The 60,948-nt window shown below is 42.5% G+C and overlaps 1 protein-coding gene across 1 annotated transcript; it reads left to right on the top strand.

Annotated features, from left to right (window-relative positions):
* The first annotated feature begins 597 nt into the window (after positions 1-597).
* IPMK (inositol polyphosphate multikinase) lies at positions 598-35,021 on the top strand. The gene is made up of 6 exons (XM_036385389.2): positions 598-974; positions 5,113-5,198; positions 18,267-18,363; positions 21,212-21,384; positions 28,377-28,458; positions 29,394-35,021. The coding sequence occupies exons 1-6, from the start codon at positions 749-751 to the stop codon at positions 30,026-30,028; spliced, it is 1,299 nt and encodes a 432-aa protein (XP_036241282.1). The 5' UTR covers positions 598-748; the 3' UTR covers positions 30,029-35,021.
* Positions 35,022-60,948: the final 25,927 nt, after the last annotated feature.

The raw sequence follows: 60,948 nt of genomic DNA, 5'->3' as shown, positions 1-60,948 counted from the left end.
GTGCACTCATCTATAATGCACGACCAGCACATACAGAGCGTGGAAAGGTTCTGGTTTAGGCTGCTTTAAGGGCTCCTTGTCAGCTGTCAAGGTTTTACACTGTTTGCACACCTCGGCTGGATCTCCCTCGCAGTCACTCCGATCTGCTGCAGAAGAAATGGAACAAACCTCGGCGTGACGGTAGATTTATTTAAAAACGAAGAGGATTCGGGGGTATTTCAGGTTACCGGGAACCAGCGGAGGGAACGCCCCCTGCCCGCCACCGCTCGGTTCTGCCGGCTCTCGCGGGGAGCCAGGGCCGGGGCACCCGCGGCTGGGGCTCCGTGGCCGCTCTGCGGATCGGGGCCGCTCGGGCGGTTGCGCCGGGCCCCGTTCCCTTCTCCAGCGCCGCTGAACCGGGACTGCCCACAGAGGCCTCCTCCCGGGGCCGCGCCCCACGCGGCGCCACCAGGGCCACCGTCATCGTCAGCACAGCGGCGGTCCCGCTGCGGGCCGGGCCGGGCCGGGCCACGCCGGGCGGCGGGGGCGGAGCCACGCCCGGGGCGGGGCGGGGCGAGGCGGCGGCCGTGGCTGCCCCAGCCCCAGCGCGGGGTGGGCGGACGGCGCGGTGCGGGGTGATGGAGTCGCGGGCCCTCGCCGCCCGCGCCCTGGTTCGCAGGGCCCGCTGAGGCCCGGCCGCAGCCGCCGCCGCCGCCGGCAGAGCGCGGCCACCCCCGGCCCGCCGCCGGCAGCCCCCCAGCGCCGGGACATGGCCACGGAGCCCCCGCGGCCGGCGGGGCGCCCCGAGGGCGGGCGCGGGTGCTGCGCGGGCGGCGGGCGCGGCGAGACGGAGGAGGCCGAGGCCGAGGCCCAGCCGGTGCTCGGCGCCTCCCCGGGCCCCGCGGCGGCGGGGGGCGGCCGGCGGCGGGCGCTGAACGGATGCGTGCCGCTGTCGCACCAAGTGGCCGGGCACATGTACGGCAAGGATAAAGGCGGTGAGCGGCGACGGGCGCGGGGAGGGGGCGGCGGGCCTGGCCGGGACACCCGCGAGGGAGTTCTTCCCACCCCCACCCTACCCTCCCTTTAGCTGAATTCTCCCAGACCGGCTGTGACCGGCGGGTTTGGCTTCGCGTTCTCTCACGGCCCGGCGGCGAAGGGGCAGCTCTGTGGCTGGCGGGGCAAGGGTCGGTGCAGGCGGGAGCGGCGCCGGGGGCCGAGCGCAGGACTCGCCCATGCCGAGCTCCCGCCGCCGGGCTCGGGGCGCACCTGCCCGCCGGAGGGGCCGCAGCAGCGCGGGAGGCCGGGGCTGGGCCTGGGGCAGCGCCGAGGGACCGGAGCCGCCCCGGGGAGGTCGGAGGGGCTGCCGGTGAGCTCCCCGCTACGCACAGGCCGTGGATGGAACGGTGAAACCTCGGCTAAATTTCATTTTTCTGGTGCTTTTCCTAAATGGCATTAGTCTGTCAGGACGTGGTGGTTATCGGGCACCCTTAAACCTGTCTTCTGCCGTTCAGCTTCATTTTATCAGGCACCTTTTTAAAAGTGGGGATTCAGGTAACGGCATGCTGGTTTTCTGAGAACAGATGTCAGAAACGTGCTTTATCTAACGGGACTACCTGAACCTGTAGCCACCAGAAACTTCAGCAAATTATTACTAAGCTATAGTTATTTGCTTGTTTATTTGACGATAAATCAGAGCCAATGGCTAGGAAGTGATCTAATAATACAAAGACATGAGGATGCAGTATGCCTGCTCCAGCTCTAAATGTCTGTTTTAGCTCCATGGTGAGGAGTAAGGTGTTGGCCCTTCTGATGGAGGGGCCTCTTAGCATAGGCAGTGGCCAGTGCCAAAGCAAGTGGCCAAGTTCATGTTGCCAAATGGCATTTCTCGCCTTTCCAGGACCTTGCATTTGGGGGAACTCCTGCCTCTCAGCCCAGATGGAAGGTGTGCATCCATTTAGCTTGCTGTGTGCTCTCTGAGAGAAGCTATAATGGGCACCTGCTGGCATATTGCCTTTGAACCCTGGCTGTAGGAACTGCCCCTGCTGAATAGGCCAGAACCCTGTCAGCTATCAGTGACTGAAATTACAGCACTAATGGCACTGTGAGTTTGTCTTATCTAGGGCCTGCATCCATGGTGTGCCTTGCTGCAGATAATCTCAACAAAAAACATTCTTCTCTTTGCCCCTGCCAAGGGCTGAACTTCAGAACCTTTTAGATCATCGGTGACTGGAATTACAGCACTAAGGGTGCTATGAGTTTGTTTTATCTGCAGGCTGTTTCCATGGCATGTCTTGCTGCTGATAATCTCCACAGAAAAGTAATTCTTGTCCCTTGCCCCATTGCAGCCAGTGCAATAAAATGTAGATGGAGGTGCACTGGGTCCTTGAAGGTGTGTGTGTGTGTGTGTTCCGTGTTCATACATCATAGCATGAGGTGGGACCAGGCAAAAAAAGGCTCAATCAGGGAGAGCTTCACCTTTGGCACATCAGTCTTAGTGCAGTTAGGTCAAACAGCACAGGTGATCATCTGTATTTTGGGTGCCACTGCAATGGGTTAGGTAAAGCTTGCTCCACTACATCTTGTGGGCAAGACGAAGACTTTTCTGCAGAGGCACCACCATGGTCTATGATCTCATCTTGGAAACTGTTTTATGTTGAAGTAAAGACCAAAGCTGTTCTGGTACTCACAGCTCTCATTTTTGTAACTTGATTTTCCCTTCTATTCCCACATACAAACAGACAGAGGACTTGAAGGTATCCAAAGCATTTGGAACTTTTACTTTTTTTTAGTAAAAGTACACAGTAAAATTTCTCCTGAATAACCTTCATTTTCCCCTTTGTTCCCTGTGACTGCCTTGCAGAGAAAGGCCTCTCAGAGCCTCTCTGCCTGCATGTGTAGACATTAGGCTGCTGTGCATTGTGAGTGCCCTTTTGTTGAATGTTGTGTGCAGTAATGCTTCCCAGATAAATCGTGTGTAGTGAGTAAAGTAATGACTTTGGATTGTGGCTTAATTCCCTAGGCAGGCAGAGAGAGACAGCACCTGGTGGGATGTGTCACCTACAGAGCCTCCTGCACCTGCCTGGGTTTGGTGCCTGGACCTGCAAAATGCTGGGGGTCCCCAAGCCCGTAGTGGGGCTCTGTAGCTAAAGGGGCCATTCTCCTTCAGAATGACTTGCTGCTCATTTCAGAGTGGTAACAAGCTTTGCATCCACAGCCAGGGAGGAACTTTTGTGAGGAACTTATTTTCAGCATAGTTCTGTTGATTCCTCAGAAATGTTAATTTGCTTTTTCATATGTTAAAACGGTCCTATTCCCTGTCTGTGCTGAAAAAATCCCAGGAAGCCTACAACAAACCCATGGCCATCATCCATCTCTTGGTATGATCTGCAGGTGGTGGTGATCTGTGCTTCTTGTAGATCAGAGGGGAAGGTTATAGATTTTACCTCTTTGTGGTGAATGTTGAAACATGGTTCTGGTTTTCAGGCTTGCCCCAGTCACAGTGACAGAGTAGTGCAGTAAATGTTCTAGTCTGTCAAGAATGCAGAGAATGAGGGAACTTTGGATGTCAGTTTATATTCAACTCTTCAAATAATATGTAAAATCCAGTAGTGTATGGATTCTGCTTCCAGGAATCTTTGCCTGGTCTTTCTCTAGGTTGTCTGCTTATCAAAGGCAAAATGCGGATTTTTGAGGAGCATGTGTTCTAAAACCTATTTTAATGTTTAACCTATTTTATTTTAATGTGATTGTTAACAATTCACATATGGAACACATGCCATTGAAGTATTTGGTGCACTTTGCAGAGTGGTTTCCAGCACATGCAGAAAGGGCACAGGGAGGGGGAACACAAGCTGCTGTGTCTTGAAGATGTTGTGGTAGCCTAGCCTGCACGTGTGTGGCAATATTTTTCTAGTTTTGAAAAGTGTTTAAAATCCAATTTTAGGCAAGAAACATGATTTGAGAGCTGTTTTGTGCAAATTTTAAAAGCAAATCTTTGGCATAGCAAACTATTGAAACAACAATTCTAAGTTTGGTGGTCATTTTCAAGTAAATATCTTGACCTCTAAAATTTTTGTTTAGTTTCCAAGACTGCACAACAGAGCCATTTGTAGATAATGGTTTTTGAGGGGTGAAAAACCCAATTGCTGTTAGAACTGCAAACTCTCTTTGGGATGCAAAGCTCCAGGCTCATTTTTCTGTTTTCTCACATTTTCTCAGTTGAAAATAGAACCTTTTTTGGATATAGTTGACATTTTTTCTACTCTTCTAAGCAAAATAAATTACTGTCTGAAAAACTAGAAATGAATCCTAGGAGAAAAATTCTTTTCCAGAAGTGGGTTTTTTGTTTTCTGCTGAATCTAATGGTGCAACACAGCACACATTTCAGAGGGATGCAGTTACTTTTCTCCATTCTTGCCTACATCCATGTCTTGAGCGTCCTCAGATACTTAAGCTGTGTTTCTTCTGCAGTTATTCAGAAATACTGGTGGCTGGAGAGTCATAAGGCTGTTTGATGAGGGTATTTTGGAGGGTTTTTTTGTGCAGGCTTGATGGAGGTGTTGCCTGGCTGAGATGAAATTCTGTACTGTAATTATGGGTGATACAAATAGCAGCATCTGATAGCTTGGAGTGCTGTAGGGATGCTACTTCTTGTAGTGGAGACATACTCTGTCTGTGCCACCAGTGTAGATGTACATCCACAGGACATTTATTTCTGTTCTAGTAGTGAGAAATACATTCAATGTGGTACTCCTTTCAAGTCTTGGCATTGTTGGAGAACAATTTATGAATTATTTAAAAAGGGAGTGTCTGTGTAATCTCTTTTAGTTAATGATGGGGTTTTTGGGGGTGGAAGTTTTCATGTTAAATCCCAGTACTGTGTTGGCCTTGGGCAGAGCTACACCCAGGAGATTATTCAGGGTAGAAATAAGAGGAATGCAAGCAAACCTCTGCTAAGGGTTATGTGTTGGAGCTGATAATTTTGTCTCTACTATGTGTGCAGTGGAAACAGTGCAGCTTTTCAATAGGCTGTCCTTGATGGTGAAGTCACGATTTCTGGGGGGAAAAAAAAAAAGGCAAAAAGAAAGCTGTACCTTTTCAAACTGAGCCCTGAAGGAAATGCTTCTCTTCTAGGCATACTGCAGCATCCAGATGGAACTGTCCTGAAGCAGCTGCAGCCACCACCTCGTGGTCCCAGGGAGCAGGAGTTCTACAACAAGGTGAGGGTCCCACAGTGTGGAGGAGGCTGAAATGAGGGCTGTGCTTCCTGGAGAAGTACATCCTTGTCCTTGCAGTTGGGAAAGTGCAGCCTAAATCCCCTGCCATGGTATCTGGGTGCTCTCTGGAACTTTCTGCTCCTTGCATGTCAGACCTACTTCACTCACAGGATTTAAGCTTGCTTATTTGTGGATAGGATAGCAGACTTCCACAGCATCTAAGATTTTACTGAAAAGCCTTATCTCCTGTCTATGTTTAAAGGGTTGTATGTTTGATCCCAGCTTTCTCACATAAGTCTCTCAAAAGTGCTTACATCTAAATTTAGCATGTTTTATGCTTCTTCCTAGCCTGGTTTACTGCTAGAAGTATTGCTCTGTTCACTGTATTAAAACTCAGCTCCTTTAAAAACTCAATAAATGTCAAACCTCTCAAGCTGTTTTAACTTCAATTGTTGCATTTTTCCTATTGCTTATCTTCAGCTTGCTTTATCAGTAGCTTTAACAAGTGCAGACCAGGAAAGCTCTTCCTTTCCTGTGACCAGTTTGTAGAGCCTGCTCTGTCCTACCTGCCTGTGACAGTCTGTCATGTGGTTTTTGTGTGTCAGATTGATGTGCCATGCCTCTCCATGGCTTATTAGGTACAAAAAGGTATTAAAGTCTTCATGCTTGGTGTAAGAGGAGTCTTGAGACCCTCTGCCTGTTGTGGTGTTTGGCCTGGATTTAGGTTGGTAGGTTTCTTTTTCCCTAAAAGAATATTTATTTAAGTTACCAAAAGACCTTGCAGATTTCATGAAAATGTCTCACACAAACAAAGCAAGGTGCTTTAGGTGAACAGTGTGTTTGCATACTAGCATTATTTGATATTTCTCGTGATGAGACAGTAGGACAGTAGTCTTGACTTACTAGGAGTCAGTTAAATGTAAATATTTTTCTGAGTTTCTCTGTGACTCTCATTGAGATGAGGTTAAGAAATATGCCACTCAGCCTGACTGGTAACTTGAGTAGAAGGAGGAAGCTTGAACAGACTCCTTTGGGCACCAGGCTGCCTACTGTGCTGTGAAATCCTCAGGCAGAGACAGTAACATTCTGTCCCTGCCTACAGCCAGCAGGTAAGAGGGGTTAGTTCAGGCATTGCTTGCACATGAACTCTTCACATCAGAGACTTGATAAATTTGCCTGTTTAAGCTTAGACTCATGTGACAAGTTGTGAGCAGGACCCTGGCAGAGTCTTTGAGGAGGGGGTGTCTGTGTCCGTGTGCTTGTTACTGTGCTGTGGAGAACCAGGTCCCAGTGCTGGTAAATTGCAGAGTAAGCTTCTGTTCTGTCTCCCAAGGCTTTGCTGGGTTGCTTCAAGCACTGAATTTTGTTGGTTGTAAGCCATAAAATAACAGAGAAAGGGAAAGCTGTAGACGTGGTTAGTTGTGTGTGGACTAGGAGGCCTTAGGGAGGAGGAGAGCACATCCATGTATGTTGTGGTGGTGAAAGTACAGGAGAAAGGTCTTGGAGAGTTGTTGCTCTTCAGTGATTACCTGCTATCATGTTTACTCTCAGGCAAGAGCTGTGTCATGTGGATTTAGACATCTAAGCACTAGATATTATCATATAGGATGAAAATTGCTTTGGGTTGGGAGGTTCAGGTTAGGGTACACGTGCAGCTTGAGCTGGTCCAATAGCTCAATGTTGCCAAAAGGGAAATAAATGCCTTTCTTCCAGTTTCTGCCATTTACCTTCTACTATGATGGTGCTTTTTGGACATTTATGAGCTAATTTGACCTATTTAAAAGATGGCAAAACTCCCTTGTTTTGGTAGTGTTCTGGCAGTTTAGGGGACTAAGCTGACAAGCAGTGGGAACAACAGCAAGGCTGTTGTTGGTGCTGCTTTGGTGGCTGAGTTCAGCCCATCTTGTGGGCTGTAATCAGAAATATTATCACTCCAGAGATGAAGAGAAGGATAATTTTACTGCTCCTTGAGACAGGGAGTTCTTTAAAAGGTGGCCATGTACAGGAGATAGTGAGAAACAGTGCAGAAGTGAAACAAGTGAAATAAGCCTGATGAGTCCCAAGCTCTCCCTTTGTCAGAGCAAAACAGCAGGTTGGTTGGCAAGATCAAAGCAGGTGGTTGTCCAACAGCATATGTGGATTAATTGTGACATTTTTTTAAAATTTCTGCTCCTGTTTTTTCATATGTGCTTAGAACTGTTTGTGTGTAGGTATCTGAGTTTATTGCTCCCTTTGCATCCCACTTTATACTAGCATGCATGAAAATTAGTGCCCCAGTACCTGGGTCAGAAACAAGGGGGGAATTTTCCTTCTGGAGCAGCACACCTCCTCATGTGAAGTAACTGAGAAGCTCTACAGTTTATGGTAGCAAGAAGGGGAGCATGTCTCAGTTTCAGCTGCATGAGTCAGCTGGAGAGCAGCTATGGCAGATCTGAAGCAGAAGTTCTTCCAAGAAGCAGGAAATGGTATTTCAGTGAGCAGCCCTAGCACTTGGCAGCTGAAGGCTGCAGGGAATGTGTCGTGATAGATGATAATGAGGCATTAGGGGACAAGTTTGACTGGAACTCTGATATATTTAATGTGGTACCAGGTGGATATTATCTTCTGTTTGGACCAAGAAAGTCTCCTTTTCTGAAGCTGCTGGATTTGCTTGCAGCCTGATGAGTGAACATGATAGAGGTAGAAGTCTGTCAGTGAATCAGATGTTTTTTCCCTTGTTATTGGTGGCTTTTTTTCTGTTGAGCATGGTGCTAAGTACTTACCAGTAGAGCCCAAACAAAATGGGCTTTCATTTTGGAATGGAAACTTGAGGAAAACACGTACTGCAAAGTACTAGTGAGTGGTCCAAAACTTGCTCAGAAGCAGGTGGCAGCTGAAGTTTGGAACAATTTTACAGGTCTCTGTCAAATCTGGAAAATTGCTGAAGTAATTCCTAGTCAGGCTGCTGCCAGGTTACCTTTCTGTTTTCTTCATTTACTGTTTTACCTTTAGCAGTCAAAAAAAAAAAAAAGAGGTTTTTTTTGCAAGAGAATGATTTCACCAATAATAAACTTTTATCTACTAGAGCACTATGTCTCATTCTCTACTGCTAGGGAAGGGGCTTGCCATGTGTTATGAGGGAGGGGAAAAACAGAGCATGATAAGATTATCATGAATGCCTTCTATGATAAACATAGTAAAACAATGAGCTGTTTGTTAATAGCTTAACTGGTTTGTTAATAGCTTACTGTGCACTGCTTAACTTCTCACATACAGTGACTTTGTAGCTGTAATGTCCACTTGCTCTTGAGGTTTGTAAATCTGGGTAATTACCTAATCAAAATAAGAATGTTTTAATTCTGTTTCTGCAAACTCCCTTGCTGTACCTGAGGGCATGAACCCCTTAAAAACATTGCCTGCACAACCATGGCGTGTTTTACTTGGTATTCTGGTACCCTTATCTGTGTGAGAAAAATACCAGGTTTTTTAACCTTGAATAGCTACAAAATACATTGTTTTCAATAGGTATGAGCAACAAGGGAATGAAACTAATTGAGGCATAAGGGTGGTGTTTATTTAAGGGCTATCTGCACTGCTGATCAGTTGTTTCTGTGTAATGGCAATGCTCTGTGTAGGTGGAGGTGCTCCAAAGGACTTCTTTTAAAGGGGTTTTGGGAGGGAGCAATATACAGGGATGTGGGAACAGAGAAATAGTGTTGGTTGAAAATGTAGTCTTGTCAGTTAGAGAGACTAAATTGGTAAAAGGCAGTGTGAGCTTATGTATGGTAGGCTGCCTATGCAAGCATGCTGAGAAATCCACAGAAGTAGCCTGCTCCTCAGTGTGTTTTGGGATTTGGCTTCAGCCTGATTTATGCCAGGGCTCATTTATCCATGCTGAAATGCTCTGATTTAGTTCAGCACTGTTGATAGAAGGAGGAAACCTATCAGCACTCCTACAGTGATCTGTTGCACCAGGTGAGTTGAAAAATGTGAGGACAGTGTCCTTTGAACAAGTTTCTGTGTGAGATGAGATAACCCAGTGCTCAGCTGGGTGTGGGGCTCCTGTCCCAGGCACAGCAGGCTGTGCTCCAGAGCACTCTGTGCTAGAGCAGCTCTGCCTTTGCATTTCAGAGCTCTCCAGCACGGGGCTTTGCTGTTTGTCATGGCAGGAATGCAGCATTGCACAAACTGATGTCCTGTAGGAGAGGGAGGATGCTGGAATGCCAAGCCTTCAACAGGGCAGCTGCTTTTGTGGGCACTAAAAGGGAGATTGGGCTGCAAGGAGGGGATGCTGCCCAGCTCAGGTGAGACCCCATCTGCAGAGCTGCCTCCAGCCCTGGGGTCCCCAGCACAGGAAGGACATGGAGCTCTTTGAGTCCAGAGGAGGCCCCAGGGTGATGGGAGGGCTGGAGCACCTCTGTTGTGAGGAAAGGCTGGGAGAATTGGGGTTGTTCAGCCTGGAGAAGAAAAGGCTCTGGGGAGAGCTCAGAGCCTCTTCCTAAAAGGGCTCGAAGAGAGCCTGGAGAGGGAATTTGGACAAGGGCCTTGAGGAACAGGACAAAGGGGAATGGCTTCCACTGCCAGAGGACAGGGTTAGATGGGATATTGGGAGGAAATTGTCCCCTGTGAGGGTGGTGAGGCCCTGGCACAGGGTGCCCAGAGCAGCTGTGGCTGCCCTGTCCCTGGAAGTGTCCAAGGCCAGGTTGGAGAGGGCTTGGAGTAACCTGGGACAGTGGAAGGTGTCCCTGCCCATACCAGGGGGATGGAACAAGCTGGTCTTTAAGGTCCCTTCTAACCCAAACCATTCTGTGCTTCCATGAAAACTGAGCAAGAGAGAATTTACAATTGTTATCTTTGTGACTGGTTTCCTACAAGCTGTGTGTTAAGCATGAAGAGATGGAGTGTTTCTTAATGTTCAGTGGAACAAGGTTGCTGAACTGTTTGGAAATGTCTACTCTGACTTCTGATCTTGGCTTTCACTCAGTGCTGTTGTAAACCTGTTACTGTCTGTAACTTTTCTGACCACGGCTTACTGAAATGTAAAGTTTGCCAGTGGAACAGCTAATAAACTGGGATTTTATGCTTAACAGATCAATAAATGTTCCTGTAAACTTTTATTAGAATTACCCTTCAGTTTGCCTGTGGTGACTGTGTGACACTTGGGGGATGTGTAGTACACTTTTCCCTCCTGCTACCTGCTGAAAACTGTCCTGGGAAAGCTCCTGCAGCTTGGGCAGCTTCCAGTGGGTACCTTTTTCTTTTTCTTTTTCCCTGTTGGCTGTACATCAGAATTGTCACAGCTGGTTCTAGTGGTGTTGCCATGCCATGCCTCCAAACAACATTGCTGCAATGGTACGAGGTTTCCAAGGCTATTGTAATGCAAGTTGTACCCAAATTCTCAGAGTTCTGTCCCAGGTGCAAGGGACAGATTTTGGGAAGTTGGATTGAAAAGGTGGACAGGGTTGTCCCAGCTCAGCTCTGGTAACTCCTACCTTTGGCCAATGCTTGTGGACCAAGGGAGATGATTAACTGCACAACATTGTGAAAAGATAATTCAGCTAATCACTTGTTCTTGTTAACAAATCTTCCACCCTGCCCACTTAGTGATGGCTCTGTTAACTGCTGTAGCAGTTCAGGTTTGAGTCCTGCTGACATTGAATCTGAATGCAAGGAAGTTGTTACCAGTGGAGATAGCAGAAAATGTTTTTCACTCTTGTTACATGTCCTAAAAACAAAGCCAGGATACAGGAGACACAAATAGCTCCAACATGTGAAAGAGATTTACAATGGTGAGGTGAGAGTTAGGCACTTGAAAGCTAGGAAGGAATGGTTTTGTGGTTGCCTACACAATTGTTCTGAGGCTTCCTTTGGATGCATTGAAATGCAGTTTCCATAGGGCAGTGACCTGTGTTTGTTTTGCTTTCCCTCATAACTCACTAGCTTATTTTACAGCCTGATACCAGGCAGGATGGATATTGTTTGTGCAGCTTTTGCTGTCTTTTTTAACAGTCAGTCTTTGAGTTTGTAACCAGGGGGTAATGTGTTACTGAAACCCAGTTATGTTAATATTTCTGAAGCCGCAGTTCCTTGTGCTTCTGGGGTTACAGAGAAGGAATGTTCAGGAGTTGTGCCCCTTTGGACCATCAGCAGTAATCTTTTCCTTACTGTTTTAATTATTTTGTTTTCAATAACCTGCTGCAGCTCCTGGGCTATGTCTTTTCATTCCTGATCAATGCTTGCTTCTTTTCTTACTCATTTTAATTAGTATTCCAGCAGCTTCAGGCAGTGCAGAAGACTTGTGGTGATTCCCCACCCCCTCAAATGGCATAAAATGAAGCCAGCAGTCTGAAAGATGGGTTTTGGCCTGAATTTGCACAGAGTTGCAAGAACTGAGTCATAAGGCTCAGCTGCCCTTGAAGCCGATATAGCATAAATCATGAGAAGGCAGCCTGTGTTCCATAAACTGTTCTCTGCTACTGACAGGAAAGGAAAGGGGCTGGGGAGGCAAAGTACGTCTTGTTTCAGGATAAGTTACCCAGTTTTGTAAGCTCAGTGAAGTGCTTTTGTACTCTTGATTTAGATGATAATCCTTGGCTGAAAAAGGAGTGGATGATGGCCATTGTGCTGCTGTTGTGTACTAAAATATCCTTATCCTGTGATCACGTCTCTGGCTAGCGGTTTGATTTTCAGTCTTGTATGGACATAAATACAGGATGCCTGCTTTTCTTAACATCTTATTTTGGAGAAGCAATGCCTTGCCCATGCCTTTCATCACTGCTGCATTTGGAGCTGTAGCTCCAAAGGATCTTTGGCTGTGCCTCATTCTGGTACATCTGGATCTGCCACATTGAGATACTGGTCCTGAAGTGTCCAAGTTACCTGTTGGCAAACACAGTGAGCATGTTCTGATGCAGTTCACTCCTGCCCTCAGCATCACTCCTCTGCTCAGGAATTTTCTAGAAGGGATCCTCTTTTGCTGGGGAAATGAGCAAACCAGCGTGTGAAGTTGCTTCTTAACCATGAGCCTGGGCATTGGTAATAAAAGCAAAGACACATAGAAATTCTTAACTAATGAGAAGAAAATGGTGTTTTGATAAAATTGTGAAATACTGGCAGCTGGAATTCAGATATTTTTTCACATGAGGAGTTGTCTAAGAGAGATGAAAGATGAAATGTAGCTGTAAGAATCTGCTGAGTTCTTACTACGACTCTATAAATAATTTTTTTTGTACTTCACTATTAAATGACTGGGCAGTAGGTCTTGGAAAATAGGGCAGATTTTTGTGGTTCTTGCACTCTGCAGCAAAAACCAGTTTGGAAGAAGCACACCACACAGTAGAAAGTTAACCTAGGAGGATCTGGTGAGTGTCTGTTTCCCATGCTCTTTGAGGATTGTGTATCACAGAATAAACTACAACCCACTTTAATCAATCTAGGAAACCCTTTAAAAAGGGAGACAGTAAAAGGCCATTATTGCAATTTGATGCAATTATGGAACTACTGGGTGGAGTTGGGAACAGACTGAGTAGTCTGTAGTCTATGCAAATAAGCAGGAAAAAAAATCCAGTTCTCTTAGCAACCTGATTTTGAGGAATATTCCTTACCAAGAGTAGATCTGTTTGGAAATAAAGTGAAAATGCATAGTTGTAAAGTACACAGTATGTTAAATTGAATTAAGACCCAGCAAAGTGCTCCTGCTCTGCTGGAGGGTCATGCAAGTGCTTTTTCAGCCTGGATCAAATACTGTTTAGACTTTAATTATGAATGTTTTAGAATATGGATCAACTTCCTAATACATGTTAGTGTTAGACAGAAAATACTTTCTCATTATAAGTTCATTTAAAAGTAAGATATGGTTGGTGAACTGACAGAATGAGGAAAGTGTAGGTTGTCTAGTTGAAAGAAAAACAAAATAAATTCAGTCTCCAAAAAGAATTCTAGTTTCCAGATTTAAAAAGTACCCAGACAGGCTTGCAATGTTGTCACTGATGATGTACTTGAGGGAAGGGAGGCTATCCTGGGGAACCCTGACAGGCTTGAGAAGTGGGCCAGTGGAACCTCATGGAGCTCAGCACGAGAAGTGCAGGGTCCTGCCCTGCAATCCCAGACACACCAACAGCCTGGGAAGAGAAGGGATTGAGAGCAGCCCTGGGAGAAGGACTTGGGGATGGTGGTTGTTGAAAAACTCACCATGAGCTGGCAGGGAGTGCTCCCTGTGTATTTTCAGTGAGTGATTGCAATTTCATTAATATGGCTGCATATTAGACAGTAAATTGAGCAATTTGCTATGGTAGTATTTAGTGTAACAACATTCATAAATATTTAACTTCTGAAGTTCTTGTGGTATGAGATTGTGAATGTAAGCAGAGCTGGCTCAGTGCCAGTGATTTTTGTGGAAACAGGTTCTGTGGACACAACTCAAACCATGATGGTATCACTTCAGAAAAAACCCAGGGCTGTCTGAGTTGTAGAACCAAGCAGATATGAATTGCTAAATCACAGCTGTTCAACCTCGTTTTTTTGACCCTTGCACTTGCCTGGTGTAACTGGCTGATGTAAGAGTCTGGAGGGAAATGCAGTGTGTGCTCAGGTAATTAAAGTCTGTGATATAATACATACCCAATGGAAGAGGGAATTGAGGTTGCCCTAGCATCTGTAAATCTTACATTTGCTAATTTAAGGGTATGACTTAGCTGCATTAACAGCTCAAAAAAGTCTCAAATCCTACGGTGGACAGTGAATTCTCTGCCTGATGTTGGCAGCTGGCTGTGTAATCTGAGACTCTGCAGGCTGTAGTGCTGCTGCCTTTAGGGACAGTTTATGATAGCTGGCAGCAAAGAAAGGTGACACTTCAGATTGATATGCCTGCTCTGACACTTAGTTTCCCACTCAAATAGCTTTCAAGTACATGTTCTTTTAAACTAGCTCTTGAATGTACTTTAGAAGGTTCTCTATAGATTACTTTTCTGTCAAAGTGGTATTTTTTCATCAGGACATTTCAGGGCAGGTCTGTACTGCTAGAACTGGTTTCCTGTTGAAATTTAAACACTTGTTTTACCTTCCCTCTATCATTTAAGTCATTAGCTACTCTTTAGAAAAAGCTCTGAGTGTTGTGTTTTAAATAAGGAGAAGAACATTCCCATTGTCCTGAGCAGTCCCTCTTTGCATTAAAAGCAGATGAATCTGTTACAGGAAACCCCAGAGTGTACTTTGGATTAAAACAGGGATGGTAAATAAGCCTCAGAATTAAAAATCCTGCATGACTGGAAATTATGACTTCATGGTGTCTGTTAATCTGAGCTGCCACTGAACATATCTGGAGCATGTTCCTCCTATGAGTTAGTGGCTGTCCTTTGTAATGGTCATGCTGTGAGCCCTCCAAATGTCAGCATCCTATTTACTTGCTTTTCTGGGGACATTTTATGTCTCCAGTCTGTGCTATTGGAAGAATTTAGCCTGTGATGTGTAGAAGGGATAACTCCTCAGGCTGAGCTGGCATAGAGTTGTTTTACATTTCTTGATTTATTGGATAAAGATGTTAGATATGCTAACACAGAAATTAAATTGCTTGTATTTGTCAGTGTTGGCTGGAGAGATGGACATCCACTGTTACAATAAAAAAAAAAAAAAGCACTGTTCACTGTTTCTTGAAGTAAAATTGGAATATTGCTGATATAAGTAAAAATCTAATGGTTTATTTATTAAGGATTTCCTGAGATGAGTGATAACCTGCATTTTTCAGGATCTTCCAGCAGTACTGGTAGCAATACCTTTTGGGGCATGAGGTGCATGGTAGATTTCCTGTAGCTTTAGGGATGGTTTTATCATGTTTACATTTATATTTGGTGTTCTGTGCTTGCTGCCAGGTTGTATGAAATGAGAACAAATGCCCATGACGTGTGTACTGCTCATGAGGCCCAGTTCTAATGAACAGAAGTGGTTCTGTCCTGCACAGGAATGAGCATAATTCCTGAAATGTCTGGTTTTGTTGCTTTGCCTACACCAAATGACTTCCTCTGATCTTTATTAATTGAGTGCTTATTCTTGTTTGACATGTGAATACATTACAGGCTAAGATTGAGGTCTATATTAAGGTCAAATAAGTGCCTTGTAAATGTTATGTCAGAGTTATGAGGGGAGTTTCTTACTGGTTCTGAGAGCAAGATAACTTCTTGAGAGACAGAAGTAATGCAGTTAGTTCTGTTATGTCAAAGTAGTGATACTGAAAAATGCATTATTGGGAGTTCTGTCTCCATTTAAAATGTTTTATATCAGGTTATTGAGGAATAGACTCCTTAGAAGATACTGCTTCTGGAGCTCTTTTTCCCATTTTGTCTCAACTTTGGGCTATTGCACCCCATTATAAATTATCTGAGTATCTTTGTTGTATCATGCTATTTGAAATACACAGGAACCTACTCCTAATTACTTGCTAAGTTTACTTGCAATTTGCTAAGTTGCTAAGTTTAATGGCCTAATGTTGACTTACTTTTTAAAGGGTCCTGTCTCTTAAAAAAACCAAAGTGGTCTCCTGACATTCCACTTTCTCAGAATCTTTTGCTAATAAATCAAGTAAATGAGTAAATGAGTTACTATGCTTGCCTATTTTTTCAGTTGCATTCAGTGTTTCTCCTTGTTGTCTGTTGCACTTTTGGTTTCCATTGCTCCTCTTGGTCCTGACCTGTTGATACGCACTTGCTTCCATGTAAAAGATATGATGCTTTCTGCCTCTCAGATCTCCTCAAACTCATCTGGGAAAAGAGCATTAGTGTTCCTTTAGTGCAGTGGAGTGCCCTACCTTGGATGTCAAGTGCTATGATCATAAGCTACCACAGTAAACAAAAACTGGGTTTGTACTACTTGTGTACAGCATGGAGTAATGGCACCAGTCAGTGCTTGGAGTGCTGGCCCAGCAAGTGCTGCCTGCAGAGCTGTCTGAGCTGTTAGCAGAGAGAGCAGGGATCAGGGCTGTGCCTCAGCATCTCCCTGCTGCTCATCTTCCCCTCTCTTCCACCCTTAGCTTCTTCTCTTTTTCCTTAAACCAGTAAGATCAAACTACACTGCAGTCTTCTGGAGAAAGCACTGTCCTCTGCTGGCACCCCCCGAGGCTCAGTGAGGAAATGTTGCATAAATGCACTGACCACAGGGGCAAGCAAGGTTTTCATCTTAGAGCACAGTTAGCAGCACACCAGCTTATGCTGAAGTGAGGGGAAACTGGGCTTACACATACAATTATGTGTCATCCTCAGTGGTCATGCCAGCTTGTCAAACCATGACATGTGAAGAGAGGTCAGTGCCCTGTGATGTGACACTGTGACTCTAAAGGTACACACCCAGCAGCTTCTCTATACTTAAAGATAGCAACAGTAGTGGCAGAGGGTGTGGTGTTGGGTGTACCCCAGAGTTTTGCAATACACTGTGCACATATTTGTCTACTTGGAGCTTTCAGGATTCAGCCCTTTGCCTTAGTTTCTTTTAAATGGGGCCTGTACCATGAGTTAAATGAAGTTAAAGGAATGGGTAAATTCCATACCCTAGCACACAGTCAGCATGGGTGTATCATGTTCTTGATCATTGCCCACTAACGGGGAGGGTGCCAGAACTGTGCCTGGTGCAAGGCCAGGAGAGCCCTGCTTTAGCTGTGGAGAAGTCCCTCTGTTAGAAGCACACTGGTGGTTTGAGTTCACCTAGTTTGAGATTTTTGCAGTGAAACCTAAATTTAGGACAAACTCCCATTAACTAATTTTAACACTGCTGCTGCATGAGGTGCTGTGTCGAGTTACTGGCACTGGTGAGCAGAGCCAAGGCTTGCCTCCATGCTCTAAAATAGCCTGCGGACTTCAGATCTACTTTTTTTCCCTAGCTGTATGAACAACAACTACAGGTTTGTGTTTTGCATTACCCCCCCATTACCCCCAACAGCAGCTGCTATTGGCAGGTATCCCCCAGTGTGGTTTAATGTGGCCTGACACAGTGAGCTGAGCCAAGTCTGCAGAGCTGTTAACACCTGATATTTGTTTTGCCTTGCTGCCAGCTTTGCAGTGAGCTCTGGCTGCACTGCAGTGACAGCAGAACCCTGAGCATGGCAGCTCACTGTGCAGTGCCTTGGGTGTTGCTGTGTGGCCATGGTAGGGCTGAGGGGAAGGACACCACTCTGATGGCAGCACAAGTGGGACATCTCTGTGGGGAGTGGGATGAGATGGCTCCTAAATGCAGTGACAGGCATTGTAACCTGGTGTGGATATGGATCTTATAGTCTACAAAGCTTGGGGAAGCATGATAGAGGCAATCCCCTATGTCTGCATATCTGCATCTACATCACTGGGTGGGATGGGGGAATCTGGGCAAGGGAATGGTTTTGAAACCCTCTTAGCATGCTGCAAACGGGTAACAGTCATGCAATTCCATAACAGACAGTATCCAAAGCTTCATTTTAACTGCACAGTTGTTCCTTCAGGAATATAAGCCAGCTGCTGTTTCCAAACTGTTACTGTTTTTCCTAAAGAAGTTGAAAAAAATGTTGAAAGCATTAAAAGCAAACGAAAAGAAATATATTTGAATTGTGCATAGTCTGTGTGATGTACCCACAGCATGAATTGTCTTGAGGAAGATGAGAAAATGCTGTCTAGTCTGAGCTTCTGTACTTTACCTGATATAAATTAAAAAGATTTGGATATATAATACAATGCAGTAATCCTACACAGTCTTGAATGCAAATGTGAGAACACCTTTTTCAATAGCTAGGCTTTGGAGTTAACAATCACAGTTTAGATTTTTATTCAAGTTAAGCCATAAATTGTGCTTGGGGTTGATGCATCATTGCCACTTTAAAATTTGAAAGAAAGGATGCCACTCATTTATGTTGGACTGTGATAATTATCATCTTCATCTTGTATGTTTTTTGAATGTAAGGTAAATATCTTAGACTAATGGAAACAAATACTGTAAGAAAGTATAATTATGGGACAATTGGAAGTTGTCATGTTTTAGCCCCAGCCAGCTGCCAAGTACCATGCAGCTACTTGTTCACTCCCCCACCAGCAAAAATGAATGTTTAAAATGATCTCTCCAAGCCTCCCTATTTTATTTCAGGTTTATGACTCCGACTGTTGCGACAGAATTCTTCTGGAGCTGCGGGAATATCTGCCAAAATACTTCGGTGTCTGGTCACCACCTACTGCACCAAATGGTACTGTTCTAATTTTATCTCTTAATCCCAACCTCCTGGAAAACATTTCTGGAGACTCATTTTTGACAGTTGTGAGCTCTGTCGGGTTTTTTTGGACTTGTATTGGAACCCACTGCCATTCCCTCTAACAACTGGTTCCAGTTTGCAGTCTGGTGGCTGGATTAGATCTTCGGAGTCTTCCTTGCAGGGTAGATGGGGTGTGGCTGTTTGTACCGCAGAGGTTTCCTGAGTAGCTGGGCCTGATGGACATTGCCCATTGCTCCTGCTCTGGGTGAGGCCATGGTGGAGGAGTGGGCTGGTTCCATGGTCATGTGCAGCCAGGTGATCAAAGGAAGAAGCACTTTGTGGGTGTGAAAGAAAAGAAAGATGGGTACTCTGGGGCTGGGGAAGCATTCAGACTGGAATCTGCTGCTGTTTCTCCAGAGGCTGGATCCCATCACTGTGCCTTACCACCCAAAGCAGCAGACTTGTATTGGAACCCACTGCCATTCCCTCTAACAACTGGTTCCAGTTTGCAGTCTGGTGGCTGGATTAGATCTGGGTTAGATCTGGATTCAGACTGGAATCTGCTGCTGTTTCTCCAGAGGCTGGATCCCATCACTGTGCCTTACCACTTGCTTCAGCAGGTGTCATGGTGGGGAGTTCTGCTTGCCATCCTCTGTTACTGGTTTGAATGAAACAAAGATCTGGTATCTTAAAATTTGTGTTTGTATAACATTGGGAGTCAGGAAGAAAAGGGTGGTTTTGGTAGAACAACTGGAGGATTGTCTCTTCAAGAGAAAATGGATATTTTTGTATTAGAAACTAGATTTTTTTGCAGGGGCTTTTCTAATTCACACTGGGGAAATGGAGCTTCTGGAACACACAAAGGGATGCCATGGAATCTATTTGAATACATGGGCACCAAACTAGATGCCATGCTCCTTTAAAATAACTCTGTCTTCTTCTGCTTATGCTATCACTTGACAGACTTGTTTTTCAAAGAAATAGTAGGACAGTATCCAAAGACATGGTGTAATATCTACAGGAAAACAAGAAAGCAAGATTGTGGTAGTACCAGCAGTTTCTTAGCTCAGATTTAGCTTCATGCTTTCCTATTTGGCACTAACTCAAATAGCTCTACAAGAGCTTTTTCCTTCCCTCACAATTTAATGTGTCATGGAGTTCACTTAATATTCCCTCTCAATTGCAAATAATTTTTTTCTGTTTGCAGTATGATCTTAAGATGTGAAAATATGTGGTTTAACCAAGAGACAGTAATTCAACACATTGCTCATTTGCTTTGGGGATTCAGAAACACTGTGCACCCTGGGGCTGGGTTTTGGGAGGTCCCCCCCAGTGATTCAGATTTAGGCAGTAGGAATAACTGTTTAAAGAAGAGAAACTTTCGGTTTTGTTTGTTTTGTTTCTTGAAAAGGCTGTGCACTGTCATGAGTCCTCTTCATAGAAAGCTGTGGCAACAGTTCAACCAAAACACTTCACTTCCAACTCTGTTATCTGTAGTGTTAATGAGCTTTGTGTAGCCTTGATAGAAATCAAACTTGCTGCAGATGATGGAGTTTAGCAGAGTGTATGTGTACCTTGTTCCTAAATGTAGATTGAAGATATATTTGTAGGTTTGCTGCAGTCTTGATATTGGAAGCCTGACCTTTCCCTTGGCAGTCACTGCTCTGCAGGCTCTGGGTTCACAGCTCTGTACAATCCAGTGGTAGTGACTAAAAGTAGTACAAGTCCCTTTTATTTCTTTTCCTTAACAAAGTGTTTCTACTTATTAAGTGTAAATGAAATGTTGCTTGTTCCCTTCATCTTGACTGGGACTGGTTTGTTACCTGTCTGTACAGCTTTCAAACAAGGCACTTTGTGCCTCTTTAAACTTGAACTAGTTTTGCTTTCTCTCACAATCCCATTTTAGATCATACTGCAGGAATGGGGTATAATACAATGGTTTTTTGTGTTCAAACTGCATTAAAGCCAAAGAGATACATTTATGGAGTAGACTGTACTGGAAAGAAAACCAGACGTCATGTTTGTGCTGGTGACAGGTGGATTTACAAAGCACAAATAAAGAATGAGGCCAGTGTTGAGGCTGTGTTGGTTATGCCATGTCCTAGCAAGGGCTGGAGGTGGGTGCAGCTGTCTGAGAGCTGGCTGGGTGCTGACTCCATTTCCTTGTGGAGTTCTGATAGGGGGTGTGGGGGTCATGCTGGTAAAGATCATTTTTATCAAGGTTTAGATACTCCTTTAAATCTTCAGGCACTCCAAGTACTTTTGGGGTTTCTTAGTCCAGCCAAAGGGCTGTTAGAAATGGATGAAAGGCAGCCTAGGATTCCAAGAGCATTTTCCCCAAAAGGTGTGCCATGAGAAACAAGTGTAGATGGGAGTGGCATAGAAATAAGCAAAATGATCTGCAGTTCAGCCCCTGAAGGCCAGGACTGAAATGTTCTCTTCATTTTTAAAATGATGCTGGAGATCAACTGAATTGCAAAACTAGCCACACAGCTCTAGACTTGCATTTGTATGTGGTTAGTAATGCTCTTTGTGATATGTTAATGACTTAATAAAAGCTACTCAGGGATTTTATCTGGGCAATAATTTGAATTTGAATGCTACGTTAATGCATGTTAATTGTATACAATTTTCTAAACAAGAAAGCATTTAGATTTTATAGCAATAGAATTTGTGGGTGTCAGTGACCATGATTTAGCCTGCATTCAGAGACAAATTTGACTCTTGAATTCGTGTGATACTAAGCCTTAAACTCTTCACATTCCTCCACAGGTGCTCAGCAGAAGCTATGTAATTATTTTGCTATGAGCCACTGTTAACAAAAGCTCTGTTTTTTTGACAGATATATATCTAAAACTGGAAGATGTGACCCGTAAGTTTAACAAGCCCTGCATAATGGATGTAAAAATAGGTCAGAAAAGTTATGACCCCTATGCTTCAGCAGAGAAGATACAGCAGCAGGTCAGCAAGTACCCACTCATGGAAGAGATTGGCTTTTTGGTTCTTGGAATGAGGGTAAGGACTTTTGTTTTCACGTTCAGTTCATGCTCAGGCCTCTTGTCCCACACCAGGTACAGCAAGTGGTTTTCCTAGCAAACAGCAATCCTCTGGAGTTACACATAAATGCAGTGTTACCTGAATGTCTTGGTACTGCTGGGATCAGCTGTCCTGTGAAATCAGCTCCAAAGCACGGCCCTGGGTCAGAACAATTCTTTAACTTGTCTTTGTCCATTAGGGCAAGCTATTTGCAACCTGGGCACTCTCTATGTGTGCAAGAGATGGGCTAATATTCAGTATTTAAAACTGAATGTAGTTGCAATTAATTCTTCACCATCACAACAGATATTTAAAATTATTAAGCAGATTTTTGTGTGTTTTTATTCTTTCAGGTTTATATCAGAGACTTATATACTGAACCAGTCTTTCTAATAATTCAATAATAAGCTGTATCTTCCACATTCTTCATCTTTATACTCTGCTTTTAAATAAAAACAATTTTAGATATTTTTTCTATTTAAGGAAGAGTAAGTAAGCTCTCAGAGGTGATGCATATAGCCATGAGCAGCTGCTGATGTTTTGCAGAGGTGATGCATATAGCCATGAACAGCTGCTTAAATTTTACATTTTAAAAGGTTTTCCATCAGAAGGAAACTTCTTTTGATATTTACACACTCAGGGAACAGCTGGGCATGCAGATGTCCCTATTAACTCTTAGTATTCTTAGAAATACTAAGAGTCAGCAGGTGTATATTGGCTACTTTAAAACTTGACTGTAAAGAAAAGCTGTACAGAACACTTGTGGCTCAGTAAGAGAAATGTGTGGATGTCACTGATGGAATTCAAGAGTAGTTTTCTCTGCAATGATACGTACAGGAATAGTTTTCTTTTTGATGTGGGATTTTTGTTTTTCTTCTCATACACAAAGCCAGGGCTCCTCAAGCTGTACAGCATAAATGGCTGGAGACTTTGATAAGCTTCCTCTTTGCTGTTCAATAGCAACAGCAGCCAGATTGCACCATTGTTCAAGATGATTCTAATATCTCTGTAATGTTTTGTGCAGAGCTGCCCAGCCTCCCAGCCCTTCACTCTGCCTTGAGATAAGCTGCTATATAAATTATAGTGGTCAGGAGTAGTAATTATGTAAGCCTGTGAGCAAGAATGTGGGAGTTAAGTCAAAAAACAGCCAAGCAGTTTGGATGGAAAAGGAAGGTTAGAGATTATAGCTTTGGATTGGGTTGATGTCATTATGTAACCTTTCTTATCTCATTGGTAAAACAATGTGCTTCATGTCCTATGTTTGATGACAGTGCAAAAGGAATGATTGATTGCTTCTGTGGTGTGCTTGTGACTATTGTTTCTAACAGTGTCACTCATTTGTGCCTTCGTCCTGATTTTTTTCAATCCCCTATTTCAGACTGGATGTATAATGATGATTCTCCCAAGTAGTGCAGTTTTCCATCCAGTGTTTAACTAGATGAGATTTGGATTTTTGCCTTTGGAACCCAGTTACATGTTGGAAGTTGTTTTCCACATAGAATTGAGAAGGTTCCTCCTGCCCTCACACAGCACTTGGCCAAGTCCTAATTCACAAGGCATGTTTTCTGCCTCTTGGTTATGGGCTGTTCTCTGTGCTTGCTTTATTTTTGCAACATTCTGGCCGTGCTATAAAACACTCCTACACAGATATGTACTGCCCAGAACAGCTCACCTGCTGGATGAGGGTTGTTCCTGTTCACTGGACAAAACATGATGTAACAAAGAACTTCAGGGGTTTGGCTGTAATTTCTCCTTTCAGTGGTTTTTTTTAACAGGGATGTGGGCTTGTGTGGTAAATTTTTACAAGGCCAAGAAGGAGAGGGCCAGGAAAGACAGAGAACAGAGCTGTGCTTTTTCTAAAGCACCCATTGTATAAGTTGTCATGAAGAGATAGAAGCAAAAAAGTGTTATAGATGGGGGTTTTAGCCCAAAATCTATTGACAGTGTATTTTTACCCAAAAGGCTATTGAAACAGCTTTTTCTTATGCACTGGTAAACAAGCAGTCATCTGTTCATATATAAAATGTGTGGTGTGTCCTTAAAAATAGGAGTCTCCTGTCTAGCCCAGCATTAATTTATGTACACACTTCTGGCATTTGATCTGTATTTAGCTTAACACACTGAATAGACAGAATAAATGCATGGAAACACATGTAGGAAGCACAGTTATTTTAATAACCTTGTTTAAAACCACAATTCTGTACTTAGTGGAGAAGTTGCTTTCTTTAGCAGCTGCCCCTGGACCCCTGAAGTGTCCAAGGCCAGGTTGACAGGACATGGAGCAGCCTGGTTTGGTGAAACATGTCCCTGCCCATGGCAGGGGATTGGAACTGGGTCCCTTTGAAACCAGATCATTCTGGGGTTCTGTCAGAGTGGACATGATTGGTTATGGAAGTTGTTAGAGTTTGCATAGAAGTTGGAAGTCTCAGGTACTGTGGCAATATCAAAAATACAAATTATAATACGATTTCAGTAGCAGACATGCAAACAGGTAAGAAATCTCTTTGCAGCACAGGCAATGTTAAATACAGAGCATTTGCCTGCTGTTGAGTGCAAGCACCATGTGTGGGCTGTGCTCTCATTTCAGATTCACAGTCCTTTGGAATCCACAGTTTCTGCAGATTTCCTTTTGTTTCCAGGGCATCGATTGCAATCTCACTTACTCCAAAATATTTCTGAAATGCTTTTTTAAAGCACAAACTGGTGATTATGTAATTTTAACATTATAATCCATCATTGACTTCTATTGTTTGTGCCTATGAACATGCAGGCAGTAATGTATAATAATCAAAGCTGGTTTTACAAGTGAATTTTCTAATCTGTAGCACATGATTCTGCAGGATATTTTCCTGCAGAAATAGACTGTAACTGATTCTATTTTATGAGGTTTTTATGAACTCTGTCTAGTATTGTGGTAATTTTCCCAAGCTCTGATCTGCTAGTAACAAGATTTAGGAGGGAAGTCATAAAAGTATTAAATTTTGCATCTACTGTTCAGATTCTTCTAGACTGAAAAATTAGCAGAACTGGGGTTTTTACATTTAGAAGTCTAATTCAAGCTTTGATGTTTAAGGAAACAGGAAGACAAAACAAACAAACCTAAAAGAAAACAAACAAACAAAAAAAAATACCTGAAACAATAAATAAATAAATAAAGCCCTAAGCCAAAGAAACCAACCAAAAGCCCTGAAATAAAAATCTTTGAAGCTGGAGCAGGTGGTCTTTTATTACATGAAAGAAATTTATTCTAATGAGATGCTTCGTGGAAGTTCTGGGAGTCTAAAATTACTGTATTAAGCTATTTTAAAGATGGTTCATGATTTAATTGCAGTGTTGTAGTTTCTTTTATTTAGCAGATTAATAGTCTGCTTTTCCACTGGATAAATTTCAGCATAATTTCATTCTACAATTTATTTATGTCAGGACTTGACTAAAACTGTATATTGACTATCAGAACATTGGGGGCACAATTAGTCATATGAAGCACTCAGTCAAAATAGTCCAGAGGAACAAAGAAGCAAAATGGGCAGAGTAATATCAAAGTATAGTCTTGGAAATGAGGGAGCAGGGATGCATCCTTCCTGTGCTGGATTTTCAAGGCAGCAGGAAGCAGGGATGTGTGTACTGCCATCACTTGTGGTCTAGGTCTAGCTACAATAAGTAAATAAATAAGGTTAAAAAAAAGTAAAAATTAGGGAATGTTTAGATAAATAGGAGAATAGAATAGGAGATGTTTAGATAAATGGATTTGGACAATGGGGCATGCTCTCAGCAGCAGTGGTAATGTGAGAGCATTACTATAAAGCAGAGATATCAAATAAGAGAATGTTTTTTAACAAAATTTCTCCCTTTGTTATTTTTTCTTCAAATCTTTGCTTTACTTTCTTTTTGAAAAGGAAAAATAGTGCAAGACTTAAAGCTCTTTAAGTCTTGCACTAAGGCAGGATGAAGGGCCTGCAGAGAAACCTGGGTTACTTGAGCTTGAAGGAAACATGTATTTCTATTGGTACAGGCAGAAGGTGCCCAGGCATGGCTGTGGGTCTTGGCCTGGCACCAGGAGGGTCCCTGCAGAGCTGGGGGATGGATGCTGCTCTTGGGTGTGCCTAGATGAGTTGGGGTGCCACCTGCTGAGCCCCAGTTTCAGCTTGTGGCTCCAACTTTGGTAGCAGCTAGGTACTGACAACAGTTCTGATCTTGCATAGTAAGAATATATAAAAATGACTGATGAAGCAGGAGTTTCTTGAAGGCAGTGTGTGGCAGCTCATAGAAGGAGTTTTCTTTGTGTTGCACTCTGCAGGAGACCTGCCAGTGGATACAGAGCAAACACTTAACAAGCTGTGGCAGGTGGACAAAGAAATGAGATTTCCCTGTCTAATAATTTCTTGGCTGCTGTTAAGGTTACAGATCTGGCTTGACTTGCAGTTCTGACAGAAATGGGCCAGTACAGACAGCTGCAACAACAGGGATGCAGAAAAAGCTTGGTTCAGAGGCAAAATGTCATTTTGGGAAGGGTTAACAGCAGATGATGGGTGGTGGCTATGTGAACAAAAGCACAGTAGAGCAAGAGGTTAAATAGGAAGTTGATTTTAGCCTCCTGCTCCTCCAGCACAACCACCCCTGTGTTTGGCTGGGTGAGGGTGGAGCAAGGGCTGGTCAGAGATGGTTTCTGTTTGAGCTTGGCTTTCAGAATGGGGTGTGATGTGTCTGTATTTGAGTGAGGTTTTCCAGGAATGTTCAGCCAGGCTCTTCCTGCAGCCAGGCAAGTCTCAGTGCAACCTCAGAGGAGGTTTTTGTGATGATGCAGATCTGCTGTCCTTTAGTACCACTGGCTGCAGCCAAGCCTGTGGGTGACCCAGGGCCTTCTGAGTGCACAAGGCAGTTAATTAAACACGTACATTACACTCATCCTGTGGCTCTGGGACTTGGTGCTTTGTCACTGGCTGCTTTGTATCGTTAAAAATGTGCTGTTAATTCAGCATGCACATCTGCCTGTAAGCTATATAGAAAGACATTTGGGGAATGGTTTTGTTCAAATTATGAGAAGAGGTGGGGTGCCTTCTTGGGAAGCCCAGCTCAGAAGCACAGGGTCTGATGTGCTGCTCCAGCATTTCTTTGGAAAACAAAATGAGCTTGCAGATTTTAATCAGCGTGTTTGAGCTAGTGCCCATGTCAGACAAACTGCAGCTCCTACAGGAAGAGATAAGGAAGGTTCTGGTAAACAAGATTTGGTCAGGTACTGCTGCAGTGCTGATGTCTGCAGAAAGCTGCCCCTTGTCCAACTACATGAGAACACTTAATATCATTAAAATGAAGGCACAGCTAGTGAAAACTTAGATGTAGTCTTCAGACTCTTGATTCTATTTCTAAGCAATATCATTCTTTATTTAACTGCCTTTAACTTGTAGCTCTGTAAAAAGTTTTGAAACTTTTGGTATGTTTTTGAAGGTTACTTTGGTACCTGAAGTGTTTACATAAGTAATCTTTGAGTTTCTGTTTTGTATGCTGGTACTTTTTTCATGTGCTTTGGAAAAAAACCCAGCAAAAACTAAGTGGAGCAAAATTATTGTTCTTGTGAACCCAAAATCACAGTTATCAGATGCAGTTTTAGCATAACTCATCTCTGCTATGGCCTTCTTCATTTCATAGACATGGAGGCCTCAGTTTCTCCAAGTATCATAACAATGTGAAGTGTCTCTGCTACTGAATTCAAACATTTAGACTTACAGCTCTTTATTTTTTTAGAATGAGAACTGTTTACAGCCCCTTCAGTTCACAGCTGGAGACTTAAAATCAGTCTTTTTGTCAAAATGAAAGCTATTTGAGACTGTTCTTCCCAGCTGCTTTGCAAAACAGGAAGTGGGGTAACCATACTGCACTTTTTGTTGTTTGGATGGGGGAGAGACATTTCAGGGTGGTGGGCTGTAATGAAAACATGGAATTCCATTTTGTTTTTATTTAATGCTCCTGTAATATTTCTTTTTATTGCTGCTGTTTAGCTGTTGTGGTCTTTATTGGTTGGCTCCAGCAAGACTAAGGCCCCAGAGGAGGGATGAGGAGCAGGCACCTCAGCAGTGTGCCCAGACTCATGCAGTGGGATCCTCTCTGTTTACAGCAGGGAGGGGAGGGCAGGGCTGTGCATGGCGTGGATGCCACAGGGATGGGTGGTCTGAACAAGTGCCAAGCACCAAGTTCCTGCCAGGGACAACTGCCTGCTTGGTAACACCATTATTTCTGCAAATAAAAATTGTCTGCACTCTCATAAACAAATTATACTTGGGCCTTGCTGCCTCGCACATTTCTGCTATGGAAATATTTCAGTGTGAGAGAAAATATGTCTATATGTGAGGCAGTTTTGAATTAAGTTCTTCAGCTTGTACAATTCCTGATATGGACAAAACTACCCAAGTGAGTTGCCTCCCTTTCAGATGAGAGCTGAAGTACTGCTGTTGATGCTGGAACCAGCTTTGCCTGGCTGCTGCCATTTATTTAGTGCAGCCTCATTTGTGCTGACAGCTGCAGATGTGTCTTAGGGAAATGGGCCTTGGTAGTCACAAACAGTAATTCTTACTGTTTTGCTTTTGTGTGAAATAGCTTCATAATTTGAAGAACTCAGAATAATTACATTGAAATTTTTGCTTTGTTGCTTACTGATCTAACATCCACAGTAACACAGATAGGACTCTGATAGTTTCAGGTCTCAGTTGTGATTTCAAAGACCTTATAAAAGAGTTCCTTGTAAAGGGTACGTTGCTTTTTGCCACCACCAGGATGTCCCTAGCACGGGAAAGCTGTAGCTTGGAGCCCAAGGGCTGAGGGGAGAGTTTTGGAGAGCACTTTTTTGCTGGGCACTGCAAGAAACCTAGAAACTGTGAGGGCTAAATGTTTTGTGGCCTGTCTGTGAGGTGTTTCTTGCTCTGCAGAAATACTGGTGCTTCAAAATACATAGGGAGTCCCCTTCTTGCCTCTTTCAGGTGTACCACGTGTCCTCAGACAGCTATGAGACACAAAACCAGCACTATGGAAGGAGCTTGACCAAGGAAACCGTAAAGGACGGTAAGTAAGGGAATTGGGGTCTGCTTGCATCTTGTCATTTAAATACTGATTTCTAGAACTGTGTGGAAAAACTATTCTTGGTGTTCCTACTTTAAAAGTCCTTTTTTGTCCTCATGTCAGATGGCTCTTTGGCTGTTCTCTGTAGTATTTGAGCTGCCTGTCAACCTGAAATTGTGTGCAGTTGGCTGTAACAGCAGTGCAGAATATAGGAATTTCCTTCTCATGTCTCTCTTACTACTAATAAGGGAGAGAATTCTAGAATTCAACTTCTTTGCAGCTTTGAAATTAGAATGTTGTAAAAGTATTACATGTTTTTATTATAAATACATTTTTTTGTCTCTAGTTGTCTTCAGTGAATATCTAAGTGTATTTTCTATTAGAAAGCTACTACAAAAGCATCTTTCAATTCAGAGGACTTTATCAGTTGAAGTCAGTCCACATGTTGCTCTGCATTAACAATTAATAAAAATGCCATCGTGGGATGTTTGGTGATAATGATTGCAGACTTGATATTAGCTGACACCTGCTCATCTGTCCCCCAGCAAGGGACAGAAGGTGCACACACAAACACACTCATAATAACAAGCTGTTTGAGCCTGTTAGTGCATGGAGAATTTAATGGGATCCTGCCCAAAACTGTCCAGACACTTGTTCAGCTGACCAGGAGCAGGTACCATGTTCTTTTACTGTGTGCTTGATGCATTTACTTGTACTTACAACCCAAGCCCAAGCTGCAGTATTACACAGCAGTGATGTGACTGAAGGTCTCAGAGTTCCCAGGTTCACTTTGGGTTTAGTTAGTAATTGAACAAAAATTACCTGAATGGTGTCTGTTCCTTCAAAGAAGAACTATTCTCATCCCAAAAGAAAAAAAAAGTTAGTTTGTTTTCCATTCAGAAGTGAAAATAATCCCAATATGTGTCTATTTCTTGCAGGCATCTCAAAGTTTTTCCACAGTGGGTACTGCTTGAGAAAAGATGTGATAGCTGCCAGCATTCAGAAGGTTGAAAAGATTCTGGAGTGGTTTGAGGGCCAGACACAGCTCAACTTCTACGCAAGCTCACTGCTGTTTGTCTATGAGGGTTCATGCCAAGCAACAACCGTGAGGCTGGGTGATGTCACCTTGGCAGAGAAGAGAAGAGTACCCAAAGGCCTGCTGTCAGGTGGAGATGTATTGGAGTATAATAATAATATTCATGTCATAAATTCTACAGAGAATGGAAAAATTGAAGCCTCTGTAGGTAAAGGCTTGTCTAAATTTTATGCACTTCACAAAAAGTCGTGCTCCAAGAGGCACCACAGCCAGCTCTCACTAAAAGTTGAGAACTCAGAGCAAGACAATGTGTGGAAAAGCAGCACATGCATTACACAGGAGCACCTGAATGGAAATGTTCTACCCCAACTGGAAAAAGTTTTCTATCACATGCCAGCAGAGCCCAAGGAAAGTGCAAAGGTCGAGGTCCGAATGATCGATTTTGCTCACGTGTTTCCCAGCAACACAAAGGATGAGGGCTATATTTATGGTCTGAAGAATCTCATCACAGTACTGCAAAATATTTTGGATAACTAAATTCTTTGCTATGTTTTTTATTGGGGGCCAATGATAAAGAGCAACAACATGAAGAATTTCTGCACTTGTAATGCTGTATAACTGGGTTTGTATTGTTCTATATTTTATTTGTCTTTGTACTTTTGGTAGAAGGGTTTAACTTTTTATAATTTCACTCAGGAAAAATATTGATAGTTAATTAGGAAGTGTGAAAGGATGAAGATACTTGAGATAAAGCGGGATAGGTAAATTAATAGAATGAAATGTATGTGGTTGGCTTAAGTCCAAGGACTACCAGAAGCAAGGGTTATATTAGTTCCTCTAATGACTTTAGCATAGATGACATTTTTGCCCATTTAGCCTTGACACTGAGCCACATCTCCATTAAGAGGTGTTTAGAAAATAGACTGAAAGTTGTAAGGTGCAGGATTGATGTCCTCAGTACTGCCCTTGTGTTTACTGTATTTGAATAACTGGAGTAACTCTGCTTGGAGAGAAATCCCATTCTGAGTCAGCAGTCTCACCTGAAGCCAGTGCATCCCAAAGTGCTTTTCCATGTCATGGGACAATATTGTTGTTCTTTCAGCCCTTCCCCCTTCGTGGATGTGTGTAGCTGATGTTCACCACAGATGAGCTACCATGTAATTTGTGTTGAGGTGCTAAGGAAATGCTGGAGTACAATACCATAACAGGCTTAAACTGCACAACTTCTAGAGAAACTGTTTGTTCCTAAGAAGGAGCAAAAGAAGGCAAATGCAAGATGTTCCAGGAACTGATTTGGTTTAGGAGATTATGTCAGTCTGTTAATGGAGTGTCTGATGCTGTGATTAAGGAAAATGTCTCACTGTTGTTCTCGTGGCCCTTCTCCAACAACATTGCTTTAAAAAGCAGACCAGTGCAATGGGGAAGCAAGTGTTCTGGGTGAGCATGTAGAGCTCTGCTGGCTGTAAGCCACTTGCATTTTTGCAGTGAGTGTTTGATGCTTCAGCTGCTGGGAAGCACTGATGGAACCTCGAGCAATAGAGGCAGAGGAGCCTCCTGTGAGATCCTTCAGCCTCGGAGCCACCAGCTGTGCCACCGCTCGTGCCAGAGGAGCTGTGGCTCTCCCTCCTGGGCTCCAGACACTGCAGCTTCTTAATGACACACAGGGAAGCGGTGTCATTTGAAAGCTGTCCCATTTCCTTCCTTTCCACAAGAAAAAATCAACATTTGTGTGGAATACTTGGGATCAGGATGATGTATCCAAAGCAATTTTGGTGTGTCTCCTCTGTATGCTGTGTAGGTGGCTGTGCTGCCATGCATGTTACAGTGAGCTGTATGAAAAGTGAGAATGGGGGAATCCTGCCATCCCTAGAGCAAGATTTTAATGCTTAAAGCATTTCCAGGATGCAAATGTTTTAGAATGGATTTGGTCATTGGAAACATACATCTTTTTCATGTGGACTTAGTGACCCTGTGGCCTTGCTGCTCTCTCTGTATGATGTTCTGCACTATGCACTCAGCTGTGTTCACATCTTGACAAGTTCTTCATTGGACATCTGTTTTCTACATGACAAAGAGATTCATACTTTTTCAAGCAAATATGCTGTTTTAAATTAAGCTGAATTTTTAGCTCTATTTGAGAACTTGGGTTAATTAGGAGAAACAGGGTATTACTATGTGTAGAATTACATGGTTTAAACTTTAGAACTCATGTTTGGCCAATACATTCAAGAATGAAATCAACCTTTTAGTAACATGATGTTTTAGAAGTATGGAAAAAGGGGCTTGCAGGAAGGGTGAGACCAGTGTGTTAAAAATTTTATGTGAAATACAGTGAAGTCTGAGGGGGAAAGTACCAGGAAGAGAGGAAGGAACTTGTTTCCTACCTGGTATTTCTCTTGCACCTTATAGTTAATATATTCCCAACTCTCTGTGAATTAATTTAAGCCATATTCTAGAAAGAGTTTGTGGTTTTGTTTGCTTTGTCACTGGTTTCTCTGTTATGATTCCGTTGTTCTATCCCTTAAATAGTCAACACTAGAATAGTCCAGACTGGTAGTGGCCTTGTATGATAAAGCTACAAGGTTTTATAGGAAAGTATGGGCAAAAACATTTTAACATCATCATTTTTGTCCTCTCTAATTCATCTCTTCTGGGTTTTAATCCATTTTGTACCAGAGAAACGAGGCATTTTCCTCAAGTCATTTATTGGAAAATGATTAGTATGCACTTAGTACCATGCACTCTCCTGTCTCTGCTTTAAGATACATGTCCTCAGTGTTTGAATGCTCTTTAAGTATTGATTGTTTTGTTGGCTATGGCAGCATTTGTAACACGCCTGGAATATTGTCAATCTGTCAGAATATTTTGAATAAAAAAATTTTATCTTAGTTTTTGTACCAGTAGTTATTATGAATGTATTTCTGATAATTTAAAATGTAGCTTGAGAAGTAACAGTATTTTTTATTGGAAATTGTGTGAATAAAGCTTGCTGTGGAGATGTTTGGGCATAGTACCAGCTGTGAGTTTGAGCCTGCAGAGGCCTTATATTCACACTTCTGTTCTTGCAGATTTTAGGCTTGGTGTGTCTTGTGTCTGAGCCAGTTGTTTTCAGTTACAGTTGGAAATGTATTCACAGAAATCATTAAACAGAAGATGTAATTAATCAGAAGATGAAGAGGGAGACAGTGGTCACTGAACTGATGCACTCTCAATGAGTGATCTCCCTCCCTCTCAGCGTTGCCCCTTTTGCTCTCTGGACAGGCAACTGTCCCATGGAAACCTTTACAGGAATGGCTGCAAGGCTTGTAGGTGTTTATGTCCATAAAACAGTGGGTTGCTGCCCCAGCCTGGTGAGGTGGAGCTGGGTGCTAGGCCTGCTGAGGAAACTGATGGTTTTAAGCAATAAGAGTTGGGTTTAGCAGAGCTGACTCTCAAAGAGAAAGAACTCACACAGCATTGTCACTCATGGACTCTGAGAGTGAATACAGGCTTCTGCCTAGGTGGTGTGAGGACTGTGCTTGAGATTACCTGAGGGGAGCTTGAGTTGTATATAGTTTTATGAAAAGCATTTACAAATGTATTTTTGAATATGGGTGAAATTTGTTGCATAAATTGCATTGGAAGTTACTATACCACTATGAAATACTTCACATAATTTAATCAATTTGTTTTATGAACTGAACTGGAGACTTTACTGGTAGTTGTGATTCTGATGAAACTTGCACTGTTTTGTTTTTTTCTACTGTAATGTATAACCAGGGTGTTCTTTTCCATAACGTCACAGTTTCATGGAGGAGTTTTAAAAGTACTGAGTAGATTAGGAAACCACTATTTTCCATTAATTTGATTAACAGAGTGCATATGTTCTTAAAATATTTCAGTGCATGTAATATTGTGAGTAATGTTAACATGCTACAAATCTAGACCCCCAGTAAACCTTGCTCACCTGCAGAGAGCTCTTGCTGTGATCTGGATTGTGCAGAGTTTAAAATGGCCTTCTGAGGTGTGAGAGCAGCAGTGGGGAAGGAACAGCATCACCTGTGCTGGCCACTGTCAGGTGTGCAGGAGTGTTCACATTGTGAACCTAAAATCATTGGAGTGACTTGCTCCCTTCATGATGGGAAGCACACTCAAATATAGGAAGATGCTGGAAGAGTGGAGACTCACATCCACACTTGCTGTTTGAAGTTAGGATTAGTTGTTCATTCTCCTAATTTCTTTTGGGTTTTTTTTTCCCCTACGTGCAGTTTCCCCCCGAGTGCCCTTGCCACAGGTGGCATCACAATGGAAATTTGTATTTCCTAAAAAGCTTATGCCCCATAACTCCTCTTGAAGTGCCACTACTGAAAAACACCATGAGATGCCTCAGATACTGTGGGAATACCCTGTCCCCTGGAAGAGCAGGAGTGGAGCTGGTGGGCAGCACGATCTGATGGGAGAGTGCATTGTAGGCTTTGAGCCAGTTCTTTACTCGTGACTTGCAGAGGATGTTCTGGGGGCAAGGTGAGTGACAGCTGAGCTCTGTGGAGTTTCCCTTCCTCACTGCACCTCAGTGAGGTTTGGGTTTAAGGAGGTGGTACAGCAGAGCAGTGGGAGTTCCTAAGGAGCCCTGAGCAGGACCCTGGCTCCGTGCAGCAGCACAGGGAATGGCTACAGGGAGGATCCAAAGGCTGCAGATCCCCAGGTGTCCCACAGAGAGAATGTGCTGTGCTTATTCATTGGGTTAAAGCAGGATGTTACCTGGGAAGTATCATCACCATAGCCACGGGCCAAATCTGCCTGCTTTTCATGTTCACAGCAACCTGTAAATGGAAACTGCAGTAGAAAATTGTCATCTAAAGGGCAAATATGTTTGAAAGGGGAAAATAAGCGAACGAAGGGTTGTAGTGCAGAAAATATGTTTCAATAAATATCTTTTACTCTGGTCTTCTTTAGTGGAGATAGACCTTGTGGATTTGGGGTTTAATTTGTTACATGACACTTAGTAGCAAAGTCAGAACAAAGATACTTCAAAACATCTTAGTTTGAATTATGGACATTGGTCCAAGTAGTTATTTTATTTCCTGGGTCGCTTTTAAAAAAGAAAGTAACTTCCAAACACAATGTGTGTTGCACCTGACTAAATGAAACTACAGTGCACAAAGGCACTTTAATCCTCTGGGAACTGTACTGGAACATAGCTGAAACCATGTGAAATTGCACCTGAGGCTGTGTTGTTAATTGTTTTTGAGATTTAAAGTTCTACATTCATTATGTTGATGAATGAATGTGTCTAGTCTAGTCTCAGTTTCTTTGATCCAAGTGTCTAAAGCTTCCCTCAATCTCCTCTGATCTGTATGTGTTTGTAATTTCTTTTTGCTATTTTCTGACATTCCTGGACCACAGGGAGTATTGTTAATATTACTCATGTTTATTTTATAGAACATTGTACTGTGCTATCTACCAACTTTTGTAACTTAATTATTAGTGATATTTAGGGTCATTCTAATAGCTGTATATTTGGCAAATTATTAAAATTTTCTGCAAGTGACTTGCAAGTATAATTGGTTTCTTTTAAATATAGAAGATTGTTGAGAAAAAGTTTATTTGACTGTTAGCTGCACTGATGATGAATCCTCGTTTCTTTCCATCTTTATTTCTCCTTTTTTCTGTGCACTCTGTAATGGGTTTCCCTTGGATTTACCAGGTTTGCTTTACCACCCTGTTTTTGTCACGGCATCCATTGCCATTGTTTGTTGGGACTACCTTCTGGGCATACAAGAATTATCTCTATAAAATAAAAAAGAACTTGCACTATCCTTTAAACTCATCCTGGAAAACCCTTAACAGCACCACAAGAGGCTGTGTGTGTTGTTGATTACAAGTCCTTTTGATTCAACATCAGGTCCCAAATTCCAAAAGCATGCGGGAACAGCCTTAGCGCTTCACTTTTAAGTTGGATTGGTTTGGGGAGAGGATTAAGTTGGGAATTTTTTTTTTTATGTGTTGTCTTGCTTGTCTACAAAAAGCTTTCTAAATGTGTTCATTAGTAGTCTTAAGTGCTGTCCCATGGCTCTGTGCAGCCTTCCTTCCCATGCTCCAGAACTGGAAGAAATGATGGGGTGAGGCTGTAACTCAAAATCCACAGTATTGCAAGGATTTAGGGTTTTTTGTGTTTTGAATTTAAAAATGAATAGTGCTTATGCACTGAAGAATCTTGTAAAGAAATCCCCATTTCCTTGTTGGTTTAAAGTGAAGAAGGAATCACACTCCTTGGTTGCCTGTTCACATCACTTGTCAGGGGGATTGCCTGCCTGGGGCTACTGTCTCTGTTTTCTCACACACATGGGTGTTTGAACAGTGCACAGTGAAATACCTCAGGGAGCTGATGCAGCTGAGAACTGCCTCAGACCTGGAAAATGCCTTGTGGGGACATGTGGAGAGGAGTTGTGGAACTGCACAGACCCCACACACAGGAACAGCCCATCCAGGCTGTGTAGGGCACAGAGTTTGTGGGAATTGGGAGTGGGGCTGAGCCTCATCCCCAATGGGCTGCAGCTGTGCAGGACAGGTGAGTGGTATTGAAATTAATGAGCCGTTAATGAGCTCAGGGGCACTGACCAATCACACAGGGAGCAGAGGGCACACAGGTGCAGTGCATTAACCATGAGGGGATAAAAGGCTGGGCTGAAGAGCAAGAAAAAGCAGTTGCTTGCAGCTTTCTGAAGTGGAATGATGTTGCTCTGTATGGACTGACACCTAAAACCTTCTAGTCAGGTAAGATGTTACTGTGTATGGAGGAATGCTTAAAGCCTTCTGAAATGGTATGGTGACACTGTGTTGTGGCTGTCTCAGCTGTGACATGTGCTGTGACAAGGGTGGGCATGGAGCTGAGGCTGTTGGGATATGGCCCCGTGTGACAACCAAGCCTTGGTGCAGAGACCTGCTGTGAGTCTCTGCTAGCACAGCTCTTGGGGTTGTGTTCGCTGTCTCTGTGCACAGCGGGACTGATGCCTGGCAGGTGCCAAATGCCTTGGACACATAAATTACTAATTTTCTGCTCTCCTGGCTGCCTCAGTTTGGCTGGTTTGTAGGGAGAGAAGTGCCTCCTCTATGTGGAGGAAAGGCTGGGGCAGTGGGAGGGGAATGGGTGTTGCAGAATCCTTTCAGTGCAGGTAGGTTGAGGGGTGCTGCAGGTTGAGCTCTGGGGGAGCTCAGGGCCAGGGGCTGTGCCCTGCTGCCCCTCTGTGTAATGAGGGGCCCAGGGACCTGTGGCCATGCCAGGGGACTGGACACTCAGAGACACAGCAGGAGCAGAGGACCCCAGAGTTTTGCCCTCAGACTGTGAGGGGATAAAAGCCAAGGGGTTCCTTTTTTGGGGTCTCTCCTCAAAGGAACTAGCTGCAGTTATTTAGTTATTTGCTAATTGCACCAAGATTAAATTATTTGAAGAATTTGAATATCTGCCATGGAAAACCTGGGTCTGAGCCCATTGGGGAACCCAGTGTGAGTGTGGGGTGCATCTGTGAAGGGGCTTTAGTCCAGCTCAAGTGGTGCAAGAGTGAGTGTCAGAGTGGTCCTGGATGCTCAGACAGGGAAGTTTCCCTAAGAATGGAGGGCCTAGAGAGCTGTTTAAAAGTTTCACCTTTAATATCCGGTATTTATTTCCCTTATCTCCTGGTCCTGCTCTGCTGTTTTTGTTTTTACTTTTCATCCTTCTTGCCATCCCCAAATGTAGACTTCCTCTAAATGTAACTGTAGTTTGTGGTGTAGGCCAGCACAAGATCTGAGGGTGAATAGAATCTAGAATAAGAACTGTAAATACTTGCCATATACACATTTTTCTCTGGCCATCTCTATGCCTTCTTTGAGCTTGACCAGAGCAGATAAATCCACCTGTGTGTTGTGCAGTGTATCTGAAGGGCAGCCAATTGCCTGTTGCCCTGGATGGCAGTAAAGGATTGGTGTTAGTGCACACTTTTTGGTTGATAAAGCATAAGGAGGAACTGAGTTCAGCCCATTTTTCCACAGCTCTATAAACTGCAATGTGGCTGGCAATAAAAACTTGATTTTTTAGCAGTTTCTGTGGCTATAAATTGGGCCAGCAGATGGGAAGCTGTCAAACAGGTACCATGCCCAAATACTAATTTTGCAAAATTATTTCTCAAAAGAAAGAAACAAACCAGGAATAGCTATAAAGAAAATGCTCCAATGCAGCTCTTCTCCTGCACTTCCCCTCAGTCAGGACTCCTACAGAACTGGGCCCACTGACTGGAACCACACATTGGCATTTAATCAGCTGAAACTCACAGCTTCTTCTTACCCTGCCTGGAAGCTTTTTGGGTCTACTTCAAACATTGCAGCCCAACATTTGGAGCAAGGAGGGTACCAGTCTCTCCCCTGGAATGGTGATGTCTTGCTGGAGGCTGAACCAGCCAGGCTTTGTCACAGCTCAGCTTCCACATCCACTTGCTTGGGGCATGACCAGAAGCACCAGTGTATTAACACTATTAAACCTCTGCCTGGAGAGGTAAAATGATGAATTGTTTGGTTTTCAAAGGTGGTGTGCCTCTAGGAAAATAGCAAAGACACAGAAGTCCTGAGTATGCCCTTGGTTTGCACTTCTTTATTGAGTATTTTTTTGCTTTAAAGGCTTCCACCTCACCTGGTAGCTGTGCTGTGTGTTAGAACAGTCAGCAGGACAGCCAGGGAAGCCTGGGAAGTGAACCAGGAGGTATTTAGAATGAAAATGTTATTGCCACCAGGAAAGGAAGGTTCCACTTTTAGTCCTCAATTATGTTAGCTTTGCTTAAGTGAAAATATCTACACAGAACCCAAAGCTAGAATGGACAATCAATTAAAGGGCAGGGAGAGAGAACCAGGCTGAAGAGGAGGAATTCATTTATAGGAAAATGGGTGTTCTCCCTTAAAGAAAAGTGCATTGAAATAAAAGAAGTTGAACAAGAAGAGGAGTTTCTACATGGCAATATAGCACACCAGCATAACAGTGTAGTAACAGAAATTCTGGTCCTGTTTTGGCTCAATGCCTCTCAGGTTGTCTGGTTCCAGCACTTCCAGTGACCCTCTTGAGCTTCTTTTCTTGCTTCAGATTTTTTTTTTTCTCTTTCCTTGTCTTTCTTTCAGTGGGAGATAAATTCAACACCAACAGCCACTTTTGAGTTCTATCACTGGCACATTCTTTCCATACATATTAACAGCTATTCAGGCTTGTGCAACCCTAAACATGGGAAATAGATCATGCAGCTTTCTTACACACAGAGAATGACTGGGGGTTTTGGGCAGGCACTATCTTCTGCATTTTTCCTGCCTGCCACCACGGTGGGGAGGCCTTGGAGCCTCCCAGGTTCTCTTGCACTTTCTGGCACTGCTGGTAGTGATGATTCACGTTTTTTCTTGTTTTCTTTTTTTTTTTTTCTTGCCCCACTCAGATGCCTGAGCTGGGCTCTGCATCCTTCAGGAGCCTTTCAAAAATGCTGTGTATTTGTGTTTCAGCTGTGGGATGTCTTCAGGTGAGACATCTAAAATCAGTGTTCCAATTACCTGGGGAGGAAAGGGCAACACTTGTCAGTCCTTTTACAGCATTTAGGTTAAAGTGGAGATTTGGTTAGATAAGGCTAAGATTTTGGCTTGTCAATAGTGAGAGTATTTGGTGGAGCTCCCATGGTGCTGGACACACTCTGTGTGTTGTATACAAACAGGTGAGGATAAAGGGGATTTCCTGAGTGTGCTGCTGAAAACCTCCCTGAATGGACAACAATATTATAGACAACAACTGCTGAAAACCTCCCTGAATTTCTCTCCCCAATGGGAGATCTACAACTATTTTCTTTGGAGGCAGCAGCTGAGATACTGCCAACAATAAGGAGAGTTGCTCTGCCTCAATAAATACTGGAGACAGTGCATTAAACCTGACCAAGACAGGTTTGCTGCTGCTTATCTGTTTGCTTTATAAATGTCTGTTAGAGAAACCTAATAGAAACCAATCTATACATAATGGGATTATCTCGCCAGATGTGGCAATGTAATAGAGCTCTTCTGTCAGTGGATTTGGGGTAAATACTCTTTGGACTAATTATTAATTACTACTAATAAGCAGGAACACTTTCCCAGGGGTGCATGTTTAGTGCAATGTGTGACTGACATGTATTAGTTGGAGCTTTGTTCCCAGCAGTGAAAGTCTGGGGCAGTGGGAATGTTATTGTCACAGTGGCTGGGAATGGCTGGGAAAATTTCTTCTTCCTGGTGAAAATTTGAGGGAGTTTCAGCTCCACCAGCACTTACAGCAGTGTTTCCAAGCTGGCTCCAGCAGCAGAAACTCTGGAGGGAGCTGTAAGCTCAGTGTTTCAGCACAGCTGCTTCTTTTTATTGTTATTTTTTTTCTCTCAGCCAAAATTAAACTTTAAAGAGTGGCATGTTGGCCATTTGAAGGTAGATTTATTTTTGAGTGATTAAAAATGAAATAGTTCTACTTAGCCCTGCACCTATAAGCTTCAAATGTAGTTACTGAGGTCTCTGAATGCAGTATTCACCTGTGCCTTTGCTGGTCAAGCTTTAGTGGTTTTCATCAGTATATGAGAACACCTCTGTTTTCTGTGCTGGGTATATGTTGCTTCTGGAACAGAGAAAAAAGGGGATTGATAGAACTACAAAATATATACAGTGGTGTGGATTTTTTGAAATGGACTGTCGTGGCTTTTGAGTGCTGCTGCTGTTCTAGCAGATGGTGATTAGGGTAGGGGATGGTTAAATTTAAAACCTGAGATGTTAAGAATCAAAACTGACCAAAGTTAGCACTTAGCTACCTGTGCAAAACTTTGCAATGCTTATTAACTACGTATTGGGAGGCACTTTTTTTTGGGGGGGGGGGGGGGCTAAAAATCACTGAAAAAAGTCCTGTCAGAGGCTGACCTGGAGGCTGCAGAGCTCTCCTTTCCCCTGAGGGCTGATGAAAGGTTATAATGTGGTTATGTCTTGACAAACAATTCCATGGGTGAGGGGATGGGTGTAAATGTCTTTGAAATGGACATTCTTAATCAATGTCTCTACCAACCTCAAGCCACAGGTTTGTTACAGAACCCGGGCAGTCTGACTCCAGAACAGACAAATGGGTTACCACAAGCCTGAGTTTCTGAGCTTTGGGGGAAAAAGATACATCTAAGGAGGAATATGTGCTAGGCGGTTCGGGAAGGCTGTACCTTCCTACTACCTCAGCCCATGGGGAAAGGATGAGGGAAAAGTGCAGCCGGAGTTCGGGGTAAAAGGGGCCGTGTCCTCCAAACCTTGAGGACTCGTCTGTCTCCTTTATGGACGCTGGCGTTTCGTAGCGTGATTTTCCGTACACCTGCAATTTTATTCGAATAAAGGGAAAGATTGCACCGTGCTGCAGGGTTTTCTCTCTCTCGGGTTCTGCCGTTTCAGAGTTGGGACACTCAGGCTTGTGCCCTCCTGTTTGTCAGGCTGGTTTCTGTGACAAACCCGTGGCGTGAAGTTGCTAGAGACATGAAGACGCCTTTCCCAGACGTTGACACGCCAGCCCTCAGCCCTGGAATAGTTTGTAAAGCCATTCGCACACATTAGCACACGCCCGGGCTCCCGGGCGGGCCGGGCCGCGCTTCGGGCCCTGTGGGGAGCGGCTGGGGCTGCCCTCAGCGCGGTGCCGGGCTGACCGAGCGCCCGCAGCCGCTCCGTTCCGCCGGCACGTATCTGTGGATCGAGAGGTGAATTTGCAGTTTGCCAACGCTCAGGTGTCTGCCTGCACCACAGCCTTGGAGCCTGGCTCACGGAGAGTTTGTTTTAGCCCTCGGAGCCCGGTTTGTGGGCCGTTTGTTTTCCCCCAGGCTGAGGAGAGCTACAGGCTGGGCTGTGCAATGACAGGAGGGGCTGTCATGGGGTTTTGCGGGGCAGAACTCCCTTGTGTTGCTTGTTTTGCTGTTTTGAAAGTGCAAACAAAGTAGAGCCTGAGCTTATCACATCAGTGTGCTGCTGGACACTGCTTCCATCTAAGGTGGGATCTGCTTTGAAGTCCTGGAGGTAAATCCTGTCCCAGCGCTGCCAGCGGGAGTGATGCGGTTCAATCGGGTGAGCTGAGGGCTCAAATCCTGTAGGCACAGTTTGTGGTAATTGGGGATTGTCTTAATTAGTTTATAATGAAGGGAAGAATCATATTTAAGGGGTATGGTGGGTGGGCATAGAGGTGTATGTTTTGTGTGCTAAACTCTCGTGGGTAGGCACACAGTTTGTGGGAATTGGGAGTGGGGCTGTGGCCGAGCCTGATCCCCAATAGGCTACAGCTGTGAGAAGCAGGCGAACAGTATTGAAACTCTGAAAAACAAGGTTCACTTTCCTGGTAAAATTAAAAAGTTTAATAAAAAGACAGTAGGAGACAGAAATAAAGCAAAGGGTTAAAAAACGGGCGGCCACGTCTTGGCACTCAGCCCCTTAAATGCTTTTTCCCTTATGCCTGTTGCATATTCATAGACCCTTATGCATAGTAAGCTTTTCCCCAAACTAGTTTACATGTTCCAAGAGTTGTTCAGAATATCTCCTCCTTGGATCTGCCTTTTCAGAGCATGTGTAATCCTTGGTTGTGGTTTTAGTCCTTTCTTATCCCCTCCAGTTTTTGGGCCTTAGTCCACACTGTCTTCAGATGGTGAGTGCTGAGAGTTGGCACATCTGGCCAGGTGTCCTCTTCATATGTTCATTGAATGTTATCCCATCCAGGCATTTTAACACAAACACACTTATATCAGCTATTTCACTACTATGTCTAAGCTTAATTAACAACAGAAATAAGAACTATATCTTTATAACAAAGTCACTTTACCACTACACATATAATATCCATTTTAATGTTTGTGAACAGGTGATATTATAATACATATCTATGACAAGAACAATGAGCCATGGAGTGCTGAGGTGCACGGATCAATCACAAAAAGGTAGAGAGGACACGCTGGTGCCATGCAGGAACAATGAGGGATATGAAAGGCTGGGCTAAAGAACAACAAGGGCAGGCACTCGAAGCCTTCTGAGGTGATACGTGGCTTATGCTGCGACGAAATCCTGGCTTTGATCTGGCAGGGTTTGCCTGCACTTTGTCTCTCCTTCCTGGCTATTGTGTTTCTGTAGGAACCTGTAGAGGAAGGTCAAGCAGAGGTCAAATTAAGGTGCAGGACTATGAGCAAGCTGCTGCTGGCTTTTATGCTGTGACAGTGTCAGGTAGAAGCCAAGATTTCCATATACTGGTGGCACTGCAGCTCCTTTGTGGTGACTGTGAAACTGTGCTTCCAGTCTTTGCCAAAATGGGAAGAGTCCTGACTAATAACATGTATTTTAATGGTGTTTCCAAGTACAGCTTTGAGTTCTCTTTCTGGATTAGAAACAAATAGGTGCTTCTGTTGCCTGCATGCAGTGCATGTTCAATGCTGACGAGCTCTGGTGTAGCACTAGATGTCAGTAATGCTTTGCCAGTGTCTGTGTCAGCCCTTGCAGGTTTATTTGCTGCTGGCTTTTGGCACATGAGGCCCTTTCCTTATTCCATATTTTCAGGAATAAATACATACAAATACACTGTCCTTCAAAACTGTACTTTCTCTTCCTTTGCTGTCCTTGGTGAATAACTATCTTAGGTCACCAACTTTGAAACATAACCTGTGTTCTGGCATTTCCCTAGACCATGCCTTGCCTGTTTAGTTCCTACTGTATGAAAGTTGCATCTGGGCTCGTAACTTGGCAGAAATAGCACTCTTGTCACAATTGCTCATTAAAATGCAGGTGTGAAAGTTTCAAAAGTGATTGAAACACTACCAAAGAACTTTTTATTTGTAAAAAGGTACCCTGCTGTTGATTTGCGAATGGAATACTAATTAGTGGTTTTGGTTGAATTATTATTAGAGTATAATAAGTAAGAGTTGAAACTATTAGTTTTTTGTTATAATTGATTCAAGTAATATTTGAAAGAACTGAAAATTTAAGAATTAAGTTTTTGCTTCTGTTTATAACTAAAATGTTTTGGTTTTGTCGTGTAGTATTAGATACTCTTGTGGGTATAAATTAATGATAAACCCACAAGAGTAACTAATACTAGACAACAAAACCAAAACATTTTAGTTATTTTTTAAAAGGTATGTTTTTATACCTTTGAAAAGGTATATTTTTTAAAAAGTATGTTAATTTAGAAGCTGTTAGTTTATATTGTGGTTTTGGGGGTAAAAATTTGGGGTTGTTTGGGAGATGATTGGTGATTTTATAAATTGTACTTGGTTTGGGTTGTTTTTTTTTTGTGATCTGAGTTGTTTTTATTACGTGGTGGTGTTGTGTGGTTTTTTTTGAAGTTTCTTGACAGAGGTTTCTCATTTATGTGGAGTTATAGTGATTAGTGTCATGTCTTTTTGTATTGAGGGTAAATATTAGGTAATTTTTGCTTTTTGTTTAATAATTTTTTAATGCCTAAGTTTTTAATAGTTAAAATATGTTGTTAATGGGTTTTACTCACAAAGTAGTGAGTGTTTTAAAACTAATTTTGGTTTGAGTTTTAATAGTTTTTTTGAATTTATTTTTTAATGAATTTTGGGATTTTTCTAAGTTGTTTTCTTAGTGTATTAGTTTGTATAGTTGTGATATGTTGTGGAGTGCTTATTTTAAGTAGAGAGTATTTGTGGTATTCTTGGTAGTTGGTTTGGGGTAGTTAAAATGACTTAGATGGTTTGTATTTGAGAAGGTAAGGTTTTAATGAAATGAGGATGTGCTATTTTATTAGGCTATTGTTTTTGAACTGTTTGTGTTAAGTGATTTTAAAAGGTTTAGTTTTGGTTTGTTAAATTAGATAGGTGTTTTTATGGGTATTTGTAAGTTGTATAGTTAAGAGCTTTGTGTTGTATGTTTAATAGCTTTTATTATTGTTTTAAAAGGGATTTAGTTTGCTTTTTAGCTTTATCATTTGGAAGATCTCTAGTTAATTAACTGATTGTTAGTTGGGTATTAGGACTTTTAGTATAGTTTTCTATTAATTTGTTGAGGTGTTTTTGTTATTCTACATGTTACAGAATATCTTGTGAGTTTGTTAAAATGATGGATGAAATATTTTGGTAGTTTGAAGGTGTTAGGTTATAAGAATCATATGTATTTCTTATTACATTATTAAAATATGGGGAGTTCAAGTTGTTGTTTTTACTAGTTTTTAAAACTCTTTAATATTATATGTATAGGTTTTTATTGAGGATTAATATTTTTCTTATATTTTACTGTATAGTGAGGAGTTCTCTGTATGGTGAATTAAAATCTTGAATGAGTTTAGATATAATCTTAGTTTAATTAGCCTTTTTGAATTATTTTCTGAGATAGGAGTAGGAGGACTTGAATTTGGTTCTTTTGTAATTCCTGGGGCTAGGATGTGATGGGTCAAACTCTTCTTTTGAACTACAGTTTGTGTCTTGTTCAATTTCTATATCAATAAGCTTGTAAATTACAGGTTTTTTCCTTTTTTTTTTTCTCTTTTGGTAGATAATGTCATTTTTGAAATGTTAATGGAGTAATTTCTCTCTTTTTTGTTAAGAGTTCTCTTTTTTTCTTTGTAAGGTGGAGGTGGGAGATGTCTGGGTGAGGTGGGGATGGTAGTGGTGTTTGTAGATTGAGGAAATGGGGGGAGGAGTGAGGGTACCATGGTGCTATTGGAGCTTTTAGGGTGTCTGGTTAGGGCTGAAGGGGAGGGAAATTTTGGGAGTTGTTTAAGTTAATCCAAGTCTGGTCTGCAGGGAGTGGCCTGGTGCTGATATTATTTCTGTTTATGGTAAAAGCCTTGTATGGTTGGAGTTTGACTTATCTTAGAAGGTGAACACACAAGTGTTATCTGTAGTTGGAAACTGCTGTTGAACTCAAGTTAACAAATTCTTTACTTGTTGTTTTGAAACATTACAAGGATTAGGTTATCAGAGCCTGAAGGCTTTTCCCAAGCTCTCTGGGCTGTTGGGACACCTTGTGCCTGCTGATGTCCCCCAAAGCCCACCTGGTGATGTGCAGTAAGATCACATTGGTCTCTCTGAGCTGAGCCAGTGATGCAGGCAGGGGCCTCTCTGCTTCCTTCTTGTAGCAGAACTAATTCCTTAGGGTCTTGCTTCCTCTCAGTAGCACTGAACAGAAAGGACTGTGAGGCCTTCCAACTGCTTGACAGACAGCTGAGTTATTGCTTCCTCACAACAGAAGCACCATTTCCTTAATTTTTCAACTTTTACAGAAACAGGGTAACCAAAAAGCATTTTAAAATATTTTACTCTATTCTTAGTCTCAATAGTGAGACACAAGAAATATAAAACTCAATGTTATTCCATCAGAAACTAACCCACTTCCTAGTTATGATACCTTATAAATGTTTTTCAACCTATTAACTTTTACTACATATTATTATTAACACCAATCACCTATATTTTTTCCCCTCGTAGTCCTACTACAATACATCTTTCACAGTTCTAATTCTCTAAAATATCTTTTTACAAAGCCCTATTTTAAAACATATTTAAACTTAGTTCTAATTCTCTCTCTCTCTTTCAACATCATCTCTATTCCATAACCTTCTAAAGTCAACACACTTTATCTCAATGTTTACCTACAAATGTTCAAGACTATATGAACTTTCTGTCAAATGTAAAAAATTCTTTACAAATCTATTTCTCACATCTAGGTCTAAAAACTCTGGTTTAGCTGCTTGCCTTTGTTAAACTTGCACTGGATCACTGGCAGCAAGGTGCTTTAATGAAATGTTTTTTATCACACTTCAGGAAAGCTAACATGAGAAGCTGATGGCATAATTGCTTGAAAGGCAAAGATTTTTCTGCTAAAGATTCTCTAAAGCAGAAAGTACATTTTCATGGTGATCCCAGACTGTTTTCTGGGTCATAATTCTTAGTACAAAAGCACTGTGGCTGATGTTGTGACAGGAGCTGGATAAATGCAGCCCCTTCTCAACCCCTGCAAGTGTTCAAGGCCAGCTTGGTTGGGGCTTGGAGCAACCTGGTCTAAAGGTGTTCCTGCCCTTGGCAGAGGAGCTGGAATGGGATGGCATTTAGGGTCCCTCCCAACCCAAACCATTCTGGGATTCATGCTGCTTTTTCCTAAGAAATATTGAATAGACTAACATAATTTCTGAGCCCAAATTGCTGTTATAGGAAGAGCTTCTGGAGAGTGTGGATGTTTCTCAGGGATATGCTGTTGGAAAAATTCAACCTGTATCAAATAGTTTGACTTGAGAATGGAGTTTGAAATGTAAATCTTAATGTTTAGTCTTGTATTCCTCCCTCAAAGTCACTGCAGCCTCTCTGGGCAGCTGCTGTGCTTGGGTGCTGGGTGTGGTTCTGATCCCAGCTGCACCTCTTAGATGCAGCACTGTGACAGTGTGGGAAGGAGAGATGTAAACTTAGGAAAAAAAAGGAAGTTGTAGAGAGGGAGTTAGCTTAAGCTCATCAAATACACCAGAGGAATCTCAGTCACAGGCTGATAGTTTGAAAATTTCTAATTTTTGCTATAGACCAAGGGCACCAATAATCTGTGCATGCATTTGCTTTAATGAGATGGAAGGGCTTTATTAATTTCTCCTAATACAAAAGCTGGGAAGGTAACATGAAATAGCTGGCAGGTTTGGGGCAAAGAATGTCTTTTACACCAAGTTCAGGGAAACTGGAGAGTTTGTTCCTGTTGGGGGCTGTGGAAGTTTGTGTGTTGGAAAAGGGAATAAAAAATGATGTTAGATCAAGATAGATCAGGGATAAGAAATGCAGATATTGCTGATCCATGGAGCAGGGGTGCAAAAGCCTTGGCAGAGACTGTGCATGGGGAGAAGCAGATGTTGTCTGCTTTGGGGAGGGCTATCAAGCCTGGGACAGCGGCAGCAGGTCCCTCTGTCCCTACCACCAGTCTTGCTTTCCATCTTTCCATCAAGAAACAATCAAGGAGAATAAGCACCTGGGAAGAGATTTCTGTTGGGAAAAACACTTCTATGATAGAAATAATCTTTAAAATGCAGAGGGAAGCTGTAGAGGATGTGATGGAGGTGACACTCTTTGGTGCAGTTGATGTTAGCTGGCAGCAGTGCTCTGGATATAAAAAATTCCTTTTTTGAAAAGCATTCTGCTTTACCAGAGAGGGAATTCAGGGCACCAGTAGATATTTGGAAGAGGCTTGATGCTGTGGTGTTTAAAGGAAAGGATGGTGAACCAACCTAAGTGTTCCTGCAGCCAGGAGAACTAGGAGGCTGTACTAAGTTTAGGTTTCCAAATGGATTCCTGCATGTGAATGTAAGTATGGAAAGGCTCACTCAGAAATGATGCTGTTTTTAACATCTGCTAATTTTACATCTGCTAATTGCTGGATATGAGTGAAGAAGATTGGAGTCTTTGTTACATTCAAACCTTCCTCTCTGTAGTGATATACTGACATAACTAAACTTGAAGACTTTGGTTTTATAGACAAAAGAAAACTGCCTACTGCATCAGAAGTGGCTTTTGAAAAGTTTTCAAGGCTGGTTTGTTATAACTTAAAAAGCAGAAAATACCTGAGGATAAGGAACGAAGCAAATGTGTGAGCTGCTAGGAAAAGAAAAATGAAATCTGAGTTCCTTGAAGCAGAGATTTTTAACTTGAAGAGAATGTTTTCCTTGGAACAGAACAAAGGGAACAGAACCAGCATGGTGTGGGCATCTCCTGCAGTCAGACATGTCCTGGTGGTGATGTGGGCCAGGCAGGATTTCCTTACCTGGAGCAAACAGTTAGGGAAGGTGTTGCTTTAGTAAGGGTTGTGTGACTTGGGCACATCAGTGATGCCCCAGCCCCTGTGAAGTTCATGTTGTACCAAGACATGTATTTACCTTCAGCTTGGAGGAAATGGGCCCAGAAAAAACCGACACAGCTTCTTGTACTAAGGATGCTCACCCAGCAGCTTGTGGTCATGTGTGACCAGCCCATACCCACTGTGAGAGCCTGAGACCTTAAAGCTGCTGTACAGCAGAACAGGCCTTCCATAATACACAGAGCAGGTTTTCTGACAGCCACTGCAGGAAATATCACTAGGAGATGCAGCCTGAGGGTCTGAGTACTCTGGGAGTTTCTCATATCAATGATCTTTGCAGAATAAAGCTACTGATTTTGGCTCTTGACTCTGCTCATGTTCATTAGGCAGATTTTGTGCCTCGAAATGTGTGCTATTGAATCAGAGAAAGAAAGGTTAGTGGGGAAAAGCTCTGAAGGCTGCAAAAAAAAAAAGTAAAACTGGTAAAAGCAGAAAAATAGTGCTGAGGTGGGGGAGTTTTTGGTAAAAGCAGAAAAATAGTGCTGAGGTGGGGGAGTTTTTGGTGAGTTTTTTGGTTGCTGTTTCTGAGCTGAGGTGGTCAGGCTGGACAGTGAGGAACAGCTGAGGAATGGGATCAGCATTGAGACACCTGGGCATGCCAGCATGGAAATCTGTCAAGTCCCTGACAGTGGCTGGAAACATAACCCAGCCCAAGAGGGAGGATTAAAAGCAAGTGTTTGGAGCTCTGAGCAAGTGAGAAAAACAACCTTTTTTCCCCACCTCTTGGGCAATTTGTTTTCACTTCCAGCTTCCCATGAATAGCCTGAGAGATTTGACTGTGCTGGAGCTGTCAGGGCATGTGGGGCTGATTAGCAGAGAAGTGCAGCTCTGTGTCTGCCCCTGTGGGCTGAGCCCCCTTAGCTGGGGTCAGTCTGTGTGGCAGTGTGTTAAGGACAGGCTGTGCACAGCATCCTTTGCTTTTTCTTGTTGTCCTGCCTTGTTTAATCCACAGGGAGATGTGGGTAGCAGTCTGTAAGATGAAACTGTCTTAAGACTTGTGACTTGAACTTCTCAGTAAGGTTGTATCTTCACTGTCTGCATCAAGTTGCTTTTCATTTTAGTGGTGGGCACTTGGCTTTTCATAGTGCAAGGGTGAAAGTTACTGGTATTACTCTGCAGCCCCTCTGCACTAGAAAGTTCTCTGAATGATTTACAAGCGTCACCACAAATGCTGATGCATGTTAATTCTCATGATATGAATGATATGTTAATTATTTCTAAAGAATGTGTGTGTTGTTCACTTAAATGCATCATGACCTGAGCACAAAATCAATTTTTTTGTGAGAGCCCCTTTTAGAGAAAAGCAAATGCACAGTGTTTAACAACAGCTGTCCCTGCTGCCCTTGGAGCTGGGTTCAAAACCAACCTGCTGTGCCTGCAGCCTGCTCTGTGTGCTGGGCCACTGAACACTGCTTTTTCCTCACAGTGCTGCTACATGCCTCTGCAGCTCCTGTTGAGTTTCTGGGTGAGCCATTGCCATCTTCTGATGGTCCAGATTCAGTGAAATGGTTTTGCAGAAGCAAGAGGATCTATGCTTTCCTTTATTCTCTGTAGAAATTCTGCTCTTGAGCATATTTTGATGGTCTTTTGGGTCCCTCTGGCTGGAGAAAGCAGTGATTGGATGAACTGTGGACAATATCTGGGGTTTGGGTTTTTTTGAGCACAGCTGTTTCCATATTGAAGTGCTCTCAAGCAAATGTAGTCACTGGCAGCCTGTGCAAGGTGAAGGAGAAGCAGCCAATGCCCTGGAGGTGTCTCTCTCTGGCACAGGAGAGTGTGGCCTTGCAATGCCCCAGAGCTCTATCTGGTGTCCATTTATTGTAATAAGACTGACTTTCCATCATTTTATTGATAGCAAGTAAGAATTCAGTCTTTGAAAAAAAAAATTAAAATATCTAGAATTCTAGATAGACTCCATAAGAGTTTTGGTTCAAAGAATATGAAACCTCAAACTGGCACACTTTAGACACAGAATGCTAGAAAAGGTTAATAAGAGGTCAACAGTGTAATTTGGGATTGCTTCATTGCTCAAGTGACCTCAAGGCACACTTAGACCAGGTGTTCACCAGGTAGCTTCACAAGGTTACCTAGGTAAGTGCAAACTGAAAGGTACTAAACAGGCCAAGACAGTGAGGAATACATTTACCAGAAACTTCCTTAAAGCTTTTCCCATCTGCCATGCTGGTAGACTAGGTACTGCTTTCCTTAACAAATTGAATTGGTATTCTGACTCTTTCCAAGTGAGCCACTGCACATATTCACTATTCCACATGTTCACTATTCCTCTTGGTAATAATGTGGGATCCCATTTGTACATAAAAGTGCAGAGAGATGATTCATTCCAAATTTATGGAGTGGCTCTTTAGTGAGAGAAGCAAAATCAGTGTTCCCTCTAACCAGTGTTTATTATAAATCTGAGTCTCTCAACAGCAGTAACAAATAAGAAGCACTTCCTGAAGAGCACTCTGTTAGCTGTATGTTTTAACAAAGACATTATATCACATCCCAGTCCCAACACTGGGGATAGTTATTCAGTTTATGGCATTCCCTGAATGAATCTCTCTCTGCTTCCAAAGCCACAAGGGTCCAAGTCTTCTCGTGACACAAGTCTATGCCTTCTAGTGAAGTTGGGAGTGCTAAGTTAGAAGGGTTTTTTTGTTCACTTAAAATAGGTAAATTTAGCTCACTGAGACTGTGTTTTCTGCAAGGGTGCTTGTATAATTGAGATGCTATTGTGTTTGGCCAAGGTTTGTGTTGTCCTAGAAGCTGTTTAGGTGTGGAGAATCCCTAAATCCTACAGGGAAACCCTAGCGAATTTTAGTGATTTGTAGCTGCTGGATAGTAAAAGCCAAAAACCACTGCTGGAATGCAGTAGAGGTGGTGAGTGAGTGTTTGAGAGCAACAGCACCTCAGGGCTGCCTCATCTGCTGGCATTACCAAATCAAAAGGGTCATTAGGTGGCAGATTCACCCCCTGTCCTTGCATGTAAAGAGAGGATATTACAGTGCAAGGTTTTCCTTCTCTGGATGCCACAGGCCAAATTAATTTCTTCTCAGCCACCTCTGAACTATGTACAAGTGTGCTCAAGAATCTGATGAATTCTTGGGGCATTGAACAAGTCTGGGTGTTTGAGGAGCAAGCTTCTGGAGAGGAAAAAGCTGTGTCTACCACCTGGTGTGCTTAGTCTTTGCCTGACTCTGGGGACTTGTTGGGTTTGTAATTGTGGGTGCTGCCCATTGGTTCTCTTTGCTTTTTTCAAGTGGGCAGTAGTGAATGTGAAGTGGCTGCTGTGGCTCTGGGTGTTTAGAGGAAAAAAGGATTACAAGGAAAAAGAATGACAAGCCAGAACCTTGCAGATCAGTTTGAGCTGTTCGTTAAAACCTGGATACATATTATAGCTGCTTCTGAGTGTGCTGCTGCTGTCTGTGTCTCAGAGCACCTCATGTGAGCTGATGAAAAGAATGATGTTGCAGGAATTGCATTTGTTGTTCTTGCACACTTGCTGAAAGACAAACAACTATAGTACTTCAAGGTAGGAGTAAGTCCAATGTTTGGACAGATAGATAAAATCAGGTAACTTTCTAAGCAAAAATACTGCTGAAATAGCTTGACCAATAGTGACTATGGCTTTTCTAACAGCCTTGTAGACAGCTCACCCAAAACCCAAACTGCAAAACTATGAGATTGTCAAAGAAATGGGAATCCCATTGTTCTGGAAGTTCACTATTGGGCAGGAGGATTTCTAAATGCAGTTCCATAAGCATATTTGTCTCCTCTGGTCTAAAACTTGTGTGGGTTTTATTTCCAATATCTTATGGGGTAACTGAGCACTTTTCTTTGCATTAGTTTCACTTTTTTCTACATATCCTGAGATCTGCCTGAGTTTGGGTGGAAGTTGGGGAGCCTCCCTCCAACATGTTGAAGCTGAGAGTAGGTGAAGAAAGTGTGACTGCATGCATCAGGAGCCATGCTTGTACCAGAAAGCATCATCTTTATCCTCATAGCAAGGTTTGCATTGGTTGTGTGCAAATGTAGGCTGGCAGGGTTGTGTTTGGGTAGGGTTAATCAGCTGCAGAGAACTTGCTTGAGACCTACAGCCCTTTATCCTCCAACTCCTGCCTACCTCCTCATCTTTCTCAGTGTTATTCCTTTTTCCCTTTGGCCTTCTTTGATTCCTTTCCAAAACCTTCAGGTGCCTTTTTTTAACACTGCTATGAGCTCGTTACCACAAAGCAGCTGAACAATGTCCAGTTTGTGGAGGGGTTTAAGCCTAGGCATTGAACCTTGCAGCCTCAGGATAGGAGGCTGCATGTAAGAAAGCAGCTTGTCTCAAGCAGAAACTCTTTCCTTTGCTTTTTGATTTTTCTTTCTTTCAAGAAAGAGGCATGGACTATCATAACAGCAGATACATTCAATCTCAACTGTATTTTTCCCTTGCTTCAGAAAATAAGACAACTGCTGCTGTCTTTTACTGTCTAAAAGATTGAGTGGGTCTGTTGCCTGCTCCATAAAAGAAGAGATATCTGCAAAACAAGATCCTCTACTGCTAAAGTAAAAATGGGATGTTTTCCCATTTTTCCTGCCTTTTTTTTTTTAAATCTTTAAGTTTTTGTGGTTCTTTATTCCTCCCTGCACTTTTCAGGGTTTTGCCTACAGTAGAATATAGCAGTCATGGGATTTCTATCCTTGAAAACTCCAAACATTAGGTAACAACTAACCTCGATAATGGCAGGGTCACTCTGGATTTCTGACATCCAGATGCCATTTCTTTCATTAAAATGAAGGTGTCACTTGATGGATTTTAGTGTTAACACTTTTCCAGATGATGTTGTGGAATCATCCACCCCCTGTGGGTGGTGTTGGTAACCACCAGGTTTCACTGTATGTTGATCTTTGTGCTGCCAGCTCTGCTCATATTTGCCTGTGGTATTGAGGCAATCAGGAGCATGACTTGTTTGCAAGGGGGGCTGTTCCTGTGCTGAGCTTTCTATACAGCAATTAGCACAGTGTGACCCAGTCTTCATGGGAGATCTGGGAAAGCAAACGAGCTACCAACCTTATAGTGGAGAAAATAGCTCATGTTTTTTCACCTGGGGTCCATCCATATGGGTTTTTAAGCTTGAGTGATACCCTTATTGATTTTACAGCGAATACCTTGTTTCTTGTGGGGAATTTCAGCAGCTTTGTGCCAAGTTCCTGTTTCTGGGTTCATTTAAGCATAATGCTCTGTGCAGTAGTGCTGAAACCCAGAGAAAACCAGTGCTCTGTAGCTGTCTCTAAGCATGTGCTCCCTCTTTCTGCTGCCACAGGTGGATCCCTGTGCAGCTCCTCACACTGAGATACTGTACAAAAAAATCTGCAGCAAAGCCAATGCTCATCAGGGAAAATCCAACTGCTTTGCACTGGGTAACTATAACTAGTGTGGTATTCTTGATCACTGCAGAAACTTATTTAATTCCCGCCAAGGCATCCACAGTCATTCTAGTCTCTTTGCAAAATGCTTCTTTCCCTTCAGCTTTAGATCTCTTTCCTAGTTGAGAGAGGTGTTGAGAAGAAGGATGCATCACACAAGGGAGAAAATGTAACCAAGCTGCAAAAGTACTAAAACATTGTGAATAAAGAATATATTTTTTTATACTCCTACAAAGAGTATACTTTGTAGGAAGTGAATAGAACATCAAGTGACACTGAGAGTTCTCAGAGAGAATTGCCAAGTTAAGCCTTCTCTTCACTGACAGGTAAGAGAGGTAAGTTAATAAGGCAGTGCAGGCATAGGAGGGAAAACTTAAGCTCTCAGCTTTGCTTTTCATGAGGAAATGCTGAATTATGACAGAAGTGAATTTTTTTTTTTTTTTTGGAGCACAGTGGAAAAAATAAGATTGCCACTAATGTCTGGGGCTTTTTTTAAGAGAGAAAAATTATTATTGGTCAGTCTAGAATACTGATTCATGAAGTCAGTTCATGTGTCCCCTTCATTTTGAGTTTTTCCACTAAATAAATGAAATAGAAAATGGTTATATTATGGCTTTTGCTTAGCATAATGAAATTCAGAGTAGTAAATATGAGAAACAGCAATCTAAGCTAGCATCTGAGTGAATTGTATCAGGATGAACAGGGAACTAGTGTTTTCTGGAGTCCTTACTCCTTAAAACCATTTTTCATTGGCTCTTGTTTCATGATGTCAAACATTTCATTTATAAAATAACTCTCTAATTAACATCACACATTAACAACACCTTGATTGTGGGAGTTTCCTCTTCTTCCTGGCTGTTCACTAGGAGGAGTTGTCTCTCCTTGCAGCATTATGGCATCAGAGCTCAGGGTGGCTGGAAGCATGGGAGGAAAAATGTTGGTTTCCTTCACTTAGAGAAAAATTCAGAAATGATTTGTCCAGTGGTTCTGCAGAATGCTCCTCTGGGGCTGTGTGCAGCTTCCATCAGGAGGTGGCAATCAGCTGGGTCAGGTTGGCATTTGGTGGTGTGGCATCAGGGACTGTGGCCTCTGTTGTGATGCAGTGACATGCATGGCATTGTGCTGCAGCACTGCACAGCCAGCCTGCCTTTGCATTTTGTGCCACAGCAAGGATCCCTGCAATGCTGGAGTCTCCATGCTGCATTATTGGCAGATTGTTCTGTTGTTTTCTCCTTCCAAATGATGTTCTGGCAGCTGTATTTGTCTAGGTAAAACATCTCTTACCTCTGCAGAATTTTCTGGCTCTGTGGAGATCCATTATCCATCAGTGTTGTGTTCATGTACAAAAATGTTTCCTGTAAAGCCTCTGTTGGCTGTGATTTAATGGTTATTCAGTGCTGCTGTTTTCAAAGAGCCTTCACAATGTGGGAAATGATTTCTTCTCAGTTTGATGCATAAGATAAAAAGAACATTTTTTGTGCTGAATGACTTGGACTTTGCCATGTTAATGAATAGCTAATCAAGGTCTGAAAAGTAAAGCCTTGGAGCTGCTGCCTAAGTTCTTAAAGAAGGGCTTGGCTAGAAGCTGCATACAGTTGGGCAAGTTTGTACCCCCTGTTAAATTCCAACTAACCTTTATGACACCTAGTGATAACCTATCATGGCATTAAAAATGACAATTAAAACTTTAGTGTGAGACACCGCATGAAAGGTGAATCAGCCACCTGAGCAAAGAGCACAGAACAACCATGGCCTGCTGTCAGACTCAAGCAGGCAAAGGAACTCCTGCATTGGAAGTATTTCAACCAGCCAGAGCCCAGAATAAGGACTGTCTGCATGTGCTCCAAATGAGGTGATGGGTTGTAGATGTATGAAACCTGGATAATGCAGGAATGGAGTCAACATGAATGAGTGTTCCCTTGGCAAGGCAACCTACACAGAATGCACTCTATTGGCAATTTTGCTGCTAATCATCTTGAAAAGGCAAATTAGAGATAGATGTGATTTAAAAGAGAACAGAAAGGTGGTGTTGATGTGAGGTGCCAGAGTAGAAAAAGGGACCCAGTGACATCCCCAAATGTCAGCTTGGGCTGAAGAGCTTGGCAATGGTATAGGAGGAGAGGAGGAGGCTGTGGGATAAGAGGATGCTGCAGGCTGTGCCACTGCCAGCAACAATCCAGCAGCTCTGGGTTAGTTGTACAGGGGAAACAAGGACAGCAGCATATCTGTTCCTTGAGTCTGTGCAGGCTTGATAAAAGAAGATTTGCTCTTTTCCAAACCTAATATTCAAAACTGCAGGAGGTGAAATTTGATTTTTTTTTTCCTCCCAGTATTAATTCAGTGCAGAGAAGACACTTTGTCAATGTTTTCTTTTCAATCCTGAGCCATAGGCGCTTTTTGCAGAGAAGTGCTGAGGGAACATTAGCGAAGAGGATGCCATATGGTCTCCTTAGGGATGTAATTCATTTACAGCATGCTTTAAGTTTAGTCTCAAAGTGTGCTGTGTATGCTGTTGGTGTACAAATTAGCTTCTACAGCAGAGGGGGCATGGTGGACTCTCCTGGTTCTTACTTGCAAGGTGTTCAAGAAACTGCTGGGATTGCAAGAGGCCAAGGAGGGAACTGTGGGCATGGGTGCTGCTGCTGCAGATGGTGTTGGAGGCCCTGGCTTGGAGCCTTGCTTCTGTCCCTGCAGGGATCAAGTGTTTTCCCTGTACCTGTGATGCCACAAGTCCTCAGTGTGAGCAGTCCTGTGGTCAGTCAGTCCATCCTCTGAGCTCCTGTCTCTCTCCTCAGAGCTCTGTGGTAGTTGGTTGACTTAGAGTATTTCTGTTATAATGGGGAATATGGTAGCAAAGTACCTGGGCTTTGGTGGACTTGTATCTGACAAGTATATTATTATAGCCTACAGTTATTATCTATGTAGAAAACTTTGTGCTTTGTTTTTCAGGAAAATAGTATTTTGAGATGATTATTGTATTTGAGATTATTATTATATTTTGAGATCATTATGTCCAGTCACACTTAAACAAGTGTGACTGGACATAATAATAATGTACACTTGAAAAAAAAGAATGATGATGAGAAAAAGCCACCTATGACTGATGACTTGTGTGACTAGGGAGGTTTTATGATCCTGCTGATCCACATGAGATTGTTTGCTGAAGACTGAATGTTGTAAAATCTTTTTTTGCGTGTGTGTAGGCACACAAAAGCACAGAACTGTGCTTCTTTTTGTTCCTGCAAAATTTCCCTGAAGGAGAATCTGTTTCTGAGATCATAAGTTTGCCTATGTTCTACCTTTGAACTTCTTTAAAAGGAGGAGACAACAATATTTTCCTTTAATTTTTAGTTTTCTTTAATGATTTTGTTAATTTGTTTGGGTTTTGTTGTTGTGGGGCTTTCTTTTTTTGGTGTGGTTTGTTTGTTTTCTTTATCAGAACTTTGGTTTGGGTGGTTGATTTCCAGAGTTGACCTATATTGGCAGAAATATATTTATTTCCCCAAGACTTTCAAGTTTTACTAAACACTGTTGTTTCTTGTTTGGGATAACAAATGTTTTATTTTAGTTATTTTTTTCTTTTGCAATCTCATTTTATTAAAAAATTGGCTTAGGCTCCAAGGGATCACTCAGACCAGGAAAAATTCTCTGCAATGTCAGAAGTTTCCTCCTTGGGCTGTGTCAGGAAACAATGTACCTGGAGCCTTTTCCTGGGTTGCACCAGGTGGAAAAGCTCTTTCCTCTGCTGAAAGGGAACACAGTGGTGGTAGAAATTTGGACATTGCCTGATCTACCCCGACCCCTCCTCAGTAACTGGTTTGGATCTGAGCTGCTTTCAAGTTTGTATTTCAGAAAGTGAATTATGCTGCACATGTAATCAGCAGGATGCTGTGAATAAACTGGTGTATTGAAGGAAGAAAATCATAGACAAAGGTAAGAATTAAATGGAGTAAAAAATATTTGCACTTTCCAAGTGCTGGAATTTTCAATTTGGAGGTAAGATGTGACTTGAAATGAAAATGTTTCATTTAGGCAAATATAGTTACTCATAGAAATGAAAGAACATTATTTTTAATTCTCACATTTTAAAAACCCACAATGGGATTTCTTCTCAGTTTAGTGAAATACAGAAGAATACAGTTGTTCTGTGAGTCATTTCAGTTGACCTGATTTCTTTAGTAAGGATTTGCTCAAAATATTTTGCTTATCTGTCTCAGGGAATCAGATCAAGTCAAATATCTTACTGAGCCTAAACACAGATTTAGGATGGTTTTTGCCACACAGTTTTTGATGAAATCCTTTAAATGTTTGTCCTATTGATATGGTGTGTGACCCAGCTTCTCCCTATGCCAAGGAAGGAGTTCTCCTGGGTGTTTTGAGTGGATTAATTAGTGCACCAGTGATGATTAGTTCTACCACCTCTGGACAGTACAAAGCATTTGCTGGTTTTCACATAGGGGGGAAAAAAGAGAAGAAATTACTGGAAAATCATTTCTGAAATGATTATCATAATGAATCATGAACAGCTTAAATAGCAGTGTCAGGGACACTTGTTCCAATTGGCTGGTAGTAAAATGAATTTTACATTTAAGAGAAGAATTAATGGTATAAACTGCTGTTATAATGATGTTTTAATGACTGGAACAATCTTACTAGAACTATATTGCAAATGTGATCTAAGCCCAACAGGTGTCTGAATACAGCCTTTAGATTAAAAATGTTATGCAAAGCTGTTGCATTTAGTTTTTGTCTTTGAATTAACATTTAAATTTAATCAATAAATATTAGATTGAAACTCTGTTGATTAAAAATACATCATCACTTCTGGTGAGTTGCACTGTGAGTATAACCTCCAGTGAGATGATCCCTGCACTTGTGGCTTTGCTCTTGAAAATATGAGGTTCTTGTTGGGGTTTTTTTTTTCAGGATCAGTAAGACTTTGCAGAATTCACTTTGTAGTTTTGTATGTAAGTAGTAGTTCACTTTGAGTTTTGTATGCTGCTGCTCAGCTGTACATGTTACAGGAGTGTGATTTGCTTGCTGAGAACCCAAGAAGCTGTTTAAATAAGGTGAATGATGTAATAGGTAAGCCCAGCTTTTTTAGGTGCTTGCTGTGGTCTTCAGGTTCTGTAGTACAGATACACAATTTAGAAAGAAACTGCTGAACAAGCACAGGAACTATTTACTGTAAAGCTTCTTGCAACTATTGTTAATCTGTAATGTGCAGCCTAATCATTGTAGATCCATAACAGCAAATTTAGAGGTGAGCAGGACGTGAAATGGCATGTGCAGTTCTTCATAAGAAACAGACTAGATAGTTATGTAAGCCTTGCTGTCACCAAAGCCTTTGATCTAACTGAGGGGGAAAAAGTATTAACTAAGTACTTAAATGCTCATTAATGAGCAAGTCCATGAGATCATCTGTAGAGTTTCAGTTCAATAAGCTACTTAACCTCTGCATCTCATTTACAGCAGCTGATAAAGTGACTTGGTGTTTCACCAGCTGTGGTTAGAAGGAGTAGGATAACATTTGGAAGCAGTTCTACCTCTTGATCCAGTCATGTAGATTATTGTTTGAGTATGAGAAACTGCACAATCCTATCACAAAAGGCTATCAGTCTGTATAAGATACCAGTATCTAATGTGGTAACATTCCAGGTGCTGCTTCTTTGTGTTGCATAATGTATTGAAGTAGAATAAAAATACTATCCTTATATTTTAAGGATGGTAGTAGTGTCTGTAGGCAGGGCTATGAAATGTGGTTTAATGTAATCATTGCACCTACTAAACTTGACCTGCTTTTTGAATACTATTGTGAATATAAAAGGAGCAAAAAAGGCCTAAATTTGGAGCCTGATTCTTGTTTTTCTTCAAATGATAGGAGGTTTGTGTTATTCACAGCAAACTTGGAGATCATTTTAAGCACTCCAGTGGCTTACAGTTAGAATTTTATTACTCTCTATTTAGTTAGACTTTTATTACCCTGTATTTAGAAGCGAGACAGAAAAGGAGTTCAGCTGCCTCTAAAAGCATTGCCACCACAAAGTGCTTAAGTACCATTGTGTCTGACCTGATGTTGAAGTCAGTAATGTGCCAAACACATCAGCGCTGTGCAGCTGCCCTGTGCAGGGTGTTTGCTGCTGCACAGGCTGACGCAGAGCGTGCTCTTGTGGTAAAGAGGCTTTGCCTTGAGATGGGGACAAGGGGTGGCACGTGGTTTAATGATGAAATGTTATGTCTCTAGAGAAAGCTCTGTGCTTTTCTGCATATGAGGAAGTAAAATGCATGTCAGTAGAAGGGATATAATCTGTCCTGACTCCCTAGGTCTGGGGGAGCTTGGCTCCAGAACTTAGCTGAAATAAAAAGTGTTAAGAGCTTAGGCAGCAGCTCAAGGTATGAAAGGAGATGGGAGACATGAACGTGCTTTGAGAAAGCATTTGCAGAAAACAGGTCTGTGAAAGACAGAGAAAGGGGAGGGGGAAGATGGGGGACAGGTTAGGGAGGAGGGAGAAGAGAGGATAAGAGAAGTGTCTGATTCAACCCCAATTTTTACTTATTTCTCTTATTTAACAGGTCTATTTTCTGCCAGCACTTAGAATGACACCATCTGGTTTGCCTGCTGTTTAAGGGCTTTTTGTTTATGTGTAACTAGCTCAGTGAGATGATTAAGTTGATATTTTTAAAGCAAGTTCAGTGTCAAGAAGTCATTCTTCAATCCATGTAGTGATGACTCTGGAAACAGAGTCTGTGTTTCTCTTGGCTCACATCTGTGGTACTGGGGTCAGGTCATGAAAAGAAGTTCCTCCCTGTACCAGAAAGGAAGGTCAAGGCTGAAGCATAGAATTATTTAGGTTGGAAAAGACCTTTAAGATCTAGTCCAACTGTTAACCTAGTATGCTGCCTATATTTAATAGATTTAAGACCTTGAATATCTCTTCTTGCATAGTTATGGTTCTGAATCATTTAATAAGGGCAAACACGTTCTCCTTATGTTTGCCTGGTTACAATTGCCTCGTGAGGGAAAGAGGAGGGGCAGACACTGATCTCTGCTCTGTGGTGACAGTGACAGGACTCCAGGGAATGGCCTGAAGTTGTGTCAGGGGAGGCTTAGGTTGGATATCAGGAAAGGGTTCTTCCCTCAGAGGGTGGTTGGGCACTGGAACAGGGTCCCCAAGGAGAAGGGGTCATGGCACCAAGCCTGCTGGAGATCA

Source organism: Molothrus ater, chromosome 8, assembly GCF_012460135.2.
Source record: "Molothrus ater isolate BHLD 08-10-18 breed brown headed cowbird chromosome 8, BPBGC_Mater_1.1, whole genome shotgun sequence".
Classification (NCBI taxonomy): Eukaryota; Metazoa; Chordata; class Aves; order Passeriformes; family Icteridae; genus Molothrus; species Molothrus ater.
The sequence above is the reverse complement of the archived record's forward strand: the minus strand, read 5'-3'. Positions and strand labels throughout refer to the sequence as shown.

Bases quoted from the DNA above. Each gene is read 5' to 3' on its own strand.
- IPMK (XM_036385389.2), top strand. From the start codon at position 749: ATGGCCACGGAGCCCCCGCGGCCGGCGGGGCGCCCCGAGGGCGGGCGC. The intron at 21,385-28,376 runs GTAAGGACTTTT...TGCCTCTTTCAG, and splicing joins TTTTGGTTCTTGGAATGAGG to GTGTACCACGTGTCCTCAGA. The intron at 28,459-29,393 runs GTAAGTAAGGGA...TATTTCTTGCAG, and splicing joins CAAGGAAACCGTAAAGGACG to GCATCTCAAAGTTTTTCCAC.